This window comes from Argiope bruennichi, chromosome 10 (genome assembly GCF_947563725.1).
Source record: "Argiope bruennichi chromosome 10, qqArgBrue1.1, whole genome shotgun sequence".
NCBI classification, from domain to species: Eukaryota; Metazoa; Arthropoda; class Arachnida; order Araneae; family Araneidae; genus Argiope; species Argiope bruennichi.
The window spans coordinates 93,395,345-93,463,399 of NC_079160.1; the positions used below are offsets into that span (position 1 = coordinate 93,395,345).

At 29.2% G+C, this 68,055-nt stretch overlaps 1 protein-coding gene across 2 annotated transcripts; it reads left to right on the plus strand.

The window, feature by feature from the left end:
• Window positions 1-25,186: 25,186 nt before the first annotated feature.
• On the plus strand, window positions 25,187-53,863 carry LOC129987976 (acetylcholinesterase-1-like). 2 transcript variants are annotated; one of them, XM_056096029.1, is made up of 5 exons: window positions 25,187-25,309; window positions 35,505-36,113; window positions 39,178-39,489; window positions 42,601-43,249; window positions 52,132-53,863. In XM_056096029.1, exons 2-5 carry the CDS (start codon window positions 35,525-35,527, stop codon window positions 52,274-52,276), a joined length of 1,695 nt encoding a protein of 564 aa, XP_055952004.1. In that variant the 5' UTR covers window positions 25,187-25,309; window positions 35,505-35,524; the 3' UTR covers window positions 52,277-53,863. The 2 variants fall into 2 exon arrangements, with proteins under 2 accessions (XP_055952004.1, XP_055952005.1); XM_056096030.1 differs by lacking the exon at window positions 25,187-25,309 and adding an exon at window positions 31,995-32,104.
• Window positions 53,864-68,055: the final 14,192 nt, after the last annotated feature.

Below are 68,055 nucleotides of genomic sequence, written 5' to 3' on the forward strand. Positions count from 1 at the left end.
TATTTTGGAATGGACATGGGTCATCGTAATTCAAATTATGATTGGTTATGACAAGGATGACAGGCGAAGATATTTTCCCTCCAAATCAGTAAAAAGACAATTGACAGCGACGGCAGATGACTTAACATTTACCAGATGCTTGTACGTTGTGGGTCATTTTCCCAGAGTGGTGTTTGAATTTACCACTGGATCATTGCGTCTAGCACCAGTTTTGAAATAAAATTTTAAACTTGATCTAAATAATGAAAATCTATAGAACCAAAAAATAAAATCCAGGATAAATAAGACTTTTATTGAAATTAAGAGGGAAATAATCAGATGGAAACTTAATTCTCATTACTGGAATTCCATAGAAAAGAAAATAGTATTTGGGCATGTAATGAGCTCATAAGTAAATCGAGACATAAATCGGCAACAATTATTCATATCTGGAATTAGAATGACTTGCGTGAAATTTCTTTTAACTAGCAAGTTTGAATTCTTTTGGGAAAACCTGAGGAAATTATTTATGAATATTAAGGAAATGTGGAATGTAGTTCCGGTTGCAGTTGAATAGATTGCAATTCCAGTTATTTTTGTTTTTGTCAGATGTTGGTCACTCTTCAATATTGAATGCCGACATAGTAATCCATTTTAGATGTTTCGAACTTTTGAATTTTCTTGAAATACATTCAGATCGTATTCTTCTTTACTCGTACAAAATACTTCAGAATATTTATCTTCAAATATCTATGGAGTTTGAATTCTGGCAATTGTGGGCTCCAGAATTATACGATCTTGATTATCGTAGTCAAAATATTGCCATGAAGAAACTATGCAGAATGTATTCTGCGATTTCCGATTGAAGCAAGAGGTGCAACTGCAAAGTTTCAATTGAATTTTTATGCTTATCTCAAATACAATTTATGGATGAGAAATTTATAGAACTGCCTTCATGCCAATTTAGCATTCTGCTTTCATCCTTTAAAAATGATACAATTTCAATGAAAAAAATAAATTTGTAATTGCCAGAAACGAATGAACTGAAATAAACTCAACTGGCTTGCAGCTTTGTACCAGCTTTATAAATCCTATTACTCAATTTCTAGTTTTAAACCAAAATAACAGATGAAAACATTTTTGGAAAATTTTGTGAATGCTAAATTCGTTTGTAAAAATCCAGATTTGTTAATGACATTATCCAAAGATGTGAAAATTTGGTACTCTTCCTTTAACTGTGGCATATCTCTTCATTATGTGCCTTATGAAGTTTAATTCAAATTTTCCTTGGATCTAAACCTTTGAACTATTTGCAACGCACTTAATGTTCATATATCATTTTTGATGCAAGCAATTACAGTAGAAATAATTTTGAATGAACAAGAACCTAAAATCCTTGCTAGATTCCCGAGACAGTGTTTGTGCTTCAATTGGGAGAATTTAGCGCTGCAGTTGTTACTACAGGGGGATTCTGTCCATATAATCTGGTTGAAGACATTGGTTTCCTAATTTTGCCGACAAGAAATCATGAAGGATGCCAGTTGATCCATTTACTTGGTCTTTTATCTCCAATTTATGTATGCCTTTATGGAAGTGGACGCTGTACCAGTTTTCTTGAACATCTGCCCACCTTAGCCGTTTATGCTGCTCCTGGTTGGTTCCTGATGATATCGAAGTCAGATACCAGTAAGTTTGCCAATTTTGAATTCATAACTAAGATTCTTTTTTTTTTAATGATAAGGTGTTCTAATTTAACTATTTAAGAACCAAATCTTATTTTGTCGTTCTTTCCGTCGATTCCACCATATCTTTCTTTGATACCCTGAAAACCAGAAATCTTTTTCAAAGTTGCGCAAGCTTGCACGCTTTTAGCAGTATCGGATTAAATAAAAGCAGAATAAAATTTACTCACAAATAAAAGCAGAATAAAATTCCCACCAAATTTATCAATCTTTGTATGAAATTCAGTTCTGACAAATTTTTTTAGAAAGACAAACTTAGATGATTCAGCTCTTTATCTTGCACAAAATGTGTCTTGATTTGTTATTTAATTAAAAAAATAATTAAATTAAATTTATCTAATAAGCTAAATGAATCCCCTTTCTTATTCTAATTTCAAGCCTAAAAATATTTTTACATGACTAGAAAAAAATGGCCCTTTAAAGGGTTAACGCAGATTAAACAATGAGTAGAAAATTATTCTTGGTCGCTGACTAGATACCATATGAGAGCATATTGTAAATCACCAGTGGCTGACATATGCAACTTAATGCAATAATTTCTTTAATATGTTAAGTTTCATGTTACATTCAAACAGAATCTAGAAAATTTAAAGAAATTTTAAATATTGTTCTTGCGTTTCTGATATTTTTTCATCAGTATAAAATCGAATATTTGCAATATTTTGCATGTGTACAATAAATATGTATGAATTCTAAGAATTCAAATCTAGCTCTTTCAGATCCAATTAGATGTTGATCTTTTCTACATAAACCATGAACACTTGGAGTTTTTGGCCAATACAAGAACTTTACAAGAACTCTCTGGAATCGGAAAGTTTGCACAATTTCTAGTATTCTGCTAAACTGAATATGTTCTACAGCTTATATCACAATCCATGGACAGAATGAAGTTGACTGTAATTTCCTGTATGATCTACAAGCATTTTATGGAAACTGGTTTAAAAAGAAATTCTTCTTTGATAATTTGTTTAAGATAATCTTCAAGAATAGTGACCTATAGGCTAGAAATGTTTCCAAATTTTTTTTTTATAAATTCACTTTTATTATTTTGCATACTTTAGGAATATAATCGATTGTTATATTTCATAAATGATCACAATTGCATGGCTTTACAGGGCAGTGTGCAATTTTTCTTGAATAAGATTGCAATTAATATAATTTTAAAATGCATACAATTTTAAAATTTTTACAAATTTGGGTAGATGACTCATTAAATATTATGGAATATTAAATGTTCTTACTCGAATTCGTTACCAAGTGACGTGACTGTATGGAATCAAATTAAGTTCTGAAAATATCTAAACATTGTACTGTCATAAACTCGCAACTATTTAAGTCAGCTTTCATCAGAAAGCTATTCAAAAATTGATAACTCATTTTCTAATTTTAACTGTCATTTGACTTGACTCTACTTGTTTGTAAAGTTATTTGTTATTAAAAATGTTGTGAATTAAACTGTATTTCATTTAAAATATTCTTTAATTGTCACTGTTAAAAATTTAATATTATAATTTTAAAAATTTATTAATTCTTTTGTATTTTCGTTTTCCTGTGTACGTATGCCTCAAAGTGTACTAGAATGTCGAATATGTGGATTTTTTTCAGATATTATAGTTCATCTGGTTTCTCCTGTTGCAGCATGCTTTTTGTACAATCAAAAATATATTTATCCTACACTGCAAGAATTTGTGAAAATAGTATTAAGGAATACAAAATTTGCAGAAAAAATTTAAATGAATAATTAATCTTTCGATGGATTTCAATATATGCTTTTTCAATTTAGTAAATAATTCTATTTATTAAAAAGTAAATATGTAGTAAATCTTATTTATATTATATTTAAATGTAAAATTTTTTATTTAAATATAAAAATGTAGAAAATTTTATTAATTATTAAATTCTAATGAAATTATTTGAACAAAGAGCATTTTAAATATAAAACATTGCAGTATTAGATTAAAGAGCAGCGTTGTATTAAAATCACATTTTTTAACTTCAAGCATAGTATATATTTTTCAATTACCTACGTAAATAAGTTAATAGTTAAAATGTAATGTAAATAGTTAACCCGTTATCGCATCCATCCAAGTTTTCGAAATTTGGCTTTTATTGACAAATTAAATTTTAAAACTGCATTTCGATATTTAACTGAATTCGAAATACTTTAAAAATGCTAATATTTAGGAAATTAGAGAGATTAATTGAATTTCAAATGAAAGATTAAGCTCTTTTATAATTTTGGATCACAGGATGACTGATGGCTCGGCCGGCCAGTCAATCAGGAATCCTCTGAAATTTCGGAAGCACAATTTGATCATCATGCCTGATCAGCATGATGATCAATGTGCTTCAGTTGGAAACAAGATGCATTCCCGTAATAAAAAAAAATGTAAAATAATATCTAGGAATAAATTATTTTTATGAATGTTGAATGGATGCGATAAATGCAAGTTATTTTCAGTTAATATGAGAATAAAAATATTAAGATACTAAATTGCTTTTTCTAAATTTATATAATTTCCCCTTAAAAAAGCTGCAAAATTTGTATTAAAATACGAAAATAGTATTTTTTATGACAGTTATTGGAATATTATATAATGTGTTAAAAATCATTCATAATCAAACTTTTTTTTTTTTTTAAAAAAATTCCGTCCTTGATGTGATTATTTTGTATGTTATCTTAACTTTTTTAGTAAGTTATCTTTTGTAATTTTAATGTTAATTCTTTTATGTTGAATGAATTATTTAAACCTTTGTTATTAAGAAAAAGAATACTTGCTTATGTTACTGTCTTTCTCTTTCTATTGTATGCTCTCTTTCTATTGTTTGTATTGTATGTAAGCTCTTTACTTTTGTAAAGATATCGTAAAGTATTTGTATGGAAATATTCAAATAAAATTCTTTTTATTTACGTTTTTGCTATGTTGTATTTATCTACAAACTTTCCAGGAAATTTTTCTACTGAAATTTTAAGTTGATCTAAATGTGTATAAAAATGGAATGTATTTTAAACAGTTTCAATGTACTAAATCCATTTTTAACGAATTCGAAACACTTCGAGACGGGTCAAAGGAGCACATGTTTCCGTAAATGTTGCAAGTAGTATCATTTTTATAGGTTGATATTGGTGTATCCTCCACGACTTCTAAGGGCCTAGTTTGAAAAAGCACATTGAATTCTGTTTGTTAAAGGTTCTTGAATACAGTGCTTTGCGAAAAATCTTTTGAATCTTAGTTTCGTGTATTTTTGCCTGAATTTTGGTTAGTAAATTAAAATGTATGTAAAATTGTTGCACTTTTGATCAATGCAGACTTATTCTAGTGTGGTAAGTTGTCAAACATTCGCAAAATCGGTTGTGAAATAGTACTGGGAAAAAGAACGAATTTCGTTTTTTTCTTCTGGAAATTTTTAAAGAACTATAAAATTTAAATATTTTTGAATAGTTTTACTATAATAGACAAAATTGTTCATGCCCCACCCCTTCCCAAAGAAAATGTCAGTTTGTTTTTGCTATTTCACTCCTAATTTCAAAATACAAGATATGAAAGAAATGTAAAAATCTTGAATTATTTTTTGAATAATGCATTTAAAATTTCCGCTCTTTAAATCGGTGTACAAAAATAATCAGTTGCACCCACTTAATTATACTTGATACAACGATTATTTCAATTCAAATAGTTCAATCGGATGGTACATTCGATACAAATATGGGTATTCCGTTATAAGTTTTCAAAATAAAATGCAAAATGTTTTCACCGATTTTTATTTGGCTTTAAGTAGTTGTAGATATTTTTGAGGAAACTGTTTCAGGTCAACCATTTTGTAAGTCCGCATGCATTGTCGATCGATTCTCATGGAATTCAATCTTCTAATGATTAAATTTATAGTATAGCAACCTTATTTAAATTGCACAACTAATTGCGCAAGAAAGGATGCATCTTTCCTTCTGTTTCAACAAATTTAAATTTTTACACATTTCAAAGATTAGCTATACTAATTCTAAAAGAATAGAGCTGGTAGAGAATAACTGTTTTTAAATTTGAAATTAGTATAATAAGTAATGTCTGTCCACCTAATGTCTATTATTCGATTATATTGTATATCGATAAATTTTAGCTAATTGACCCTTATGTTCATTTTGTATAGTATACAATACATACAACTTTATAAAAAATATACTACCACTATAAAATAATTTTTAAGTTTTATTAAACGATTTTTATTACGATTTTTTATTTATTTTTTTTGATTTTTATAGTGTAAAGAAGCTACCTATATACATTTTTTTTTGCTTTTCTTCAAAAAAAGCAATCTTGCCACGATAAGGGTTAAATAAATTTTTTTATTTTGATAGCTTTACCGAATTAAAATAGTTTTTGTTATAACTAGTTCTTAACGTTTCTGTCCTACCTAGAATGAATAATAAAAAATTTAATTGTTAGTATTTTTGTGGACTTTTTTAGTAACTTGTAGCCAAAATAAGTTTAAAGTAATACAAGTTATCGCATAAATTAACATAATCAATATATAAAAGTTTTCTAAGAAGCCAAATTCAAAACTAATTTCGTAGCAAACGTTTGTGGAAAATGAATTTTAAATGTGGAATAAATTTCCGCCCCCCGTCATCTTAAATTCTGACAATGATAATTCCATGATTTAATGCCAAATTGGTCACTGATGAAGCACAAAAATATTTTTGAAAATGAATTTTAAAACTTTAAAAATTTATTAGTCATTTACTTATTGCTCCAAGGTTTTGCATATCAGAGCATCAGAACGATCATTGACCAATCCCTACTAAATAATTAAGGGAACAGGAATTAAGGAACTATTAATAATGACAACTACTTCTGGTCAGGCACAATATTATGCTGCATTATTTTTCATTCTTCTAGTTACCCGAGCTTATTTCGAATTCATCTGATGCGGAAGAAAAACCCGAAAAAAGTGAAAATCCAAAATCTTCTGATAGTGATTGGAAAGAAGGAAATGTTATAACAGCTGTAAATCACAAAAGATGCAGCTACGATAAGGAAAATGGAATGTTCTCACGATATAAATATCACTCCAGCGTAGCGTTCTTTCACTTCAGGTAATATGCAGCTGAGTAAGTTCTTGCCTTTTTCTAGGATTTCTCATAAATACAGCCTCATTACTGAGTAATGAGGATATATTTTTACAATGCAATGAGTAATATAATCTCCGGATTCCTGAATATGTATGATCATTATTAAAAATATATTCGCAAGTATTTTTTCAAGAATCTTTTCTTACATTTAGATTTCTGTTGCTATTAAGATAAACGCTGTAACTAACTGGGGAAGGTGTTCTTCCTGTAATTTTCTCATATTTTTGCGTATTATATATCTTCTACATTACTTTATACTGCGCTAGAACAATGTAATTAATTGACAGGAGAGGTTCCCCCTCTTGCATATTTATATATTATGGTGCTATTTGTGCTAAATTTCATATTACATTAAAACGTTATTACTATCAGGCAGGAGATTTTCTCCGGCACTTTCTAATATATTTGCAGGTTTATGGTGTAATTTGTGCTAAGCTTTTTATTATATTTAAATGTTGTCACTAATTTGTTTTTCCGTTTTATATTGCATTAAATTGTAACTAACCAGTAGGAGTATTTTCTTCAAAATTCTCTTGTATATTTATAAGTTATATGGGTCTTGTAATATTTTTTATATTGCATTAATTTGTAACTAATCAGAGGGAGTGTTTTTTCTACAACTCTCCCTATATTTGCGTATTATAGTGCGTTTTGTACAATGTTTTATGTTGCATTAATTTATAACTAATCGGTAGGAGTGTTTTCCCCTCAACTTTTCCTATATTTACACATTATGATGTTTTTTGTGTTATGCTTTAAATTAGTTTTGAACATTGTAATTAATCGGCAGGGGTGTTTTCCGCACAACTCTCACAACGTATATTTGCATATTTTGATGTGTTTTGTACAAAGGCTTATGCTACATTAGAAGGTTGTAATTAACAAACAAGAGTGTTTCAAACTCTCTTGTATATTTGTATGTTATGGTGAGGTTTGTGCTAATTTTATTTTGCGTTAAATTGTAACTAACTGGCAAGAGTACTTTTCCCGAAATTCTCTTGCATGTATTTGTATTACAGTGGGTTTTGTGCTAAGTTTTTATGTTATAGTAGAACTTTGTTACTAACCGGTTGGAAACTTTTTTTATATTTAAATTCCATTATATTTAAGTTTTTTCAACAATTTGTAGGAGTGTTTCGCCCAACTTCTCTTGTATATTTACATATTATAACGTACTTTATACTATGCTTTATATTGCATTAATTTGACTAGGTAGGAGGGTTTTCTCTACAATTCTCTCTATATTTATGATTCTTTTTGTGCTAACCTTTAAGTTAGTTTAAAGCTTTTGTAACTAAGCAATAGGAAATTTTTTTCTTCAACTCTTGTATATTTATATATTAAGGTAGGTTTTGTATTACTTTAAAACTTTGTAGCTAATCGGCCGGAGAGTTTTCTCCTACAACTGTCTTGTATATTTGCATCTTCTGGTGAGTTTTTGTGCTATGTTTTATATTGCATTAAATTGTAACTAACTGATATGAATTCCTTTGCCCAAATTCTAATGTATATTTGCATATTATAGTGCTTTTTGTACTATGTTTTATACTGCATTAGTTTGTAACTAATAGGTAGGAGTGTTTTCCCCACAACTTCCTATATATTTACATTATGGTGCACTTTAAATTAGTTTTGAATGTTGTAATTAATCGGCAGGAGTATTTTATCCACAAGTAACGTATATTTACATATTATGGTGCGTTTTGTACTAAAATTAATTATACAATAAAAAGTTATAACTACCAGGTAGGAGTGTTTTTACCACAAATTTCTTGTATATTTGCAGTTATGGTATGTTGTGTAACTTTTATATTACATTAACTTGCAATTAGCCGATAAAAGTTCTCTCCCTAAAATTCTCTTGTATATTTATATACTTTGGTGCATTTTGTACTATATTTTATATTGCATTAATTTGTAACTAATCAGTAAAAGTGTTTTCCCCACAACTCAATCCATACTTATATATCATGATGATTTTTGTGTTAAGCTTTAAATTAGTTTAGAACATTGTAACTAATCGGTAAGAGTATTCTCCCTTCAACTCTCATATATTTACGCGTTATGGTTTTAAGTACTATGGTGGGTTGTGTACTATGTTTTGTATTATATTAGAACGTTGTTACTAACAGGAAAGAGTGTTTTCTTACTACTTTCTTTTGTATTTACATAATATGGTGAATTTTGTGGTAAGCTTTATATTGAATTAAATGTTAATACTAATCATCGGGGATATTCTTCCCACTGACTTCTCTTATATTTATGCATTATGACAAGTTCTGAACTAAGCTTTATAGCTCAGCGAATTGTCAGGAGTGCAGAATTTTGGCATTTCACCCTTTAGTGGATCTGAAATTTGATGTACATTATAATTTTGATATCAAAGTCTCGTCTAAGTTTGTCACATTTAGCTTTTTATATTTTTAAACTATCCTCTTTACAAAAAATACAGATGAGATTTTTTTTCGGAATCAAGGTCTAAAAGTTGGAGATTCCCAAAATCTCAAGTTCAAATTGGTAATTTGCAGCGCATTTCTCTGTCTACACTTCATATAAAAATATTTTAAAGTATACAATATTTTACATGGACGTGAATAAGACTTTTAAATAGATAAAATAACCACAGATACACATATTTCCCATTATGAATGAAGTAGTAGGCAAAATACCTGATGCGTGAGACGTAGTAGGAAAGGATTAAAAGTATATTTTCTTAGTAAATGTATGACAACACGTAAGACCATTTATGTCAAAATGGCGATTTTTTATGTATTCAAAATTACATTCTGGTATAGCTTTATAATAGTGAATAAGTGAAATCATATTTATGTGGTGATAAAAAAAAACTGAAGGAAATTGAAAAACCATGTGGAGTATATTTTTCTTAGTAAATGTATATATGAATATATTTTCTTAGTAAAAGTATATTTTCTTAGTAAATGTATGACAACACGTAAGACCATTTATGTCAAAATGGCGATCTTTTATGCATTAAAATTATATTTTGGTATAGCTTTATAATAGAGAATAAGTGAAATCATATTTATGTAGTGATGAAAGAAAAAACTGGAAATTGAAAAACAATGTGTTACAGAAAAAAATTATATATATATATATATATATATATATATATATATATATATATATATATATATATATATATATATATATATATATATATATATATATATATATATATATATATATATATATATATATATATATATAAGTAACCAATCTAAAGGGTGACCCTTGAAAAAGTCTTCAGGCCGGATTCTTTTTTAATATTTTTTTAATAATTTTTTTGGTTTAATTTTTATTTGATTTTTGTTTTTCCTATTAACTTGATTCTAATACTTTTGTATATATATATATATATAATTTCAAATTAGTGGATGCATTCTCGCTTTATTTATGGTTATTGCCTCTTAGAGGCCTATACACCGTATTTCATGTATCTAGTTTATCCTCTTATATCAGGTACAGTGTTCTTTTATAAAATACAGATGGATGCATAGAAAAATTCCAAAATGTAATGCATCTAAAGCGAAAATTGTTTAAAATCCTGGAATCAAAAAATTTGACCAAGATTTTGAGTATTTCTTAATTTACACAAATTTCCCTTCTTTCTCGGGACTCATTCATTTACGAGAAAGTATTCTTTCTTAGAACTTTCCAGCATAATTTCGTAATTTGGAGAATATCGTGTTGGGCTTCATTGCATTGAGGAAATAAATGATTATGCAATTTGGAATAGCAGATTCTTGATCGGCGGGTTTATTTTGAATTTCAACGCTAATTTGGTGTCAAGACTGCGTATTAAAATTTGTTTACCTAATTTTTTGTCTTTTGAATTATGGTGACGAATTTCGTAATGTAAATAAAGTATCAAACCATTCGATAAATTGGGCTAAAAAATGAACCACGAATTGTAAAGATTCTCACTTTTAAGAATATCTCATTATAAGGATTTATTCATTTACTAGAAAGAAAATCTTTCTTTTCTCAACTTTCTCTTATACTTTTATGTATATTAAAAATGATTATATATTTGAAATAGCACCTTTTCAAGCAAATCGTTTTTCTCCGAAATTTGACTCAATGTTTATTTAGAACTTTGGCTTAAGAATTATATATCAAAATCCATTTATTTTTGGAATTATACTTACAATATTAACTAGTTATAGAATTGACATATTTAAAAAGATATTCCGATAGACAAACAACGTTGGTGGATTTGGATGAAGCGCTTCGACAGTTTTGGTGGCAAAACCAAATAATTCCTTTCAACCTTCTAACCAGTTGGTCTTTGAAACTATTGATTTCTCATGTACATGGATGTACGAACAAATAGAATAGATAGAAAATAATTTCACATAAAATTTTCTGGGGATTTACAATTTTGGTATCAGCGTGACATATTTCCTTCTTCTACTTTTATGTAACTTTGAGTTATCATGGTCACAGAGAGACATTATAAACTTGATTTTCTTAAGAAGTTTCCCATAGAAATACAAAAGGTTACATACAAATGCTATTAAAATAACACGTCTATATTACTTTTGATGATTAAAAATGATCAAATGAGAGACCCATAAATTTGAATTATGTATAAAAGATTCAATTATAATCAAACACAAGCATGATTTCAGCTAATTAGCAAGACTCTAAAGATACCTAATATGCAGTATAAGCGATGTGTTTTATTAGTAACTAATAAATCTTTGCCTAAAAGCTTGCTAGCTTATATAAAATTGTTATTGTATCTTGCACTATTCTTGATCGTGATTGCCGAAGTTGTAACAGAATTCGGGAGACGCTCTACTTTCAGGCGAATGATGTCAAACTCTATCTGCCATTTCAAGTGTATTTTCGAGAGACAAAGTGTATGGATGTCTCAAAGCCTTAGATCTGTAACAATACATCCAAAGGAAAATTTTAGCCATTAACCTACGAATGAGTGTAATCTGTAATATATTCTCAGAAAACTTCCCCAAACAACTGCTTATTCTGGCTGATACAAGATTCTCTACGAACATTGGATTTATTTCTATTTTACATGATCTTTGTATGACAGTTGGAATCAACTAATTTTGAATTCTTTCAAGGACTAGGGTTTTTCAAAGACCATCACTGATTTTATAGATGCATGACTTCAGTTCCCAAGAAGGAAAATAATAATAAACCAAATGAAATTATCTCTAAACAGTTACCAGAAAATTCTACTACTTATCAGTCCATTCACATAATGATGGAAGAAGTATAAACTGTTTACTAACTTACAAAATTTTTGAATTATTTAAATTCTTTTAGCCTTTCACTACATACAGGGAATCTAAAATTTGTTTCACACATCATACCAAAATTATGCAATGATGCAAGATTTAACTGTAACTTGGCAATATAATTCATGCAACTATTTGTACAGGTGCAGGGAATTACAGGAGTAACTATTAATACAGATAATTGCTCCATTCTTTCTTTTATTCTATATATATATATGATTTCAAACATCAACAATATCCATTTTAGCTTGCATTTATTGTAATGATTAATAAAGCTGCAGAGAAATGTCTTAAAGATGTTGGTATCCAGCTTGAAAATCTTTGTTTCTCCAACGGTCAATTATATCTTTTATTAAAAATAATTGGGAATTGAATGACGTAAATTTATATAAGCCTTTTTAATTTCTCGTATACTTAGAAAGAAAGTACAGTATTCGTCAAAAAAATTCGAACTCGAGATTTTGACGAATCTCCATGTCTTAGACCTCCCTTAGTTCGAAAAACATATTTTTGGAAAATCTCCGTGACAAAGATGCTTTGAGTTTGACGGTTGAAATTTGATATAAAGTCTTCAAACCATCTGTATTCAGAGAAAATGGGTCTGTCCGGCTGTTCGAATGTAAGTTAACACGTAAACAGGATAATTAAAAAAAGGCAATGACTTAAATGTATCAAATTTGGTATGGGGTTATATGACTCCAAATGTAGTTTTGTATCGAATTTTTTGTTTTAATCGGTTGAGAAAAACGTGTCTAAAACACAAATTCGTTTTTTGAATAGTATTAACGCATGCCAGGGATTAATCGCTAAATGAAAAATTCAGTAAGGATGCTAAAGATAGATGCAGTAAAAGTGCGTCATGAAAAAGTTAATATTTCGTAATTATTGTATGCCAGTGTCATTTAAGGCATTCTTTGGCATGGAAAGTTTATTAGATATCCTACGAAAAAGCTTTTTGGAGACCACTCTCGCTAGTGTTTGTCATGCCCCCCCCCAATGCGACAAATGGCAGCATAATGGTTATAAAATATATTACTCCTCTTTTACTTAAAAAATTCAATAAATTACATATTTTACTAAAATTATTTTTAAAATTGTATCTATCTTTTGTATTTTTAAATCTAACCTTTCATCCTCACAAGTTTTCAAGGGTTTTCAGAAAGTCTGTCTTCTTTAGCCCATTAAAATTATTTTAAAAAGTGTCTAAAGAAATTTGCTACGTTATCAACTAGCTTTTATATTATTATTTCAGATTCTTTCCTTAGCTAATATATATATTCAAACCTTTCCGATGTAGGATTTACAGTTTTGGCATTAATTGCACATTTAAGTTGCCAAGGAATTTATTATACTTATTCCTTGAAATATTCCACGGATATTTCAAGAAAGGATGACTTATATTAAAATAGGGCAACTTATCAGAAAAAAAAAAAACGAAACTGTAAGGAAATTTAGCTACTTCTATCACCATGTAACAGGAAGTTTCATTTCCTCCCCAATATCGTCAAATGGTTTAAAGACGTCATACGACCTGGCAATACGCCAAATGGAGAACTCGAAACTTGATGGGAAATCTTTCAAATCGGGTTATATAGATTTTAATACATCTATTATCAATACAAATCTTTTCTGATCCAGTATCCTGTTTTACCCTTGGAGTTATAGTATCAATTCAACAAACTGAACTCATTATATAAAATAAAAACAATCTGTAATAATATTTATATTTCGTTAATCTGAATTTCAATTAAACGTTAACATTTTTCAATAGTATCATGATTCTTTCAGAGAAGAATTTAATTTAAAGAACTTCTCTAATTGAATAGCTTATTCGCGTTTCGTGTGCCATGTGAATTTAATCTGAATAATCTGTTTGGGTAGCAATGTAGTGCATATATGCAATTTTTAATCGCATGACGAATAAATAAGGAGGCACTCACTGCTTGCTAGCATAATAGCCCTAGGCCAGGATTAGGGATTGCAATACCGAACCAAAATTACAATACCGGTATTCGGTATTTTTTAAATCTTGATACCGGTTTTAATACCGGTATTAGAAATTTTATAAAAAGAAAGAAAACACAGGTGTTTCTTTGTTTTATTTGCTGGTTTTGTTAAAGAGTGTAAATATCACAAAAATAGTTTATAACTTATGAATTATAACAGTATATAATCACAAAAAAAGTAAAGGAACATCTTATTTATTTAAATCACAAAAAAAAGTTTAAATATCACTATTTAGTCTGGGGTACTATTACAAATTTTTGAAATGTGATCTTAAAAACATAATGCATCCATTGTACTGTCATTAGGCCTGAAAAGTAATTCTGTGTAAAAATGACCAGCTGTCGAAAATGCTCTTTCGGCATCTACGCTAACTGGTGCTACTGTTAGAAATGCGCGATATATTTTTTCAAGTATTTACCTCTAAATCCCTCATATTCAAATAAATCGATTTCTCGTCGGATGGTTTTGGATATAGCTGATTTCTGTATTGTATTTTGGTTCGTTGAATTTTTTTTTTTTTTTATTTATCGCTAATTCTAATTTTTGTTCAAAAGACAATTCCTTTTCACTATCGCCAGTAGTGCCATCCTAATCTTCGATAATAGAACCGAATTCTGAATGTGGATAGGTTTGTGGGTAAAAGCTTTTAAGAAAATTTACTCTAAACTTAATCAGATTTTAATTGGTTATTTTCTTTTCTCCTTTTTCATTTTCATTTTTAAAATCATTATAATTATTTAAGTACCATAAGACATTTTCTATTTCGGTATGCCTTTCTTCTGTGCGATTTTTCAATGTAATTCTTTAGATAGTGATGTGTGCTGTTCTTTCAGTGACAGCAACATGAAATTTATTGTTGCATTAGCTGTTAATAAATTAGAATCTCTCCGACATAATGCCTCAATAGTCAGTTTTATTGCAAGTAGAGCTGATATAGTTCTGGATATTAAGTCGAATTCACTACCTGAAAAATTAATTTATGGGTTTAAATCGATCATTGCTTTTTGGATTGGATTTCTCAGTTTCAAAAATCGTTCCATCATTAGGAGTAAACTGTTCCAACGTGTTTTAGAATCTAATATTAACATATACTCTATTTTATTTTCAGTTAGTATATATTTTAGTAATGTATCCTTTTTTTATGGAGGAACGTTTAAATATCTTAACAATTCTTCGAACTTTATAAATTATAGGAAGCAATTCTTGATAGGTTAATATTTCATCTTCATTAGCAATATCTTCTTCAACAATTACATTGTCATTATCTTCATTGTCAATATCACTCTCTCTTTTACTCTCTTCAAAGTTGGAATCCGAAGTTTCTATATCCACAGTATTTGGATTCTTCTGTTCTTTATTTTTTTTTTTTTTGGTATAATACATCTATTACTCCTAATTGAATTCCATGTGCATAGCACAACTGCTGATTTGCGCCAATCAACTTTCTAACTTTTTTCATAATTGTTGTTCCATCAGTCGTTATGGATACAATATTTTCTTTCAGGGATAATCCATGTTTCGCTAATTTAGATTTAAGCAATTAGTTAAGCCATTAATTAGCTAATTAATTTCTCCCGTCAGGGAGATATAAAAACAAAAACGTATACTATTTTGTCATGTTGGCGATCCCTGAACATACAGTGGAGACAATTTTAAAAATTTCTAGTAAATACCGAAAAACCGGTATTTAAACTTGTGAATACCGGTATTACAAAATTGTAAAAATAGCTCAAAATACCGGTATTCGGTATACCGGTATTGCAATCCCTAGCCAGGATGCCTCCTTTTATATTCTCGTATTTACTTTTTATGATTTTTTATATTCACGTAAATATTACTTTTATATTCTCGTAAACGAAATCTAGAGAAAATATTAAAATTGTTATAAAATTCAAATTACAGATTTTGATGATTTCCACCATTTTAGACATCTGCGAATTCAAAAAACACATTTGAAAAAATATGTCTGTCTGTGAGAAAACCCAAAATAGCTTTCAGCTAAATGGATGAAATTTGGTACATGGTATATACACCAAATTTGCAGATTTCTATCAAAGTTTGAGCAAAATCCGTCCAAAGGAAGTCTGTCCGTCTTTCTATTCGAATATAACCCTATAACTACAAAACGAAAGGAAAGGAAAAAGGAAAACTACTGGACCAAATATTATTAAACTTGGTAATAGTTAAAAGGAGGTCATGGGAATTTTTTTTCCGCCAAAAAAAGTTGAAAAACTCACTGCCAGGGAGAAAATGGCGCTATATGCAATATTTTTAAGCAAAATAGGACATGAAGACATCAGTTTAAAAGCGTGTTTAATCATTTCTTAAACGTGTTATAAAATATGTTCAATGTGCGCTATCACAAAAGCATTGTTTATGGTGATAACCTAAACAATTTGGCGGAACTGAAAGATGCGATACACCGACATGTGCGTAACATTTCTCTTGATAGGCTAAGAGCTGCTATTGAGAATGCAGTAATGCGATTTAACTTGCTTTCAGAAAATGGTGGAAGTCACATTGAATATGCTTTGTAACACGTTTCAGAAACGATTAAATACATTTTAATGGAACTTTAATTATAACCACCCTGTAAATCCGATAGTTCAAAAACGTAATGATTTAAATTTATCAAATTTGCTATGCGATTGTGACTGCATTTCTAGTTCTGTGTCGTTTGGTTTAAAATGCTTGGAAATGAATACCACTAAAACATAAGCTCATCATTACTAGAGAATAGGCGAGGTTTAGGGAAACTACTCCAGCTGATTTTTGTAACAACACAATCTGGTTTCTCTTAAAATTTCTCAGGTACATTTCCAGCCGTTATTTTCTTACGAAATTTTCCTCAATTTTTGTAACGAATGAAATATTTTCATTTTCAGAACCAGTGCGATCACATATCAAAATAATTCAATTATTTATTGTTTTTTTATACTATTTATTACGTTTTTGAGTTATTCCATTTTCATGCATGTGAAGAAAAAATTTAGCAGAAGGTGAATTATTTGAAAGAATTAAACAAAATGTAATATGCATCAGCATTCCCCGCATTTTATCTATACAAGTCGTTGCAATTTAAAATTTTTGAATTTACATTCATTCGAAAGTAGACAGACAATCAACCACTTGAAAGATTTGGTTCCAAATTTCATATAGATCTACACCTTAGAGGCTAAATCTGCATACTTGATTTAATACATTTACTTTTAAAATTTTGTAATTATCTTGTTAACTTATAGTCTAGTAGCTAGAAAAATAAACTTTCAGTAAATGAATATATTCCAAAATTTGACTGATTTACAAATTTCATTCATTTAGCTTAAAATATTTTTGAATTTTTGTGTTTTCAGACAGACAGAGCGACGGGAAAGCAAAATACGGTAAAATGTGTTTTCTGGATTCTTGAGATGGTTTGATGTAGATTCGTTAAAATGTCAAGTTCAAAATATTTGACGGTCACAACAATTTTTTTTTTAAATAAAAAGTATATCCTTTCTCCTTTTTAATGGCAAAAGAGACGATATAGACCAATTTAGAATTGTTATAAAAACTAAATAAAGAATGTTATAAAAACTAAATAAAGAATGTTATAAAAACTAAATAAAGAAACTTTTTATATGGTTAAGATGTAACACAGAAATAAATTTTGTGAAGTTTCATCTTATCAACAATATTTAAAGCAATTTTAACGCAGCTGCAATAACAGCATTATATTGCACTCTTGGCAATTCGACGAAATGCAATCGAATTTGCAATTCAAATTAAGCATTCACATTTGTCGATTTTAAAATTCAGAGCTTATCTTTTTCTTTTTCTTACATACGAAGTCTACAAAAAAGTGTTATTCGAAAAAACTCGAAAATTCATCAAAAAATCCGAACTGAAGGTTTTGATAAATCTTCATGTTTCAAGCCTTTTAAGATCAGAAGACATATTTTTAGAATTGTTTGTGTCTGACTCTGTTGTTGTGAAAACGATAACTCAAAATTGTTTTGAGTAAATATGTAAAATTTGATACTGTATACACTGTACACTGTATAAATATTTATTAAATATTGAAAGAAATATATTCATAAGATTTGGATTTGGATTTGGATTTGTAGGATTTTATTGGCAGAAGAGCCATGGTGTTGACTATACTGCGACAAACTGTATTTTTTTAGAATTAAAATATAAAATTTCAGCTATAAAAAGCAATGTAAAAACCTTTGAAAAGAGTGACAAATAAATATAGGGATAAAAAAACCTACTGATTTCAAAAAAGAAAAAAGATGAGAATGTGGTATTTTATAAAGCAAAAGAGATAATGGGAAGTTTATAAAATAATGTAAACATTGAATACTAAAATTTGGATATTCATTGAGAATATGGTAAACAGACATGATGCAATTGCATTGAGAGCACATTGGTGCCTCTTTTCCAAAAAATAAATGGCGATGGGTGAATATGTGTTACCTATGCGCAAAGGAAAACGATTGTTGAAAACTACATAAAAATATTTTTAAATTTTCAAAAGATGGGGGAAAAATTGAACGGAAATTAAGCAGGTTAACGTTAAAAGAATAATGTAAAGGAAATTAGAATGGTATAAAAATTCAGTTTAGTGCAATTATATTTTAGGAATTTATCATAGAGAAACAATTGAATATTGCTTTATTTTCAGTGAATTAAAGTTTCTGGGAAATCACTCCGATATACACAATTCCACTTCTACCGTGTATCTGTACTTCATTTCGTGATTTGGACAAATTAATCTATTCTAAAGGGCAAACATGTGCACGCACACACACACACACACACACACACACACACACACACACACACACACATATATATATATATATATATTTATAGCGAGCATGTTTATAATAGCATCCCTCTTATATCAAAACAAAGGAAAATAATATTATAAATATTTAATATTAGTCTTCTTTGGCGACCAGCAGGTTCTCCTCGAACTTTGGTTAGAATTGACTCTAGATATAGTCTTTAATTCTGTCAGGCTCTAAAGTCATGTTACTTTGAGTTTTTTTTACATACGTTTTCTTCATTGGGTGCATGGACCATTCTAATGAAAACCAGTCCTATGACATTATAGTGCAAATAAAAACATAAATGTGAGATTTTTTTCTATCTTTTAAATTTCGCTGTATTGTAATTTTGTATTTTATTCGTCTTTCAAACTGAATAAATATTAAGCTTAATTAATCTTCATTCAAAATAGAAGAAACTCCTTGAATATTTGACGAAACAATGAAAATAGTTAAAATTTGAAGTCAAAAATGTAACCTATTGTTAGAAATTAGGCAAAAAATATTTTTAAAAATTTGCCAAATATTTGATTGATTATTAAATTGATATCATTAAAAAGATAATTTTTTTGAATTTTGAATAAATTTTTGGGTTATAATATTTTCGGAAACTATCACATAAGAGCTTCAAAATTCAGCTCAACTTTAAATCAATTAAAATTCTGATTAAAATCTTTAAAAAAAATTCTCTCTTATTTGAATGATTCTATACTCTAATGCGCCAAATTTGGTAGCTGCAAATAAATCGGTACGATCTGTAAAGCGCCAATACATGTACAGAAGTATAGACATGCATTCACATACCTTCATCTTAATAATTAGTAGAGAAAAAATGAGAGACTAGTGATTGGGACTTATCTTTATGACCAGCTTTGCGAGCGAAAGATAATTACGCTACTGGCTTTGAATTTGAATTTTATAATTTGGATTTGAATTTGAACTTTAGAAAAATAACAAGGAATGAAACTAGCTATAATTTCATGTTTACTTAATATTTGTTCTCAATATATGCATAAGATGAAAAAGACGTTGCTTTAGGTACATATTAATGAAAAAGTGTTAAATGTCTTACTATTTTAACATTAATTTAAATAACTTATTATTTAAATATGAACTCAGGGCACACTTTTTTCACACCCGGCATAAAACTCAATAATATTGCGTCATTTAAAATTTGAGGGTAAACTTAAATCAGCTCAAAGCTCAAATAGTTGTCGCTGTTTTTTTTTTTTTTTTTTTTTTTTTTGTGACTGATGTTTTTTTTAAAGGATATCAACATAAAATAATTTTAAAAATAAGTACTTCAAATTCAAATTAAAAGCTCGGGCCTCTGTGGTAGGGTGGTAAGGAACCACGAGGAAATAGATAAATTTCAATTCTGCAACCCATTTCTTCTCAAGAAACACTATGTAAGCAAGACTGATGCAATCTAATTCCATAGGGAAGAAGTGTCCTAAAAATTGGAAAATTCGATGGCATGGAAATTTCGATAGCAGGAACCGGTTCATTATCCGCTCTCGATATCTAATCAAGGTTCAAAATTACAGTCTCCTTTAAGAAATCCTCACTGGTGCTTGATAATTAAATTGAATTGTGCTAATAAAATAAAAACAGTCATACAAATTGTTCTGAATATTTTTTTTTTGTATTTTTTGTGCAATCGAATAAACTTGAGGTGATTATTTTCTAATCATCTTTACCTTCTCTTATAAACCCCCGGGAAGGGCACATTGAAATGAGGATGAGATACTTCCGATATGGTGGTTGGATCTCGCCATTTCGGAGGGTACACAAACAAGTGGGGGATCTGGTTCCACCCATCTATGACGAGACGTACTTCCTCAGAAAAGGGTTGTACCGTGGCCGGTGATAGCCCTTCGGACTCAACTACAGTTCCCGCCGGTGTTGCTGTTGCGGCGGTCCGGTCATTCAATATTATTTATCCGTGTGTCTTCGGGCGGGTCGGAGAGTCGGTGATATGACTTACCTTTTCGTATACGAAGCAAACAAAGAGAAAGTATTGTAATGGCAAAAAAATATGTGAAATCGAGGTTTTGACGTATTTCCACGTTTCAAACTTTCCTACATTTTGGAATTATGTTTGTGTTATATTTTTGTTGCCCTGACTATTGGTCTGTAAAAACGCTAATTCAAACTTGTTTAAAACTAGATGAATAAATTTCATATGTAATTTCGACCCAAATTTGTAGATTTTTATCAAATCTTGAATGATATTCATTCAGAAGAAATGTATTTTTCTGTCTGTCCGAATCAAGTGAACACAGTAACTACAAAAAGCAGAGCAAGATAGTTAAAAATCAGGACACAATTTTATAATAAGAGGTAGATACGTATATATCCAAGTATTGATCGTCTGTCCGTCTGCATATTTGCATGAATGTAAACTCTATAAATGAAAGCACGAAACAATTTAGGTAAATAAAAATTGATATCGGATATTTACATTAAAACTGTAGTCTTGTATCAAATTATGCCTTCAATCAGGCGGGAAAAAAACGTCCAAATGGCGAACTCTGTTTTCTTCCCAGTATTTCGAAGCACAAAATACTCATGCGTGGGATTCTAAAAATCCAAGTATGAATATTCGCGGAGGTACTATGTATTGACAATAATTTTTAATAATCCTTTTATTTTGCACACCGATGAATTCAATTTTAAGGACTTAGAAGCTTAAACAATGAAGCAATAGATATGGCAATATATGCATTAAGAAAATAGATATAAAAGTACCTAAATTCCTCATACATGGGACGAAAGCAATGCCGTAACTTAAGAAGTGTATTATAATATGCAATTTAATGATCTAATTGTTTAAGCATTTGCATGGAAATTCTGTTATTAAATACATTGCTATAAAAATAGAATAAGTGAGAATCAGTTTTAAAGAATCTGTTTATAAAAAATGCATACTTTCTTCTTCTGCCTAGAATAAAGCCCCCTAAAAAAAGTGCGCTTTTGATTCATTTTTATTAGGAACTTGCATGGGTATATTATGACCATTGCGTTGAAAAAGTACGAAGTAGACGTAAATATACATACAAATTATGTTTATTCAACGTATTCTTTAGTAAAATACGGAGTTCAAGATCTTTTACAATGCTATTTGCATTCTCTTTTATTTTAAGAATAGCCTTTTTTGAGAGAACGAATATTACGCTTAGAGGTGAATTCCCTTAATTAAGTTTTATGTGATATATTTCAGTTGTATGCAGTTTTCAGAAAAAATGACTTTTTTTTTTTTTTTTTTTTTTTTTTTTTACGATGAAAATTGAGATAAAGGACACCACTTTTCGTCTGATAGGAGAATATAATGAACCACTTTAGTACTTCGTTCAAAGGGCAGAAAGACTGATTATCGAGTTTTGGTTCAGAATGAACTGTTTATTTTTGCCAATGTAAGGGTGCAGGCCTGTTATCTAATAACATTTCATAACAATTTTAGCAGTCTTAAGACAAGAATATTAGACATTATTGATACAATTTTGAATTTTTAACTTTAAATTTGTATCAATATCACATATTAATTACTGCTCAATAAACATTATACCAATTATATTATTTTCATAGTAAAACTTTTCTTGCGTAACATTACGTGTGCATGCATATATATTGCAATTTTTTGTGATAGAATAAAAAAATAACAAAATATCAATTATTCTTATACAATATATTTTCATACTTTAAATGAAATTATTTTTAAAAAAAATAAAAATTGAACTGATTGTCTTCATTTTAATAGGATTTTTTTTCCTTTCAGCGATATGCATTGTCCGTGTATTCGGTTATTCAGTGTTTTTCTATCAGTGACATTTTAACATCTCTGCTGTGTGATAGACTTTGTTGTGGATTTAATATCGATCGGTTCTATAAAAGCTATAAAAATCTTCATTCATTCTGCGTACATATTTATCTACTTAAAAGAGTGCCTCGTATTGGTGGTTCTTGAATCAATCCGTATTTTTCATTATATAAAAAAATATTCATTATATATGGTTTGTAGGAATTTTTATCCCACAAACCATTTTTCAATCTGATCATTTATAATTTTCTTTAAATATTTACAAATTTTTCTATCTTGAGTTATGAGATCATCACCCATTCTTCTATGAAATCCTCTAAGACCTTGGGATTCATAGCATAAGACATAGCATATTATTCTATGCATGCTAAAAAATTTCACTTTTAAATAGATATTTTTTTCCGTTATAGAGGAAAATACTAATTGCAACCAATACTTATCGCGCAAACCACTATTCGATATGATGATTCGTTAAATTTTTATGATTTTTTTAAAAAAACTTTCTAAGGAATTTTTAACTTAGAATGGCAGGGTCTTCAATCATTCTTTAATAGACTCAAGTAAAACTCAAAGATTCAAGCACACACACAAAAATATATGATATGTCATTCTATGCCGTGTTAGGAAATTTTTCAACCATTAAGATGAAAAAAATATATATATATTTACTCCAAATTCAGCTTTAAAATGATATTATGCGCACTTTCATTTAACATCGAATTCCTGTATGGAAGATTTGAAGTTTTTCTTTAATTAAAAAAAAATCATAACAAAAATACTAATCATAGCCAATTTTATTTTTCGAACTCAATACTTTCTATTTTCTCATATACGAGGTACATTAAAAGAAAAAATTCTAATTATCGAAAAATTCGACCTTCAGATTTTTTTGAATTACCACGCTTCAGATCTCTCTGATTAAAAAAAAATATTGTTGAAATTATGTCTGTTTATCTATTTATGTGCGCACAAGGTAACTCAAAAAGGCTTGATCCAGACACATGAAATTTGTTGTGTGGTTTTGATTTATAGATTTTTATCAAATTTTTGCCTACAAAACTACAAAATATATTTTTGCAAAAAAAAAAAAAAAAAAAAAAAAAAAGAGCTTTGTAGATAACATTTATTACATAGTTAAAACATCTAAAATGTAGATTCAAATTAGATGAAGCGTCAAAATACATCGAAATGTAACGTCAAATTTAAATCAAATCCGTCAAAGCCTTGATCATCAGTCGGTCTGTATATTTGAATATATATAAACGAGAAAATTCAAAAACTGTGTGCCTTAAATAAAGAAAATTTGATATGGGATATTAAAATTTTATTTCTGCGTCAAATTTTGATTTCAGTTGGTATAAAAAAAGTGCAAAATTTATGCTTAGTTTTCTCCATTATATTACGAAGCACAAATAACTGTAAAACTAAAATTGTATAATAAGCAATTTGTTCATCTAAAACGCTTATAGATGTATTACTTTTTTATAATATGAAAAAATGCAAATATCATGTTATTTATCAGCCGATCTCCAGTATCTAAAGACTGATAGAAAATATATCTTTATTTTTAGTTCAGAAATTAGATGACATATTTCTTATCTGTAAACATTTCAAGAAATAATTTGATGAAAAGATAAAAATGATGATAAAAATGAAATATAATGATGAAAAGTAATTTGTTAATTTTGTTGATTTTCCTCAAACAACATACTTTTTCCAATTTTTAAAATACCTTGACACTGATCTGATCTATTTTTTATAAGTGTTTTTTTTGTCAATCTGTTTTAGGCAAAATTAAAAATAAAAAAAAATATAAGTATTTTATAACATTTAAAAAAAATCATCCCAAATTTAGTTATGTGTCTTAAACACCAAAAGAAAATTGAGAAATGAAGTTCTCTTTAATTTTCCCACAAAAATACTATTAGCAGACGATACTGGTGTATTCTATGTTTTAAGTAGATAATTTTATTTTTGTAATAGTAATAAATGAAACTTCGAAATACACTTTGACTACTATCGGTTGGATCAAATACAAATATTAACATTTTTGTATCAAATGGTTGTTTAAATACTACTAATTACTTCCATTTTATGATTGGAATATCTTATTAGAACTCGCATGTCATTATATATATTCGTAAATTATAGCACATCGGTAAATCGTTAGTGCAAATATAAGCAAGTATTCATTCTTACGCCAAAAGCGTATTTAATGAATGAGTGCTTATTTCTCACGTGTTTCTTGACAGCTTAGAGCAACCGTTGAATTTTAATGTGTTTAGTGCTGTAGGTTCGAAGGTGGGAAGAGGAACGCTTCACGCTCGGCTGGGCACGCTTCTTCACGCACGTCACCTGTAATTACATTATATCTATTCAAATTACTCCCATTCACAATCGTCGCCTTTGAATTTGGCGCACAAATGATTATTAAAAAGACGCCAAGCAAGGTGTTATATTGTGCGATTGTCGCAAAAATGTCAACAGAGCTATCCAAGCTCTGACCAAAGACACGCTGGACATCTAAATTACAGGTTGGTACTGTGTTGTTAAACTTTTATTTTTGGGTAACGATTTGTGTGTAATATGTTTTTCATTGATGTCTTATACTAATGCAGTATTTTATTTTATTTTTTAATATTTTGAAATCCAGCTTTTTACTTTCTCGTATGCGTAATATGTAGAAAGTATAGTAATCGTCAAAAAATTCGAAGTCAAGATTTTGAGGAATCACCATGTTTTAGACTTATTTTTGGAAAATATCCGTCTGTCTGTCTGTAACAAAGATAACTCAAAAATGCTTTGAGCAAGACGGCCGAAATTTGGAATAAGGTCTTTCACAAAATTTGAACATTTCTGTCAAATTTTAAGTAAAATTTTGTTCAAAGGAAGTTCGTCTGCCCTCTTGTCCTAATATAAGTTAACACAAAAACTATTAAACAAAGAGAGCTAGATAGATAAGATTCGGTATACAGATTTATCATCTATAGTGTAGATAATTGTCAAATTTTGAGCCAAATCCAAGAATGGGTCGATGGTCTGTCGATCTATTATTTTCACAAATATGTAAAAGCGATAATTCAAAAGCGCAATGCTTAAATATATCAAATTTGGTATAGGATTTTATGAATACTAGTGCATTTTTGTGTCAAATCTTTGCTTCAATCGAATTGAGAAAAATGTGTCTAAAGCACAATTTCGATTTTTGGATACTATAAATCACATGCTGGGGATTTATCGCCGAAAAAATCGCTAAAGTTTACACGATAAATTCAGTAAAAATGCTAAATTCGCACCAAAAGTTAATATTTCGTAACTATTATATTTTTTATGCGTTATCTGGCAAGACAAATTTCTTAGAAAGTATGCGAGAAAGTTTTTGGGAGACCACTTCCGATGGGTTTCCTTTAGTTTCAATCAACCTGCTATGGCAACTAGCTGGTTCGCCAGAAACAATGATTATGTTTAATTTCAGTTAAATCCCTTTTGTACAACTTAATACTTACGATCCCTTCAATTATGCATTTTGGCGCACAAAAGATGATTAAAAAGACGCCAAGCAAGGTGTTATATTTTGAGATTGTCTCAAAAGTAATAAGCATTTTTAAGTAACAAATTGTGGCAGACATCAAAGTTGAGTTATTTTAATGGTTTTACATCTATTCTGTTTATTACACGCACACGAGTGTTTCTTAATGGAGTTAATACCTATGGCCTCATAAGGCCTTTTAAAATTTTTCACTTAATGTCAAACACTTAAATGTGTTTGAAAATCTGCTTCAAACTGCGCGATACCATTTGCGATTTTGTAATATCACTTTCTAATTCTTCATGTAGATTAGAAAATATTTAGCTGCAACTTTCTCTCTTAATTTTGACCAATGTAAGAAAGTCAACCGTAAAATATTTTATGGAACAACGAAAAGCGATTTGAATTTCGCTTGTTAAAAATATGTAAAACAAAAATTTTGGGGAAAAATGGCGATAAATCGATTGGAATATTTAAAATATAATTTTTTAAACTATAAAGTTTTGTAAAAAATCAATTTTGTGCAATAATATTTTATTACTCGGAAATTATTACGAGAAAACATTAAAAAACTTGCGTAATTTTCTATAAATGCAAATTCTAATTAAAATTTCAAAAAAAAAATCGTTTGCATATTTACATTTCTAATTTGAACCTAATTTGGTGGTTTTAGATCAATCGGTAACAAACTAAGAGTAGTAGTTGTAGTGTTAATTAGTTTTTCTGAATTGTATTATTTATCCACAAATTCTATCTCTTTTGGCGTAGTCATTCAAGCATCTCCAGCTTATTGAGCTAGACAGTGACAAATCTACCCTTGATTGTAATTTTCAAAAAATTGGTTTCTTGCTCAATGTTCACATTTTTGCTCTCTTAATTAGTACCGAATTTGGTAGCTTTAGGTCAATCGGTAACAAATTAAGACAAAATTTTGTAAAGTACTAACACATAGAGCGAGACTCTTACATTCTCTTTTATCTTTAGAAGCATTAATTAGTTTTTCCAAATTTTGTCACTTTTTTTTTTTCACAAATTATATCCCTTATAGATTTTGTCGTCACTCAAGCATCTCAAACGCACTAAAATAACTAATGTCAAATTTCCGCTTGGTTGGAATTCTTAAAAAATAGATGCTTTTATACTCCTAATTAGTACCAAATTTGACAGCTTTAGGTTAATCGATAAAAAATTGAAACTAAAACTTTTTAGAGCGCAATATATATTGAGCGCACTTAACTAGGCAATGAATGACCTCCGTTTGAATGGAGTTTTGATTTACTTTCTAAAAGTGCAATAGTATCTCAAAAATGATACGTTAGTCTAATAAACCAATCAAAAAACCGATTCTACAATATTGTTGAATGATGTATATTTAATTTTTTAGGAGTTACATTTTTTAAATAGGTATGACGTGGTAATTTCATTTGACATTTTTATCCCTAATTTTATCATGATTCAAAATCAAGATGGTTTTTTTTCCATGGGGGAACTGAGACATTTTGCGACATAAGCAGCACCTATCATGATGCCTCTATTTTCATAATTAATCAATTTAATTTCATATCTCGAAGTATGACTTACTTAACAATTTAGACCCCCGGGGGAGACCTCGAAATGAGGATGAGATGCTTCCGGTATAGTGGTTGGATCTCGCCACGCTGGAGGGTACACAAATGGGTGGGGGATCTGGCTCCTCCCATCGATGGTGGGATGTACTTCCTTCGGGAAGGGTTGTACCGTGGCTGGTGATGGCCCTTAGGACTCAACCGCAGTTCCCGCTAGTGTTGCTGTTGCGGCTGTCCGGTCATTCAGTATTATTTATCCGTGTGCCTTCGGGCGGGTCGGAGAGTCAGGGATATGACTTAACATTTTGGTAATCTTGATATATATATATATATATATATATATATATATATATATATATATATATAGTTTATGTAATGAAATTCATGATATTTTAACCAATTTTGAATTAAGATTTTTTTACTTACAAATAAAAACATTTAATTATTGTGCTAAATTATAAAAGCAAAGAAATCATATACTTCAACATCAAATATTAATATAACATTAAATATTATTATATAAGAATATTGGAGTGGAATAAAATATAATCGGTGAAATGAAAAATTGACATTTCAATATAAATAATTAATTGTACTTTAGCATATTTATCATTGGGATTTCCCAGAAAGTTTCAAAATGTTTTATACAGTTCCGAAAGGGACGTTATACCAAGCGACTCATTAACTCAAAAATTAATTTAAAATTTGTTTCATTAATTTAGTTTTGTAACCTTTACCTTTACTTTATTTGAAAGTTTTTTTAACTAAATAATTCCGATGTGGATAATAAATATGAAATTTCGAGAAATATATTTTAAATTGGAGGCGTAAAAAAAGATAATATTTTGAAATTATTGCTTTGATTTTTAATACCTTATATGTAAAAAAATATCGAAAATAAAATTCACTTTTAATAACTTCTAAAATTATTTTAAAATACTTTTAAAATAGCTGTGAGTAATCAGACAATAAATAAACTATCTCGAATGCTAATATAATAATGTTCATAGACTGAACTATTATATACAATTTGCATAATGCAAAACTTCAGCTCAAAAAGTTCTACAAAGCAGGCCAATTAACTAAATTCAACAGTTATTTTTCTTCTTGAACAATATATTCTTACTAAGAAAAGTTTTTCAAAGTATTAAATAAATTTTTAATTTAAAATTAATTAAAATTTTAACTTGTTTTTTTAATTACTTTGAAGCAATAATCTCATATAAATTATTTTTATAAAGTGGTAAACAAGCATAAAATTTGGAATAAAATCCATCCAGGAATTGACCATCTGTTGATTTATACTTTCATAAGCATGTAAATGTGCTAATTTATAGGAAAAATGAATTAAAAATACGAAATTTGGCAAATGATTTTATGATTATAAATGTAATTATGTGCCAAATTTTGGCTTCAATCGGTTGGAAAAAGGCGTCCAAAATAACATTGGATTCCCTGGTGTTTGTATATCAACCGTATCCCAGCGATTAAGCGACAAAAAATTGCACTATAATAAGTTATTTTGTTACTATTTATCGAATATAATTTTGTAATTATTGATTGAACAAATGATACACAATACATTTTACTATGTATTGAGAGTATACAAGAAATTTTCAGGGAAACTACACCCACTTGTTTCGTACACATGTTATTGTAGCTAGAATTATGAATTAATTGGTTAAAATAACACGAAAATAGATGATACGAGCTTACTACTTTATCATGGTATGATATTTTGGACTAGACATTTCCTTTTAGATCATTTTTAATCTGAATTTACTTTTTTACGCCAACATAATTTATTATTATATATATAATGTTTTAAAGACATTTGAAAATCATGGTCAACGTCAATTCTTATATGGATAATTAAGTGTATGTCGTAGTTGAATAAATTTGATAATATTTGTGCCAGCATTTCTTTTGTCGCAACAAATAGAATGCTTTGCTAACACATAGACGATTAAACTAGCAAAACTCTTTTGTTTATGAGCGAAGGTATTTCATCTATTCAATTCAATAATTCAATTATTTTATTTTACACACTTTTATTTAACTTAACCAGTTTCTTGCTTTTAACGATCAAATTTATAGACCTTTTTCTTTCACTTTTTCATGCTCTAGCGTTTTGTAATTTTATTGCGTGTTTAATGACAATAAAATTTAATGATATGTTAATCTATTAATTTAATTATGATTTCACTAAAGTTTCCAGTCCAACAACAAATTAAATAAAAAATGATTTCAAGGTTACTTATTATATATATATATATATTAATAAATAATAAATAAAAGCTTTTAAAATAGAGATAAATTAAATAAAAAATTATACTTTTTAGTATTCTAAATGAAAGTGTGTTTTAAAAATTGCTTTTTAGCTTTATCTTTCAGATGAGCAATGAAAAATTGGGAAATCTACTTAGATATATAAATTTTTAAAAATATATAAAAAAATCCTTTTTAAATGAGTTTGGTCAAATATAGGTTAGAAATTTGAATAGGTTTATGTTTTGGTAAAGAGAACAACACATGAATAAATCGAAAACGCCTGTACATAGCTTATAGTGTCGCAACCACGAAAACTCAAAAACAAGTCATCGCAAAACTGCGAGTCTCGGTGACTTCCCAAGATAACAAGCGACTTTCATTAAGGCTAAAAACTGTCATTACATGGCTTTCTGACAACAACTGTGTCATCGTGATGACCTATGCATCATCGGTCAACCATCATCTAATGGCATGTTGAGAAAACCCGGAGAACTCATGTCACAGTCCACGTCCAATGACTTTGAGTTGTTCTTGGCATCATAAAAATAGTCTGTACGAATTATTTCTTCTGTAATACGAAATGTAATATATATTTCTAAGCATTCTTTTAGGCAGAATCCGTCCTTCAGGTTATATCTCAGTATTTTGTCTTGTTTAGTTTAAAATTGAGAGATTAATTTCAATTATTTTTATTTAATTAATTTAATATTTAAATTTATAAATTGTGGAACTCAGTATTAACAGTTTTTCAATGAATGTGAAAAAAATGAAGAGAATGATTTAAAATGTATAATTAGAATTTTTACTTTTGTATAATTTCTTAACTAATAAGAAAAGGATAACTGCATCTCTTCTTTACATCGTTGCTTTTTATTTTTGCATGCATGTATTTATGAAGTAGTTCATAGCTTTTACCTCACGTAATAAATTTTGAACTTTTTTTTTATGAAATGCATTTTCCAAGCTAAGACTACCTGTTATTTATATTATTATATGAGAGGTAACAAAAGGAAAATGATGAAACGTTATATTTGGATTCATACATAGTGTACTGATTTAAATTCTGGAATAAATAACAATTCATTTTCCTTAATTAAGTTTAAAGAATTTGGTGATGAAATTTGGAAAATCTGTGGTCCTATATTCAGTTTAATTAGACGCATAATATAATTTTTGAGACTATTTTAAAATTTTAATTTAATTTAAAAATTGTGTTTCTTTAAAGTATAATTGTATTATCTTGAATATAAATAAATTCCAAAATATTGCTTTTTTTTAAATCAAAATTAAATTTTCATCATTGCACTTTAGAAATGTTTAGGTGGTGCAGATTTAGCAAAATCCCTTATGAAATATGACAATACACCAGTTAAAACTATGTGTAAAATCTTGAATGTAATCTCTTTACTAAGTCCACTTCTATCAACAAAATTAGATTTCAAGTTTTCACTTTTTCACTTATTTCGATCTAACTTTTTTATAGAACCTTGAACTTTTTATTATCTTGAACTTTAATAAAAAAAAATCCCATTCTGAGATTTGGCTATTTTATGGCCACCGAAATTCTCTCTATAAAATTTAGAACACGAAAAGTTTAATTCTATTCATTTTGCTGATTCAGCTTTTTGTTTAAGTCATTTTTTTATGACAGAATAACTTTTTGTGTCAAGATCTACAGGCGGAATATCGGTCTTTCACATAGCTCAATTTTAGCTCAAAAATCTAAATATAACTGGGTCAGCCATGAAATGTTTGTTAACGCTACTGAGCTTCGCGTTGAAAAGCAAAATGCAGATTCTCCTGATAATGTATGATTCTTCCTTCAGTAAAGTTTTCCTTGCCTTGAATTCATAGACAGAGAAATATAATTGCACAAACATATTGACCAGTCTTTGTTTAATTTATCTTATCAAAAGAGGTAAAAAGTATAAAATTGATTTTTATGTAAAGAAATATTGTAAAAGGTAAGTAATATAATTGTTTAATTTGAGTAACATTAATTACAATTTAAGTAATATTATTGTTTACAAAATATCATTCAAGCTTTTGTGAAGGAAAATCCGTTAAAATTCATAAATGAATAATCATAATGGAAAATACAATTTTATTATCCATTAGAATTCATACTTGTGTGATTAAATTGTATTTATTGTCTGAGTTTCTTTGATATTCAATTGTTTTTAAAATTCATATGGATAACTTTATTGTTATAAAACTATATACATATGAATATAGTTTCTAATGCTCTTCCACAAATCGTTAACAAACATGTAAACATGTAATAATAATAATTATAAAAACATACTTGTATTTATTATTAAATATTCGTTTGTTTATTTTTTGTCAAAAGTCTGAAAATAAAAGCAAAAATATATAAACCTGAAATATGAAGCATTGACACTATACTTTCCTAAAATTAAAATTTTAATCATATTTGTTTTATATAAGCATTTATGAACTCATCATATAAATAATAAAGAAATAAACAAAAATGCACAATTTTGTCAATGCATTAACACTTAGAATTTTTTTAAGAATCTGAAAGTGAAAATAGAAATATAAAAGCGTAAAACATCATCGTTAATGAGCTTTTTGATATTAATATTTCGTATTATTATTAAATGATTTTACTTATACATATACATTTTATTCTATTATTTCGCAGTAATTAAACCATATTTATTTTATATTTTTTAGTTCATGCTAGGAAACTTTCTTTTTTTTGTGATATACATTGTAATATAATTTCTTTATTGATTCTTTTCAGCAATTTAATCTGTAAAGTTTTGCTTTGGTCTCCGATTCATAACACAAAAAATTATTATTATTATTATTATTTGCTTTTTAGTATAATTATAAAAAAAATTTAGTCCTTTTAAAAAGGTTCATTATTAAAAGTTTATTTATTTAAAAAGGTTATTTTCTAACTTTTCAGTTTATAATTTATATTCAATTATTATAAATAATGCGGAATGTTGTAATTAGTTTTTCCCGAATTTTCTACCTAGTGATACCTTTTATATGGAATAAAAATCTAATGAATGTACTCATAGTTAAATTCTTATTATGTAAATTATTTTCATTAAAAAATATACAAATAAACAAAATTTCTGAAATTATGCACATCGAAAATTGGACAAAGTACCTCAAATGGAAAATTCTTTATTTATAAAACGAATATTTCAATTAAGAAGGAATGGAAGTGATGTTTCAATTTAGCAACTAACTTCATGATATATTCTATTTCGAAACGACTACTTTATAAAATATTATTATACGTACTTTTTACGTATTTTCTTTTAAATTATAATTTTTGAAAAACCAATGTTCTTTCAAAATTACTGGTAAAGGTCTTTGATTATTTATATTTTTAATTTTTGGTACAAAATACTTTTGAATGTATCAACAAAGAGTTTCAAAATAATTTATAAATTAATTTTTGTTGGCAATTAACTCTGCAATTAATTTTCTTACAAATTTAGCACGAATGCAGATTTTGCATGACCATCAGATTAAATCAATCTCCCTGCTATTATTGATTGGTATTACAATCAATAGTAGTAGCAATGAATAAATGAATTAACATACAATAAGCTAATTTATGACATTAAGACAAGCATTTTTCTTGGAATATATGAACCAACAAAAAAGTTTTCAGTCAAGAATTTTCATAAGAGTCATCATTATCATCATCTATACTTATAAAGCTCAATGTGTGTGTGTGTGTGTGTGTGTGTGTGTGTGTGTGTGTGTGTGTGTGTGTGTGTGTGTGTGTGTGTGTGTGTTCGCGCTCTACAGGCCAGACCGTTCGACCTACAGCTACCAAATTTGGCACATGCATACCTTGGAGGTCGGGAATGTGCACCTGGCGTCCCTTTTTTGAATTTTTAATTAGAATTTTAATTATTAATTAAAAACTAACTTTCCCGCCAAAAAATCTTTTTATTTCTCCACCGCCAAATGAGTAAGGCTTCAGTTTTTTTTTCCCACGCTAAGGAGGATGGCTTAAGAAATTTTCGGCAGATTATTCAAAGGATTCTGTTTATTTTCTTAAGGTTTGATGCATTTAAATTTAAACATTGTTAATTAATCGTTCAGGTTCATTCTGAAGTACTTTTGAATTAAAATAAAACAGAACAAAGGAAATTAAAAATTTCTAATCTGCATAGCTTTAGCCCAACTGGCCTAAAAAATTCACACATTTACGTTACCATAATTAGCGTTGAAAATTCACTCATGCGCATTGTGTTCTGATTGTTGACAACGGATGCGGACTTGGTTTTGAAGGCTTAATAGGTTTTCAACAGATTATTTGAAACGATTCTGTTTATTTTTTTTAGTGTTTGATGTATTTAAAACTAAACATTGTTAATTAATCAATCTGTTCATGATGAATCTGAGAAAATTTGTGAAAATCTTCTTGAGATATAATATAAATTAAGAAAAATATTCTTTAATGTCGCTGAGTATTTAGATTTAAATACTCAGCGACAATGTTTTCAGTACTCATACTTTTAAAAAAATGCTTCGTTTCAGTAAAAAAAAAAATATTATTATATTTATTTCAGTTTTAATAATTTCCATTTTAATTTAAAGTATAAATTCTACGGGAGCTAATAGAAAATTAGAGATATACATATTACGTTATGGCTGAAGGCCTTTATAATATTATGAATGAATTATATGACTATTAAAATTTGAAGTTTTAAAATATTTTAATGAAGAAGCAATTAAAATGGGAGTTCTATAAAATATTTAATTGTTAAAATTTTAAAGTGCATTAAGATTGGTGAACCTGCTGGTCGCCAAAGGCGGCTTGTTATAAATAAAATGAATAATGAAATTTTTAATTTTAATTGAAAAATTAAAATGATCTACTTTTAGTTTAATTCAACCCACTACCAGTTGTGAAACCACACGAGGATTATTTTGGGATATATCCTACAATTATAATCATGTTTCGATGAAAAGTGTGATATCTCACTCGAGAATTTCTTTAGTAAGCCCTCTGACACTTCAATGGACGATATTTGGCAGACGAATTTAATCTGCATGAAGCATGCATACATGTCGATTCTTTTGATATAATCGTATCTCCCCCCCCGCTCACATTTGGTTCCAATATCGAGGAAAAGGTTCGTAACACTGCTGTCTTGATATTTCTTTAGATTTAAAGCATGCGATATTATACATCGCTGTAGAGTGCAGATCATTGTGTGCTCTCACCGCTTTTTAATTGGTTGATCTCATTTTCTATTTTCTTTTGTTTAAATATTACTCTTTTCCAGACAGATTCAGAAAAAGAAAAACATGTATTAATTTCTTCATAGTTGCCACATACATAATTCAACTTTTCTATTGCAGGTATTGTTTCCTAAATCAAAATGGGTGTATTAGTTGCTCTCGTGTTTGCTCTGTCCATTCTCGCATGCGTCAAATGTCAAAGCAGCGGCGATTCTTACGACGACCCTGATGCTTTCGGTCCTGATGACCTGGATGATGGAGTCCAGACCAAGTCTGGAAAGATAATTGGGAAAGTAACCCAATTTTATGGCGAGTTAACAAGAGCTTTCCTTGGAATACCTTACGCCAAACCACCTGTGGGAGATCTCCGCTTCAAGAGACCAGAGCCAATCGAACCTATGTCAGATGATCTGGTTGCTGATACAATGCCACCAGCCTGCGTCCAGCACTCAAGAACTGATGTGCCATGGTATGATTCAGATCCATTTCAGAGTGAGGATTGCTTGTATTTGAATATTTGGATGCCAAGAGGCAAATTCTTGAACAAGAAGTATACAGTTATGCTGTGGATCTATGGTGGAGGTTTTACAGTTGGATCGAACAGACTTCCTGCAACTGAAGGGCAAGGATTGTCGAAACTTGGATCAACTATTGTTGTTGCGCCCAACTACAGAGTAGGAGCGATGGGATTTCTCAGTTCTGGAACAGAAGATGCGCCTGGAAATATGGGTAAGTTAGAAAGTGAACGTACATAAACAACATGTGTTTGAGTAAATCCTTGTTTTTAAGATGTACATGAAGTGGATTTTACAAAGCTGATCAGGGCTGATAAAAGTGAGTCAAGGCTTTTAAAAAGATAGCACATAAGAATTTCTTTGCCAGAAAATTATTCACAATATATTCATTTCTCATTAACTTCAATATTAGCAAGGAAATATAATTTAATATATAATTTGAATTTGAAATATTTTATCAAGAATTTTAACATATTTAGGTGGATCTTTTGGATTTAAAATTTATTCTGGATTCTTTAGTTGCACTATATCTGTCATTACTATTATTAGCAGTAAATAAAATAATTCAGGAAATAATTAGGATTTGAAGTATTTTGCTGAAATTATAAAATAAGTGTTTTTAAGTAATTTTTTTAATTTAATTAAATTAACATTGTAAGTGAAAAAAATCAGTTTTGTTCATAGACAGGGTCACAAATTTTTTCCATCCAAACAAATGCAAAGAATTGACTAAATTTAAGAATTTCTGCTATTTTAAAGCACAAAACATCTTATTGTAAGCCGAAAATTCTATTTTTTTTATTTTTCAGTCCTTTCAGTTAACAAATTTTTTTAAAATAACTCATTATTTACAAATAAGCCACTTTTACATAGGAGGAAATAATCTCAAATGCAATGCACAACTGATACATGAATTACTTTGACATTGAAAGAGCGTGATTAACAAAACATACTCTGTTGAATACAGTAGATACTAAAATGTTATTTTCTGATAAGTTTAATTCGTTATTGCCGGATAAGTGTAATTATTTATTTTCGGATAAGTTTTAGTCCTTCCAAAAATTACGATAAATTATCCCATCAAGTTGTGATAGCAGTGATATGAGTTGAGCAAATAATCTCCCACAACATCAGATCAAATGTTAACGCTAAAATATTGTTGTACACCTTCCTGAAAAATTTCCATATAACTGCAGATGACCGTTAGGCACATTGTCGATGATTTTTTATAAAGTTGTATTTCTGTCTATGATAAAAAAATAAATAAATTTAGTAATCAACTTGCTCTGCGGCTTCTTGCTGCACCATCTTTGACAACAAACGGTCTCTAAATCCATCTTCTGTCGTGTTTACGTCTTCATGCGCTACATTATTGTTGCTCGATTTTGTATTTCTGACCTTGTTGAAATTTATTGAACTGCCTTGTATCACCACATACTTATTCAATTGTAGTAAATACTTCATGCGGGCCTTACAGACGATTGATCTTGACAATTACAGGGTTTGAACCCAAATATCGTCTGACAGAACTGTTTTTCTGTTTGAAGTATCTTGACTTAAAAAATTTATGACTATCTGATTTTAAATAAAATTTTTAATATTTCTCATTTTTTAGATTACAAAGCATAGACCTAATTTTTTAGCATCTATGGTGAAAATTAGAATATTCTTTATTTTCAAAAGCTATTTAGAAAACAGTCTCTTAACAGTTTCACATGCTATTTCGAATCAGAAAATATATTAGCATCTCTTGATGTGCATTTACATAAGAAAATAAATAAATAAGAATAGGTTTTTAAAGTATAAAAACAAGTTTTAAATTAGAGTTTTCTCCATCAGTTTTGTATGATTTTGCATGCCAAGAAAGGAACATGTTTAGTATATGAACACATGTTTTGTTTGAACATGAGTTTACATGGATACATATTTTGTTTGAAATGAGTTTACATGAATACATGTTTTTTTAAACATAAGTTTACATGAATACTAAGTTCTTGCATTCGACGCCATTTCGAGTGCCATATAAAAATTGACAATAATCTGAAATTTTATAAATTATAAATTGGAATTATAAGAAAATAGCTTGAAATTATATATATAACCAAATTAGTAAAAATGCCAAGTTAATATTAGCAAAAAGAATAAATATAGAATCAAAAAGGAAGAAATTAATAATATGGCCTGAAGACTTTCTCAAGGGTCACCCTCAGACAGGGATTCAAACAAGGGATTTGTTTCTGTGAGGGGTCTGACTTTGTCCAACAATATTGATCCCTCGTAACCCGAAAATCCCCCGATATTGAGGTCTTTCCTTTTTGTTTCTGTCACTATTTGTGAATGTTCTTTTATAGCTTATTATAATTTTCTCTTAAATTGGAGGTTGTAATTTATTTTTTATTTCTGTAAAAAATTGGTTTATATCTAAGGCCTCAATTTCAGATGATTTTCGGGTCACGAGGGGGCAGTATTGTTGGACAAAGTCAGATCCCTCACAGAAAAAAATCTCTTGTTTGAATCTCTGTCTGAGGGTGACCCTTGAGAAAGTCTTCAGGCCGGATTCTTAATTTCTTCCTTTTTGATTCTATATATATATATATATATATATATATATATATATATATATATATATATATATATATATATATATATATATATATATATTGCTAATATTAACTTGGTATTTTTACTAATTTGGTTAATTTCATCTGTGTTTTAGTAGTAGCGACATTAGCGCTCTCTAAATACAATTGTATCTTTTTTAGTTTTATTCAGAAATATTCTTTAATTTTTTTAATTTATTTTCAGAAATAGATTTTAATTTGAATTTAAATTTCATAATGCATACGTTTTTCATTTTCTTATATGTATATATATATATATATATATATATATATATATATATATATATATATATATATATATATATATAGAGAGAGAGAGAGAGAGAGAATATTAGTATGTTATATTATAAAGAGTAACATAAAAACATACACGCAGTACCCTTCAATCTCGATGGCATAGCCTAGAAGAAATCGAAAGAGCATGGAATAATACATGCAGTATCCTGAATTCATATAAACATAAGTCTGTCACAGATAAAATAAGGACGCATTTATTAGTATCTATGCAATACGTTGTCAATAGCTTGGCATGACATAGAAATAGTCTGGAAACATATAAATGAAATATATACATAACTATATATTTGGGCCTGTTCTTGAATGATGTTATATTATCATGTTTCCATTGTGAATCATCGATTTCTTTTCTAATTTCAGGCATTTATGACATTTTAATGGCTGTCAAATGGATCAGAGAAAACATAGAAGCTTTTAATGGTGACCCGGACAACATAGCTATCTTTGGTCAGGGATCCGGTGCCATTACCGTCAGTATGCTCCTAATGTCTCCTCTGTCACAAGGTCTTTTCACCCGTGCCATAATCCAGAGTGGATCCTTCCTCTCAATCTTCCAGAATCCGAACGAATACAATTTGAACCTGGGCCAAAGACTCGCTGAGGCTGTGGGTTGTGCATCTGCAAATCTATCCCTCCGGAATAATCCGAAAGAGGTTGTCGGATGTTTGAGAGGTAAGATGTTTGAGATAAATTAATTGCTCTTTTAAATTTAGGTATCCAATATTATAGTTTCAAAATTTAGCACTTTAGATATATTTTTCTACTAGCGTAAAATATTTTACAGTAAATCCGCAATGCTTTTCGATATTTTAAATATCGGATAATATTATAATGAATATTATTTGGAATTTTTTACTAATAGTACAACTTGGACCTGGGTCAAAGACTCCCCAATCTGTACCGATCCGACTATGTCTTAGTAATTTGCGAATTTTCTGTTGAAAATTATATTTCTGCAAATAAAACGAGCAAACTGTTTCTTTTTCTTCTTAAAAATAAAATTAAAAACTGTTTAATTGTCTTGAAAGAAAAATAGCCTTTTAACGTTTAATTTGTTAAAATTATTACTTACTAGACTTCTCAAACTGTTTCAAAGAGGGATTGAATTAAAAAAAAAAGATTCTGTAATAGACTTAATTTGAGTTTTTATTTTACTTTATCAAAACAAACAAATTTTCTTACCATTTAAACAGTTTTGTGTTTTTTTAACCCTGTCATCTAAAGAGATCTCGAAGTTTTGAAATTGAAATGTTTTACTGATTCATCTGAGAATGTATAGAATATTTGAAGTTTTCGATGTTATATGAAATTTTGAGATGAAATTATAGCATCTCTTAAGGATTTAAATTTACATCATAAGTTTGAAAAGTTATAATTCTATGCATGCATGATACAAGGACACAGCAATTAAGGAGTAAAAAGAGAATTTTTTTTTCTTTCAATACTTTGAATTATATGATTTTTTTTACAAAATTTGGAATAGAGTATGAATAAAATAGATTATAAATATTGCAAAACGTTTCGAGTATTTATGTTCTTATTTATCAGAGGGCAAGAAAGTAAAATATTGTTTTAAAACCACAATAAACATTCTTCTTTAAAGGAATAGAGTTAAATATAATTTTCATTTAATATATCTATATTAAGCTGAAGAAAAGTATCAGTTCACAAATATAAGAGTTAAATAATTTTTCTAATATCAATGCTCCTATTAGTCAAATGAAATTTAGGAAAAAAATTCAAAAATAATAACAAAAAAATAAATGAGTCATAATTAGGAAAACTACGATTCTGAATGCAAAAGTAAAAAAGAATGGAAAAATATCAATAATTAAATCAGATTAAAATTTATAAATTTTTTTCTCAAAGTAGATGCATTGAAAAGGATGGGCTTATTCCCTTAAAATTTTTCTTACCAATTTTTTTCGTTACACCAAAAATTGTTTTCGCAATTAAATTTCATTTGATATATTATAGAGACATAATGGCTGTTTCTCTATAAATTCGAAACAAATATTAACTTACTCCTTACCAAAAAAATTTTAATAAATGCTTGAAATATTAAAGAGAAATCCTTTTAGTAAAATATTAAAATTTATAATATTTTGACAAGCTGAATAGAGTTCATGATACAATTAAACATCTAGACTCTCTACATTTGATAGAAAACGTAAACATTTCAGAAGCATATCCTAATATAGGGCAAAATTGCGTCTATTATTTTTTAAAGCAAATCGAGAAAAGGGTTTTATAAAATATTTAGGTTTTCGAAATGCAACTTTAAAAATTCAAATATATTCATAGTTATCAATAACGGTTTTATCTATTTCCTGTTGTTTTTTACATGATTTTGATTAATTTCTAATATGTCTGTAAATTTACTATTCGAAAAAATTGCATTTTGTAAAAAAACTTTTTCATTCAATTCTTACGACAGAACTAAAAAAATGTTATATATTCGTGCTTTCCGAATGACAACATGGATTTTTAATATTTTTGAAATTTAATTATAAATTTATAAAATAATTTTTGATTTGATCCGAAGGGCAGCGTAAATTAAAATTACTTTCGCATTCCAAAATTGTAAAACGGAATTACAGAAAATTTTAACAATAATTGTGCGAGATAATTATTTAAAAAAATGTTTAAAAAAATGCTTTTTTGAAGTACTAAAATATTTAAAGCAATTTTTTTTCAATCAAAAAGCTTGAAATCAACACTAAAATCATAAAAGTGCACGAGTCTGAACTGAATACCATTAATAAATAAATATCATAGGAATGAAAATCACTCAACATTTATTAAAATTTTGAGACGTATTATGAATGCAATTAAATTCTACTTTACTTAAAATGTTTCAAATACATCTTGTCATTTTATTGATATTCTTTTCACCATAAAGTCACAATGGATATCATAAGAATAAAAATTCCTAAACATTTGTTACGATATAAAAATGCATCATTAATTTAATTCAATTTCCCTTTACTTAGAGCTAGTAGCCGATTTGTTATTTTTTGGCTTTGGGTAGTGGAATTATGATGTTCATCATTTACTAAACTGGCCAATTTAGTTTAATACTTCAATGCGTTTTAACATCGAAATGATTTACTTTTAATTAATAATTTTATTTCATAATTTTTTTGAAAACGTATTTATTTTTATTTATTTTTCTAATTCCAGATTGCCTGAAATCCAAGATTTGTAACAATGTTATTGTTACAGACATTTAGTGTATATTAAAATTCTAATAACTAAAATAATATAAGGAAACATATACAAACCTAATTCTCTTGAAATTGCAACTTTTTCAAGGTTATTTATTTTAAATGAAAGTTAATATTTTCGAAATATTTTATAATTGGTTGAAATTGCAACTTTTACGAATTTATTTATTAAAAAAAAAGTACAATAAACCATGACATTTCCCATTTACTCTCATTCTAACGGTCTTTGACATCTACATATCTGCCTCTGCTTAGAATATTTCTAATTCTGTCGACTAATTCTGTTTTACGATATATCTTTTCACAATACAGCCACCATAAATATGTAAAGTATAATTAAATTATAATTTAAATATTTAGTACAAAATATTTAAGTTTAAAAATGTGATTAAACTTCACTTAGAATACTTCCATTCCCAACTTGGAAATAAAGAACATTTCAAAACTTTTACTATGTTAATAAAAGCTTAGTTTTTCAAAAATGTCATTTTTTAACAATTACTGCTTTATTTTTATAACAGAGAGGTATTTTAACATTCTGTTCTCTTTTAAATAGATGTAGATGCAAAAACACTAGCTGAGACTCTCAGCAGTTTCCAACCTGGTCATCCTACTTCCTTTTTCCCTCAATACGGAGGCGACTTAATGCCGAAGAATCCTAAAGAATACTTGATGTCTGGTAAATTCAAGAAAATCCCTATCCTAATCGGTACCAACAAGAACGAAGGATCCTATCTTCTGACCACTCAGTATCCAGAGCTCTTTGGTCCCACTGGTGACAGTGGTGTGCAGATAACTAAATCTTTTGGTGCCACTATTCTCCGCAGATGGTTCAGTCAGTTTATGAATCCTGAGGACATCGTTGAACAGTATCTGGGAGACCTGGAGGAAATGGATACTTACAAAGTCAGGAAACAGGTGTTCACTGCAATGGGTGATTTCAGCGTCACATGCCCTACTGTGTACTTTGCAGAGACTTATAGCAATTTTAACAGTACTGTCAAGTTTTACGTATACGAACACCGACCTTACCAGAGCCCATGGGCTAAATGGATGGGAACCACTCATTATGATGAAGTACCCATAATATTCGCTAGACCTTTGGACGGATATACCTTCGAAACCTACCTAAATGCACCCAGAGATGACGAGCTGGATGCTGGATACGCAATGTCCAAACTGTGGGGTGATTTTGCCAGAGAAGGGTATGTATTTGTATTTTTCAATTTTGACGGAATTCTTTCGTAATAGGAATCGAATTCAATAGAACAATAAACGTTTATGCTTCAAATTAATAACCTATTTTAGTAATCATTGGATTAGCAAAGATACTTAATGAATTCATTTTGTAGAAAAAAATAAATTTGGAATTTGGAATAAATTTTAATTTATATATATCAATAAAATATCAATTTAGGGATATATATGTAATGCTTTTCAAATCCTGCCGACTAAATAATATGTAACATTATTTTGGTTGAAGCAGCATGCAGGTTTGAGAGGCAGTGAAGAGACTTTGTAGTTTTAATTTCGTTTTATTCTCTCTACCACCATCCAGGAAAGAATATCTGGGGGCACGGCAGTGCCCCCGCCAAGTCGAGCAAAAACAAGCGGCACGGCCGTACTATCCTTTTCTCGAAGCAGTTCAGGCCATTTTCAACCCCCTATAACTTCGTTGTGGATAAAACTAGAAGCCTGAATTTTCAGTAACCAGGAAGGCATTATATAAACACGGTATATTTCAAATTTCATTAAATTTGAACCAGTAGTTTAAGAATTATAACTAGTCAAAGTTTGTGAATTTTGTCACTGACTGACTGACTGACAGATCATCAAAACTCTAAGGCACTTCTAGCAGACATGGAAGTTTCAAATTTAGAATACAATTAGTGTTTAGTGTATAAATCAAGGAAAAACTAAAAATATCCATGTAATAATGGACAGATCGATACATTTTTCGAAGTTTCGAGCATTATCCATTTTGTCGGCAAATTCTTCGCCAAGTCGCCAAATGGTCGCCAAGTTTGTCACCAAGCTCTCGTATCACTGGCTCGGCATCCGGCAGTATCCAATACAGATTACTGTAAAACTGTCTTTCATATGATGACACTATTCTCGCTGGGAAAAATTAATTAAATCTCAAAATTTCAGGTTTCTAACAATATCTAATTTGAAATAATTCAATTTGAAGCTGTGGAAGCTGCAAACGCAATGGGTGACTTTCAGAAAATCAATCTGGTAGAAGAAAGCAAACTGATCTTCAAAGTATGATCGCAAAACTTAATGTCGATCAAAAAAGAGTCTTCGATATGATAACAAATAAAATGGACACAACCGATAATAACGCTGACGTTTTACGCTGTTTTGTGAGTGGAACTGGTGGCACTGGAAAGAGCTTTTTAATAAAAACTCTGAAAATTTGGGTTAAGACGTATTTAAACAAAAAAAGTGGCAGTTAGTACTCCAACAGGAATAGCTGACTATACATAGAATAGATTGACTATACATAGACTATTGCAACTGCCTGTAGAACACAAGCAAATACCGAAGTACAAACAACTTTCTGATGAAGTGCTCCTTCTGAGATCAGATTTGAAAGAAATAGTGTTGTTTATAATAGACGAAGTGTCGATGATATCCAATGTTTAACATATATTTACTTACACTTATCTGAAATATTCGACACAAGAGACGATCAGAATGGGTAGTTTGGAAAAAAACATCTTGTAGTTTTCGGAGATCTCTTACAGCGTCCGCCGGTAAGAGAAAAGTCACCTTTTGAAAAACTATCAACTGCTGAAACTAACAAGTTATTAGGTTCCCTCAGTGTACCGAATCTGTGGACCGAACTGTTCATATACGATGAACTTACAATTAACATGCGACAGCTCAATGATTTTGACTCTGTTGAAATGCTAAATAGAATAAGATTAGGTGTGACTACACAAAAAGACCGCTACTTACTCTCGACTAGATTAATAACTCTCAAATCAAATTCAAATGAAAACAGATTAATTGAAATAATTGAACACCTCTAGAAACTTCCTGATGATATCGTTTGCTTATTATCTATAAAAAACATGTGTCAACAATTAAATACTGCAATGCTTAAATCTCTTCTACATCCCAAAATAAAACTTACAGCTGTAGATAGCATAAATTTCCCCAGATACCTAACAAAAAGAGCTCGTGAATGCATAAAAAAATATGAAGACGATGCTTCTATGACTGCAGGCCTGGAAGAGAACATAATTATAAAAATAGGAGCAAAAGTCATAAGGCGAAATATTGACGTGAGTCTTGGTTTAGTTAATGATTCTATCGGTATTGTGCAAAGAGTAAAGGTTGATCAGGAAAATACAAAAAATAATTAAGAAAATATACATTGCATTTAATAAAGAACATGTTTACGAGCTTAGTCCGGTCAAAACTAAATTTGAAATTATTAATAGAGCTTATGCTCATCGCGAACCGTTTCCCATATGTATAGCCTATGCTATAACTATACACAAAAGTCACGGTCTAAGTCTAAATAATGCACTGATGGATATTGGTTCTGCAGCGTTCACATCCGTTCAAGCTTTTGTGGCAATTCCGAGAGTTACAAGTCTGGACGGCTTACATCTAATAAATGTCGACTTTGCAAGTATTAAAGCGCAGGAATCCTTAATTTGTGAATACAACAGACTAAGAAGCATTTACCGTCCAGACTTGTCAAAAATTGTCACATCAAAGCTTACGAGAAAAACCCATAGAGACAGAGACTGGGCTTTGAGAAAAACTGTGGCTGAATCTCAAGAAGTAGTACCGGAAAAGAAAAAGGGGAAGACTACATACAAAAATAAGAAAAGGACTATCTACAAAAAGAAATGAGATGCCATCAAAAACATAACTTGTAAAAAAAACCAAGTCTCGCAACTCAATTCTTCTATCGTAAAAAGTTGTGAGATCCATGTAATACCAAGTTGGTCCATTTATTCAGTCCCTACTTAAGGGTCCTTCTGTCTTAAGTTATTACGTAATTAGCTAACCTAACAACATCTTATGGTGACCATATCAATATTAAAAATCTTTTATGGTTTAAATAAATAGATTGACTTGGCAATCGCACTAAACAATCTAATTTAATATAATATGTTAATGTAATCTAATTTAATGTAGATACATTGTGTTTTTATGCGATTGCCAAGTCAATCTATTTATTTAAACCATAAAAGATTTTTAATATTGATATGGTCACCATAAGATGTTGTTAGGTTAGCTAATTACGTAATAACTTAAGACAGAAGGACCCTTAAGTAGGGACTGAATAAATGGACCAACTTGGTATTACATGGATCTCACAACTTTTTACGATAGAAGAATTGAGTTGCGAGACTTGGTTTTTTTTACAAGTTATGTTTTTGATGGCATAATCATTTACACGGAGACGCAGTGCGGCACAAAAGCAGAAGTAAGAAAGAAGAGCGAAAAGGGCGAAACAAATGATTACTAGTCTTATATAACATAGGATTTCCGGCCACGTGCCGATGGAATGACCTTTGACAAGGGCAAAAGTATCACTTTCATTTGATACGTAGTACTGATGGTGCATTGTTTTTACAAAGGGATTAATTAAATCGAAAGTGGAATTAGATCACGAAATGAGAGAATATTTTAGAATGAAGTTACTATGGGCTAAATTAAGATAAAATTTTGGAAATTAATTAAATTGAAATTAGAATTAAAATATCACACACACGCATGCACGCACACACACACACACGCACAGACACACACATGCATATATATATATATATATATATATATATATATGTGTGTGTGTGTGTGTGTGTGTGTGTGTGTGTGTGTGTGTGTGTGTGTGTGTGTACGTGCGTGCGTGCATGCGTGCGTGCGTGTGCATATGAAAAAGTAACTGCTGAAACATTTCAAGAAGGAAACAAATTCATAATATATTTTACAGAAATAATATAAGAAAAATATTTATATCTTTCTTGTTTATTTCTCTTTTAACATTTAGATGAAATTTCCGACATCATTTATTAACTTAAGATTTTCTTTCATTTTTTCATAGCTAATAATGAACGTCTATGTGATAATTAATTGTGAGTGTTTACAGAAAAATGTCATCACTGATTGGCCTTCTTCAAATTGTTGATTCTTATGCATATAATAGAATTGAAAAATTGGGCTTTTTCATAATATTAATTTTTTAATGCCATTGTGTTGGCTTTGATAAATATAATTTTATTCAAAAATATTTCCTTCAATCAACGGAGTCAGGTTTTAAAGAGGTAATATGAAATAAAACAAAAGCAAATTTATCGATAAACTGTTTATTAAACTCAAAATTGGATAAAAACATGCAGTTAAAATGAAACTTAAATAATCATCCTTAAAATATTTAGTTTCTCCTGAATTTTTATTTGAATTCAATATTTGAAAGCTTTCAATAATGTGAATTATATTACTGTTTTTCAATAAAGTAACATTTATAAATAATATTTGCAAAGTATTCGGGTATATTTGAAATCTATATCGTGTTTTCATGTGATAGATTTAAATATAACTGGTTTCTTAATTTGGTAATTTACTAAACTAAATGATTTGTATTATTTCGATAAGCATAGAATGTGATTTAAGTTTATGATGCATATGCACTGAAAGAGAAAGCAAATTCTGACTTTTTATTCTACAATTATACGGGTGCATTAAAGAAAAAGGAAGGGAAACACCATTTATTTCCTCGTCTTTCATCTAGTAATGATTGTATTCCAGAACCTTTTTGCTTATACTTTAATCAGTCGTCTCTAAGCTTTTGAATGATTAGCGCTTACTACACAACATTCGGCTCGATTCAAAAGTAGATTAATAATTAAAATTTTTGGAAGTGAGAAAATTATGCTTTTAATTCCGTCAGGTTGCAGAAAACTCCTATAAAACCCTGAAATTTTCTAAATATTGGAACGGATTTGCTTAGAAATAAATATTTTACAGGGGCCAATAAGCTCGATGAAATATGCCAATGACCTATTTACCTATTACGAAGGTAACATTTTGATAATGAATATTGTAGTTTAAACATCTAGGCTGAATTTAATCTGAGTAATCTGAAGGTAAAGCTGATATGCCCATTTTTTCCAATATTGCAATAATATAGGTGCACTAGCTTTTGTCTCATATACTAACATAGAAAAGACACGTATTAAGAAATATCGAGAGGAAAACTTGCCCTATTGACCTTTGAAAACCTACTTAACTATTCCTGATATGATTATCGTGATCTTTCATCCTCACGACAACACTCGCTTGTAGCCATTTGACAAGGATATATTTGGCCCTTATTATAATTAAAACTTATTGCTTGGTAGTAACCAGGAATGTTACTATTGGCTCACTAAATAATATCATTAATGGGGTTTTGTTATAGTATTTTCTCTCTTCAATACAAATATATTTACTGATGATAGTTTCTGTTTTCATCTGTAACTAACAGGTAATGATTTTACTAGATTTCATGTAGGTTTCATCTATTGCAGGTTCATTAACACTGACTTTCAGTCTAAATAATCGCTGACTTTCCACCTAAGTTTTAGTCTTAGTCCCTAAAAATGTAGGTCTTTTCTCAAAGGTTTAGTGAAGAATAGGAACAAATAAAGAAAAATCACAAGTTAAATCAAAGATATCTGATAATACTGAAAAACTATCTGTGCAGACACTGAAATTAAAAGATGTTTCCAGAAAAAGACATTAGGAAAACATCCTAAAGATATAGACCATGACTGTCAGTCTAAATATATCACTTCCTTCCTTCCTATCACATAAAAATGTAGGTGCTTTTCCAAAGATTTAGTGAAGAGTAGGAACTAAAAAATAAAGATCAAAAGTTAAATCAAATATCACTGATAGTCCTGAAAATTTTGCCTTGCAGGCACTGAAATCGAAAGATGCCTAAAAATTTTTAAAAAAATTAGGAAAAGACCCAAAAGAAACTTTTAATTATAGAATTCAATAAAGAATTTCCTAATTCATTAAGTATTAGTTTGATTAATAAATTTTAAAAGGAAAGAACCTTTTAAAAATTATATCCAGATATCGCCATGCCATGGAAATACAGAAATAAATTACAGGCTGTAATGTCTTGATCTAGACTGATCAAATAACGAAGCAGAATTTCCAGACAATTCTTTATTTTACAGCCCTATATATACAAAAGAACAACTTGTTCTAATCTTGGTTAAATAAATAGTTATTTACACCTGTAGTAGGAGACACAACAGTTGCAGTCGAAGGTTTATCTTGAAACTCAGTTGGTTCTCGGACTCCGAACTCGTGGGCGTAGTCCAACAGTCTGCCTGCAATTCGTTTCTTCTCCTCTCGCTAAAAAAAAATCTCCGCGCTTTATTTCGGCGACAATTTCTGCTTCTTAATTTACATTGGTCATTTGATCTCTCTTTCGGCCAATCGGGGTTCAGCAAAATGCTCCCTCAGCGGCGCTAGTAGGTCGTGGGAAGGTTCTTTTAGTGATGCGCCTTTCATAACTGACTATTCTGGAACACGGAATTATCATAGTCCTTTCACAATGAGAAACATTTCGCATCCAGATGTTTGGACACCCCTTTCTCTTTGAAGGCACTATCAATATCTCTTGGACGAGGAATTCCCACATGTGGTCTTTCACTGTAGTCACTAATTAACAGATGCGAGACCAGGTGAGAAGGTGAGACTCAGGTGAAAAGATCCACCATCTGGTTATCTCGAGGTGTTTAGTAAGAAACAGCGACGACACAGCTGGCTGTAAATGTCTTATCAGTGCTGGGAAACGGAGAATGTTACAAGGCTAAATACTCCAAATGATTTCAAAGAAACGCAATTTCTATTTCAAAATAATATTTGGCTATAAATTGTGTAGAAGATTTTTACAACTGAAATGCAATTTTTCTTTTGTAATCTTTTAAAGATGAGCTCGTATTTCGAGTAGAAATAAACTCTAAATGAATTCGAATATTATATTTTATATTACTTAATAAATAAATGTACTGCTGAAAGAAATTAAGAAGTTTAAATTTTTATACAGTCCGAAGTACTATTATTTATATGGAGGAAATATTTTTAATCTACTAATATCGTTTTTCAGAAAATTTCCAGAATTTTGTGGCACAATTTGACTGAGTTATAAAGTAAAGAATTTCACTGTTTTTGATTAATCAATTACAACTTTGTGAAAACATTTTGATTGGCAGAATTTCTTTCAAGAAACCATTGCAATGATATAACATCATCTAAAATAGTAATATTCAAAACTTGAAAACGTTGTTAATTTTAATTGAAATAAAGATGAACTTTATTGAAAATGTTAATGTGTCAAGAATATTTTACTAAATAGAACTGATTAGACCCTAGCACTATGTAAAAAAATTTAGATTTTGTAATTTTTTTCCTACAGCAAATTTTTGACTCAAATAACTCGAAAAAAGATTCTTCATTTCATCAAAAATTGTTTTCAAACTAGAAGTATATCTTAATGTCTAACGATTTAGAAATCAGTTTTTCGGAAACAATTAAAATTGGCATTTTTTCACGAAGTCGAAAATAAATTTTTGATTCAAATAACATAAAAAAATAATTGTTCACTTCATTAAGAATTGTGGAAATATATACCAATGCCAAACGATTTAGAAATTATCTAATGGGAAACAATTAAAATTGGCACCTTTTCATGAAATCGGATATAAATTTTTGACTCAAGTAACGTAAAAAAAATAATTCTTTTCATCATTTAGAATTAATTGTGTTCCAACTGGAAGTATATGCCACTGCCAAACGATTTAGAAATTAGCTCATGGGAAACAAAATTGACAACTTTTCTTTTGTCGATTATAAATTTTTAACTTAAATAATGTAAAATATAATTATTCACATAGTTTAGAATTTTTTTCCCATTGGAAGTGCATGCCAATATTTAACGATTTAGAAATTAGATACTGGGAAGTGATTTGAGCGGATACCTTATTCATAAAGTCGAATATGATTATTTTTCACAAAAAAAAAAAAAAAAAAAAAAAAAAAGTTGGAACCCCCCCCCAAAAAAAAGAAGGAAAAATGAATTATTATCAGCTTAAATTTCAAACTGCAGTATGCATTATATGTAATTCAGCTGTTTTCATTAACACGTGACCAGAATGGTCACGGATACGGGGGTATGAGACGGCGTTCTGTTCTATCTCTCTTGCATATAAATATTTTTTCTTGCCATTAAGAAAAAAATTTCAAATGTCATTACTGCGATTCCTAGAATGCACAAACTCATTTTATGCGTAATTTGCTATGTATTATTCTTATTTATTTATTAAAATTGTTATTTATCAACTTCTTTGTTTAACCCTTTCACTACCAACCCCGCTGAACTGGTCGTGCGAATTTTATCCTGGATAGCCGGTTTCTGTAACAAACGAAGAGTGCAGGATTTAAAGCAAAAACATCCTTGATAATAACTCAATTTACAAAAAGCGCCCCTGGTTTGAAACAGAATTCGGTCCTTCAGGATAAAATTTGCATGGCCGGTTGGGCCAGAATGGTGGTCAAAGAGTTAAAAATTGTCTTTACTTAAAATATTCATTTTAAAACCCAGTTATTGTTAATTTCAATTTTTCGATTAATCTTTTCTTTATTTTGTTCTATCAGCTTCGAATATGCCAATTTGCGCAGTATTTCTTTGTTAAATGATTTTACTATTCATTTGAAAGAAAAAAATGGTGGTCAAAGAGTTAAAAATTGTCTTTACTTAAAATATTCATTTTAAAACCCAGTTATTGTTAATTTCAATTTTTGGATTAATCTTTTCTTTATTTTGTTCTATCAGCTTCGAATATGCCAATTTGCGCAGTATTTCTTTGTTAAATGATTTTACGATTCATTTGAAAGAAAAAAATTTAGGGTACAGCATTTTATAGAAAGAGTAACTTTATTACCAGATCAAATTTGAATGATAATTTGTTGAATATTGAGAATTAATTGCCTAATAGTATTACATTTTTATGTTCCTAGCTTATCATGATTTACAATAATATGTTGTTTTATTTTTTAGAAAAATTCTGAAAACGTGGACCAACTATTCGAAATACCATCACCAATACGTGCACTTGAAGCCCCGAGTACTTTTAGATGTTATGCATGGACCTGGGCCCCATTTGGATAACTGCAATTTCCTTAGAAAATACTTCGACATGTAGTTTCCATATAGTTACTATTTAGAAAAGTGTAGCTAGAATGAAATTTAGCAGTAGATTTTTTGTAGACTGCTCTTGGAAAAGTTGTTACGTTATGTTAGATATTGTCTCATGATTTGTACAAATTTTGTGCAATAAAGATTTTGGAAACTATTTCTTTTTCAAACAGAAATACCGCGAATCAAAGCATCAATTTGATTTATTTAATACATATTTATATATCAACAATATATAAAAATGAAAAATTATTAAGATTAGGTAAGAAATTCTGTTGATTAATTTAGCAAATAAGAATATATAAAATATTGAGCGAATTTTTTAATATTATGCATGGACAATATAATTTAAATAGTAATGAGACGTTTTTATCTTGTAAAGAAATAATCGTTCTGATTATAAGTTTTAATTTGTAAACAAGTGTTATCAATTTTAGTGAGTATAAATTAACAAATCTATTTGGGAAAGTTGAGAGATCAATTTTAATAAATTTTACATTTTCTTAAGACGAGTGAGACGAATGTGTCTTAAACAAAACATCTACTGCATTGTATCTATTTTAGTCCATATTTTTAATTAAAAAAAATGAATATTTTATTTTGAAAGTAGTAAAATCGATAGTTAAAAAAAATCTGGGCTTTCTTTAAATAAGCAATTAAACAATTAGTCTTTTGAGTTTTGAAGCTTTACTAAATAAATTTTTCTGAAATAAAAAATGATTAAACGCATAAAAAAATTGAAATTTAGGAAATTCTGCCAGAAAAATGATCGATGATATATTCTGAAGGATCAAAAATCAATCTTTTTGTTACTTTATGATGTAAGAATGTATTGGGAAAAAATTAGTATAATTACGATGTAAGCATACATTATTAAAAAATTAGTCTACAATCAATAAAAGGAAAAAATGAGACAATTAGTTCTTAAATTTTCGAATCTGATAAAGACAAATTTTTAAATATCAATTTAATGATGATTAAAGAATATTTGCCCAAGAATTTTTAAAAGTAAACATAAATTTATAAACATAAAAGATCATTACTTTAATAAAAAGAATAAGCTAACTAACAGCGATTACTTCGGAAGCGTGATGAAATTAAATATTTTCAAGATATTGGAAAATTCAATTCCTTCTGTAAAAAGTAAAGCTCGATGGAACTTTGTAATCTAAAAAAATTTTAATAAAATCATTTTCATCAAAAAAATTTTGAATCACACTAATATATACAAGAACAAAGAATGCATAAGCTACACGATTTTAATCCTTTTTTTTTCTAAGAACATTATTCCTTTCAAAAGTATCAAAATACGTTCATCAAATTTTAGAACCAATAGCCATAAATATTAAATGCAAATCTGATCAATAGTTAAATCAAGAAATCTAACTCAGAGAAATATCTAATTTAATTAATATTCTGTGAGTATGATCTTTATAGAGAAGTAGTTCTTAGATTTGTTGAGTAGATATAGCTTATTTAGTGCAATTTTTCTGATGAATTCAAATTATGTTTCTGTAGAATGATATTTTTGAACATTTAGTATGTTGTAAACATGTAACCAAGAGAAACTGTAGATTAAAGCCTAAAAATAAAATTTCTTCATGATATTGAAAGAAATTTAATCTTTTTTTTTTATCAATTTAGTATTTGAGAAAATTCTACATTTTGTCACATCTTTTGTTGAAATTCTATATCTACAATTTTCAAATATTAAAAGTTGTGATGATAAATAAAAATAATAATGCCAAGAAAATTCTATATCCACATTTTGCAAATATTCGAACAATTTAATTTATATTGCATCTGATTGAGAAGAACATTATTGTCAAGAAAACTAACGGAGGAACAGCCGACGTCCTAGCATAAGGGTAGTGTGTCGTCCCCGTGATCTGGGCGTCCTGGGTTCGAGTCTCAGTTTGGGCATAGTTGCTTTTCTTATGTTCTATGTGTGAATGTGCCATCCTGTAAAAAGGGGTTGTGAAAGCGAATGAGTGATGCGTGAGTAGCAAAATCGCACTCTTGGCCCTAATTGGCGCTACTATAAAAACAAGAGGCGCTCCCCCACCGGCTTAAAATCGTTGTCTTCGTAACAGCGGGCGTGTCCATGGCAAGTGCCATACGAAACATCAACAGAGAAACAAATAAAACATGGGTAATGAAAAAAAAAGGTATCAATATTTCTTTAAAATTTTTCCATATCTATAATTAAAATTCTGTAAGTGATTTTTTCAAGCATTCGAACTGGACAGAATAACTAAGAATATTGAAGTTAAGAAAATTTTATCTCTACATTTTTCAAATATTCAGAGTAGACAATCTATAAAAACAATAATGTCAAGAAAAAGCAATGGGTAATGAAAGAAAAAGAATACTAGTATTTAGAAAAATTGTAAATATTTCTATATACACATTGAAATTTTCTACTTATATTTTGCAAATATTTAAATTGAAAACTATCAAAAAGAATATTAATGTTAAGGGGAAAAAGTCTAATGTATAGTGAAAGAAAAAATATCAAAATGCTATAGGGGAAAGTAATCTGAAGTAGGCTAAATTAATCAATGAAAATTTCAATAGTTCCCATTGGTCTAAAATAGGTCGATTTGACTTATTTTGTTATGTAAACCTTATAACAGAAAAAGACATGAACCAGAGAAATGAAGTTTATTTATGAGATCTCAACAACCAAAATTTTTGGCGTGTATCAAATTTTAAATTCATCCAGTTAACACAAGAAGGTCAAAGTGTAATAAGTGAAATCTTCGAAGTGAACCCGACAAAGCTAAACATAGAACACAAACATTGCCAGATTATGGAATTTAACTGAAAGTCGAGGAGATGGCATGACCTCTGTTTTTTAATAAAATAAATTTCATTTTTCTATTAAACAATAAAATCTATTTTCTTGATAGAATTCTTAGTTACATTTTTAAACCACGCGCGCATGTGCGTGTCTATTTGTCCATTGTTGTTCTGTTGACCAGAATTTTCTCCTGCATCTACCAAACGTAAAACAAATAAAGATTGCAGAGTGGAAATATGTGTCTCAGTGCAATTTTTCTGAAATCTTAAATAATTAATAATTAGGCAAACTTTTATGGTGAGCGTTATTACTGGGCTATTTCAGTTATTTAAGGAAGATATGTTGTTAGCTTCATTGTAACCATTAAAATTTTTATTTATGGTGTTCTTTGAACAAACCTTTCCTAAATGTCATTAATCATTATCTGCTGTTGTGACTTATGGCACTTAACAAGCCCGCTGATTTAAGCCGAATGAGTGTCTCTTGTTTTTTCAGTAGCGCCAATCAGGGCCAAGAGTACGACTTAGCTACTTACACGTCACAACCCTTTTTACGAGGCGGACTTCATTCATGCATTTCATTCACTCATCCACATATCGTAATTTAGACCTGAATCAGAGAACTATCACCTCTGAATCAGTGCCCCCAGTGGTGTTACTCTCGACATGGAGGCCTTTGTGACAAAGATAGATTTATATGTGCGACATTCACCACACACACGGAGAGTCTTCGGCCGGCGGGAATCGAACTCGCAACCAAAGTGGTACGAATCCAACGCCCTACCAACCATGCTATCTCATTATCTGGTTCCCGGTATTAGATTCACTGTACATAAGACGATTTACAGAATATTGTATCGATCAACTAATCAACAACTGCACTTTGGAAAATCATACTATATTAATTGCCTTATTCACTATTTATTTCATTTTTTTTATTTTGTGGTATATGAAGTATACAGAGAAAGAACAAAGTATACAAAAACTGAAATTTGCCACTGAAATTCGAAAATTTCTTTGGTCAGGTTTCAAATGGTCATAATTCAAAAACAAAATTGTTAGAATTGCATTTGCCAGTTTGTTTATGAAATGGTGTTAAAAAATAAAATAAGTTTAACAAAAAAATAGGCCGAAATTGCGGACATTTGCGGTTTAGGTATAAATTACAAGTTTGTGTAATTTAGGTATAATTTACAATGTGGCAAACTTTATTCAGACTTCTTGAATACATATCTGTGCAAATGAAAACAGCGCAAACGCACAGCAAGCCAGATGAATAAAATTTGGCAATTAGATCTTTTACCTTAATAGTTGAATAAGATTTCATAAGTAATAAGATTGAATAAGATTTCAGACTGAATACATCAATATTAAAACTACTTATGAAAGTAATGGCTCATAAGCTAAAAAAATAATAATTGCTAAATATGCGAGACAAGCTAAATAAATAATAATTTATACACGGTTTTCATCCTAAACTGTTCCATATGTAATAAGTATTCAATTTAATTAATGAAGATATCCAAAATGTATTCCTCATTCTTTTCATTTTATCTCAAAGTAAAATATAAAACTTGTCATAAACACATCAGAAATTATAGGAGAAAATGCTTCCCACAGGTTGGTTTTCAGAATAAAGCTATTGCAAGGCTTATTTTGTAATTCCCAAAAATCAGAAAAACTAAATGAAAAAACGAGAGATTTAAAGTGTTTTATAATGTAGTATTTTTATAAAATGTGTTTTTAAAAATGAAATTTCTCTAATTCGCATAAAAGGGATAGAATCTAATGACGTGATAAAAACACTCAAATCCATAAATGTATCTACATTTTTTAATTTTGTGATTCTGTACCATGAATCTTATGAAATCTTGAGATCAATTTTTAATCAAATCCACTAACAGATGGCGCCACGATTAGGAGATTAAACTGCAGTAAAATGAATCAATTAATTAACAATTAAGGTTAAATAATATTAAGACAGTATTTGTAACACACAGACGTCTATAAAATTTCAGAGCTCTAGCACATGAGATGGCGAATGAAAAACGGATTGTCATAAATAAAGAAAAAATTCAAAATAAAAAAAGAGGTTTTTTCCCCATCAATCTAGGTGGTTTTTTGTAGTTTTCGTTCTTAATAACAAATTAGAAATGCATTCATTTGAGATTATCTGCAAGTTCAATTATCCCAAATTAGGACACTCAGAAAAATCAATTTTGAATGCATCATCCTAAAATTAATATAGGGTGTGATTAAAGATTCAATAATTACAACGAATTTATTTTCATTTTACAATATTTAAATAAAAAAGTAAAAGAAACTAATTTGGAGATATAAACTCAGGAATTGCCTTTTAAAGAAAAATATATCTTGACCTCCTCATTTATCTGCCTTTGAACGAAGCAAATAATCCTTCATTTCCTTTTGTACATATATAAATAGTGTTTTTTTGCCGTATTATTTAGATTTTATATCTTTTTGTTTGAATACTTATATCTGTATATACACTTTTATGCTTTTTGTATTTGTATTTTGAATATTTTATCATGCTTCTCAAATTGTATTATATCATTTACTGTATGTTACCGTTAGTGTGTGAGTAATTTTGTTCTATTTTTTGATTGATTTTGTATATTATTTTGTTTCCCCCCTTTTTTTTCTTTGCATTTGTGCATGCGTCCTTCATTTTTGAAATTTCATCCACTATCAGTTGTGCATTGACTTACACTTGTAAGCTTTGTGGCAAGACCTGGTGGCACACAAGGAGTTTATACATCGAAAATAATAATAATAAGGTGGCCGTTGATCTTAATTTTGCTGATTACATAGTTTTTCCTTCATTTATTTGTTGCTGTCCGATCATTAGCAATCTCTTCCAGCCTAATAATGCTAATATTATTATCTTACAGTTACATCAATTGCATTTATCTATTTTATTGTCTTTTTTATTTACAACTTGAGACGCGGACATCATATTGTCCTCCAGACATTCGAATCAATTTAATATTCTCGCTTTTGATAATTCTTCAGTACATTTCATTACGCATTTTTTCACGGAAGAAAATATTATTCATTTCTGTCATTAAAGTACATTCTTTTTTTTAATATGAGTAGATCAGAACCTCAGGTATCATACCATGATTTAATAAAGTACTGCTGTCATTTGTATAATGGTAGACCCTGGGTTTTCTAGAACGTTCAACTGCACGAACTCAAAGTGAAGCATGTGTATTTTTTTAAATATTGTCTATTCTTATACATTTCAAACGAAGATTTTAGAATTAAGTAGCAACCAGAAACCGTAGCTTGTTTTTCAAATTTTAAATTCAAAGGGATCAATTTTTCAAGTTTTAAGTTCTCTAGCCGAATTGAAATTCAATTTTTTTTTCAATTTTTTTCCCATTGATTAACGTGCAAATACTAATTTTTATTTACATTAGTGCCCATTTAGAGATTTTCGAAAAAACAATTTTTGTTTTAGCTTCACTATTTAGGGAATTCCAAGATGCAAAATTATTAAAAAGTTGTGGCAAAGACGGGGTGAAACTACGTATTTTTAAATTAAGAAAGACACATTATTCGCAAGAAAATTAAGGCAGGAATTGATAATTAAGGACAAAAGCAAAAAACGCAGCATTTAACGTTGAAACAATTCATTTATATACCACGTTTATGTCGAAATCGGCTTAAAAAATATACGAGAAGAAGTGTCATTGAAAGGACTGTTAATAATCTTTACAAGAATTACTAAAATGTTGGAAATACCCAAACAAATAAGTGTATTTCATTTAAATATCTCCCTTTTATAAAATGTAATCTTATTTTAATATTTGTTTAATAGATTAATCAAAACTGTTATTAATAAGAGTTCCTTATGTGAAGGAAGTACCATACACAAATACTTGACTCTTACAATTTCGAGAAATTCCCTTGTTTTTATCTAACTAGTGTTATCCTGATTTATTTAGAAAATAATGTTATTTTAGTGATATAACGACAGATTTACTATATGTAACTAACTGTTACGGCATATAAATGTATTCATTTATCATAGAAAACATGTGATGTTTAAAATATATTGCACGATTCATGCCCACACAATATAATATATGAAAAGAAAGTCAATATAGAATTCACACCAGTGTTATTTACAGCTCAACCATCTTTCAACACGGGTTTCGAGAAGCCATTCTGAATTTCGAATATAATCTGCGTTATAAATATATTCTTTTATCAGCATAACATAATACAAAGATCCTATATCTGTGGATATTGTTGATAAAGTAGAAATAAGACGCACATAATGGTGTAGAAAGGTATTCTTGTTGAAAGCCAAAGGCATCATCCATTGTCAACAATTTCAGTTATGAACTTGATTTAGTAATGGTGAAAATGAAGAAGTAGACATTGTTTCAAACGTGCGCATCAGAAAATTCTTGTTATTTCTTAGTTGTCTTTCGAATGTCACAATTGTTTTATTCCTCATATACATACAATAATATTCACCAACTGCGAAAACGTTAAGATGACTTTCATTTCATTGTTTTTTTTATGTTTTTGTGTGAGTATGTATTATATTAAATTCCGAATTGAGAAATGGTAAAACAATTCTATGCATAAAGGTATTTATATAGAAGTAGAACAAAGGCGGGAAATCTTTCTATAGCATTCGAAGGTTGCGAATTAGTTCAATAATTCATCCCATGATAAAAAGAAATATTTGCTATGAAGTTTTTGAAATAAACATATGATTCATTATAGTGCCCAATACAGAAGTATATCTCAGCTTAAAGAGTCTGTAGTTAAGAAAAAATGTGAAAAATGAGAAAATGTTTAATATTTGTTATAAAATAATTCAAAAATTAATTTGAAGAACTCTTTAATGAGTTCCATTTTCAAATGATTCCTGTTGATAAGAGCTTTCACTTATCTTAAAAACGTAAATATGCATAGGATGTGGAAAATTTACCTCAGAATTAGAGACTACTGATGTCACTACACAGATTAATTTTGCGGCTTTTAGAAAAATCATTTTGTCAAGATGAATTTTTTTTGTAAATATGAGAGCTGTTTTTTGATCAACGTTTGATGGGCTAAAAAAAAAAGTAAATTTACATAAGGTAATATATTTGTTACTAAAAGTACAGCAGTATTACTTATTACTATTATTATTTTGCATAACCACCAAAACAATTGAGGCATTTGTCATATCGAGACATAAGCTTCTCGGGGCCTTCTTTAGATTAGTTAGCCAACAATGAAAAAAAAAAAAAAAGATACGGCTTGACGGTGTCCTAAAGTTTGTCGTTGGCAGCAAAGCGTTATACCCCCCACCCCCAACCATGTCTCGGAAGAGATAAAAATCACTCTGGAATAAGTCTAGGCTAAATGGTGGGTGATCGAAAACTCCCACTTTAATTGTTTGAGGAGGTTTTTTGTCACGTTGATACAGACTGATGAGGCATTATCACGGATCAAAACCACACCTTACGCGAGCATTCCTCTGAATTCTTTTTGGATGGCTCTGCGGAGATGATGGAAATTTCACAGCAAACTTTCTTGATTATTGTTGTCTTCTATTGCAGAAAGTGCTACCGACAACACTTTTTTAGTTTTGAAACACTTCAGCTATTGTTTCTTTCCTGCTCAGTGTCTGTTTAAACTTTTTCTGAATTCTTGGATAATCTGTGCTTAACCGCTGCTTAGACTGTTATTCTGATTGGGAATTTTCAGACAGGGTGCTACTAAGTCTCATCGCCATTAACGACGGATTTGAAAACTTTTCTACCTGTTAACGTGTGAGAAATGTTAAGACTGATATCCTGCGTTGCGTTCTGTGGTGATCATTTAGCATTTTTAGGATCCAAGAGAGAGAGAGAACTTCTGGTATCTTAAGACTTTCTTTATGATTCTGTACAAAGAGACCTTAAACTTTCTTTCTTCATTAAATTCATTTATTTACTTATAAACCATCATTTGCTTTTAAGAATCTAATCAGTATACTCGTCCATTTATCCACCTCCATCATGTACGTCGACTCGCCCATCTATAAATTTTCTTCATTATTTTCGTATAACAGCATCTTTCTTAGAATGCTCTCAGTACACTTAATTTACCCTGCTATGGATTTCAGTAGTCGTATGTCCATCGCTTGCAAAAAACAGATTGCAGTTCATAACTTATATTTGGTAAGAGTGTCGTTCGTAGCAGCCATGTTCAATTGCCCGTACTTCAAATATCGAGATTGCAAAACCTGGGAGAAAAAGCTGTGCAATTACACTACACGTAGATCTGGCTCTCATGTATTTGAAGCCTGCTCGGAGAGGGGAAAAGTGAAAATCTAGTTTATCTAACAAATAGTAAAGATCCTGGTTAGTATTCTAGTACACTGACATCTATATTACTGAGCAGATGTTCAAATACTTTCAATTTATTAGCACGTAAGCGTTACCGAAAGATTAAAGGTTACTTGACGAGAATTGGAAAGTTTTTATTCTTTATCAGAGATAACAAGGAAAGATCACGCATTGACAAAGAATAGTTACGAAATATAGATCCAGTCCAATCCAATATAGGCTTAAGTCCAATAATTTTTCAGAATCTTTTGAATGAATATATAATTCAGGCTTTTTTTAGGAGGGGAGACTGTAATCAAAATTTCAAATTCACACAATCACATGCTGAAATTCATTGATTTAAATCTTTGCGTTGCAAATTAGAGAGTCAGACTTAATTCCAAATATGCATTTTTCGAACTCAGGGAGCCTAAAAGTGGAGATATCTCCAGTTCGAGTATTTTGATGATCATAATAGTTTCTCTATTCTTTGCATGCGAGAAAGTGAAAAGGCGAACAAAACTATCCAAAATGGCATCGGTTTTCGAAATGTGGGAGAACCGATTGCGCTTTTTTTTTAGAACAATAAGATTGAAATGTGGACGCTTAACTTGTAAAATTAAAATAAAGAAATAAAAATAAGCACTTATCTCATATATATGCTTGTCAATAATTATTTTTAAACTTTTTAAATAAGTGAGCTTTATTTTGGATTGTTCGATTGATTTAAAAATTAGTTCCTGTCACAATGATTTTCTAAAATTCTTCTTTAGTATTCCAATTGTAAAGCTTTGGCACTTTGCTCAAATGCCACACATTTATTCTAGAAATTCTTGAATTTTTCCATATTAAAATGAGTAAAAATTCGGTACATTTGCAGCGTATTTCCATATTTATTCTTTAAGATAGGATTAATGTCATATATATGATTCTACACTGCTTGTGAAATGGAAAAAGAATTTCTTTCAAATCTGAAACTGGTCATTATCTGAAATTTCTTATGTTGGGTTTTGGATTTTTCGTAATAATGTAATAGCAATTTTAAAATATGGGTTGAATATCGATTCCGGTGATTCAGGCGGTGCATTCGTAACTGTACTGTAAAAAAAACAGTCTCAGTCGAAATGCCATTACATGTCATTTTTGTTTCTGTGATAACTATCTGCTGACATGTACAAGTCAATGGTTATTTTCTGACAAAGCATCTCAACATGAATGGCACATTCTTTCCAGTGAAAATGATTAACAAGTTAATTCACATCATTCATTGGTGATTGACCTGAAGTTTCGTTAGGATCGTATCAGTCATGGAGGACTAACATTAAACTTTTCATGCAGTCAGCGACAATCGTCGGTGACAGATAGTACAAAATACGATATAAGACTAAAAAGATTGCATTCTCTTAGTAAATTAATAAATGAGCCTTAATTCTTTTTGTCAAGATAGTTTAATGGTTTTCATTAAAACATGATAAATATCTTGTATGAAAGATGAATTCTAAACATCGATTGATACCACGGGCTAAAGGGAAAACGTGGCGTTTAACGTTCTAATAAATAATTGAAAAAGTGGAAGCAATTTTCAAATATGAAAATCAATATATGGCCCGATGATAGGTATTATGAAGTTTTGAATTACTGTATCTTAAATTTTTGATATTTCTGCTTAATTAAAAAAAATTTCACCAAAGTATTTATTGTGTAACCTTTCCCATTTTCCTTCACATGGCTGAAGGCATTCGGACCAGATGTAACGTCTCCCGTTTTCTCACACATAGTTAAGAGCATACGCACCTCCAGAGGTGGATTCTTTTCACTAGAAGAGTCATTCTGTCTGGTCATTTGTTACTATCAAAGTGAGGGAACACAAATGGCTATTCCGCCGTTTTAATCAGATCCGTCATGTCTTCAAGGGTAAAGAACATCAAGACATCCAGATGCTAAACTTTTTTTGCTTTCCTTCCCAAGCCATCAAGAAACGACCAATCACCAGTAACCGTTGTCATTAAGTGTCAGTGTCGGAGTTAGCTATGAATTGATTACAACTGAAATGTGCTCAGGAGGCGGTATGCCACGAAGATGGATCCTTAACAGACACTCCCTAGATCGAGTTGAGACCATTGATTAAGCGTTGCTGAGCAGCTATTGCGTGATAAGGAACTCAAGTTTACCAATGAGAAACCAGAGAAAGGTATCTGATGGAAGAAAAAAAAAAAATGCGGGCTTTTTTACAGAGAGGGGAGAAAGGCTTCAAATTGGAATTCGGAGAAACTGCGGTGCGGAAAAGTTGTTCCAGGTTCCATGGGATTCAGGCTTCCGTATTAGGGTCCACCCGATAAAGATCGGTGAATTTCTGATGCAGCCGTTTAGAACTAACAGCTTGTTAGCGGTTTTTTGAGTGACTTATTCTCCGATTTGATCGAGGGGCTATTTCGTGATTGAATTATTACTTGGTTTTTGTAAATAATATTAACCTAGATGAGAACAAGTTGTTTTTGTGTAAGTATGTATGGCTGTAAATAAAATAATTATTTTGTTACTCTTCTCTCTTATTTAGTAGGTCTTGACCAAGATATTACTATCGGTTTCTAAAAAAAAATTCTAAAGTTGATACAATTAGATTAAAAAATTAAGGTAGGTGAAATATCCTAGTGTTTTTATCCGTGTTTTCCGAAAAGTAACAAATTAATAATATTATATTTGAGATGAGTAAAGAATTTTTTTAGTTTTGCCTTAATAGTGCCTGAAAAAAAAATGTAACACTCCTCATTTTCTGACTCCCTGAGACCGAAAAACAAATATTTGAAATTTCGTCTCTTTGTTGAGCACAATAACTCAAAAATGCCATCAGCTAGATGGATGAAATTTAATACGTGGATTTTACACCAAATATGTAGCTTTATATATATCTTATAACTATTAAAAAAAAGGAATTCTTGCATATATATGAATTTACTTCTAGAATCTCGAAAACGGCTCTAAAGATTTGGATCGAATTTTATATTTAGACGAGGTTTTGCATTTTAAGTTTATCTATGTAGGCGTATTTCCTGAAAAAACACGATTTTACTCAGAGAAAACATTTTTTATAACTATTTCTGACTGGGCATGGAAACTTTAAAGCATATTTAAAACGATTCAATTTTTCGCCGACTGATAGGTGTTCGTGCTACAGTGGTGAGTCCAGGATGTTAAGCATTTGATATTTGAATGCACCAAGTTTATTTCGGAAAGACGTAAACTCAAGAACTGCCTTCGAAAGAACAATATAGCTTGGCCTCCTCATTTATCTGCCTTTGTACAGTGTAAATCATCTTTCATTTCCTTTTGTACATATATTAATAGTATTTTTCCCCGTATGATTTAAACTTTACTTCAGTGTATTTGCCTACATATATGTGCATATATACTCTTGTATTTGTATTTTGAATATTTTATTTGATCATGCTTCTTCAATTGTTTTACACCATTTACAATATGTTTATGTTACTATGTGAGCAATTTTGTTTCATTTTTGCTTTTGTTTGTGTATCTACTTGTTTTCCCTATTTTTCTTTCTTCTTTTTTTTTTGCATTTGTGCCTGCGACCTTATATTTGAAATTTATTTTACTGTCAATTGCGTACTGACTTACACCTGTAAGCCTTGTGGTATACTTGTTGGCACACAAGGAATTTATGCATAGAGAACAAATATATATATATATTAGAGTCTTTTTCTATCTGCTCTCATGCTGACAATGTCATGCAGCGCCATCTCTTAAATTTTTGTGGTACTAGCATTGTTGCCAAAACGCGATAATTCGAAAACTTGGTAACTAAAATATATTTCTCAGTTTTAGCCATTAAATTGTAATTATTTCTGAAATTTTAAACTATATCTGCTAAAAAGCGATGCATTATAAACGGGATAAATCTAAAACTCAATGATTAAAATAAATGAAATATGGCTATAACCTTGGGACAACAATTTATTTCTTTCTCAAATTTTGATTTCATTTGGTTGAAAATGAAGCATCCGATATACATATTTTATTTTCTTGTATATGTGTATTAACCGTATCCTAGCGATTAGTCGCCAAAGATCGCATGACAATAGGCTATTTCGTAATCATTGTTTCACAATCTTAAGTAGTTAGTAATAAACAAATACCGGTTTTCTTTATTACACTACGAAATATACAACTTTTATTTCAGTAACTCCAAAAATTAAAAATCTCAGCACTCATGGAGTTCACAGGTTTGTGAATGATCTACAGTTTTATATGGGGCAAGGAATGGAGTAACACATGTATTGGAGAGTATGTATGAAAGTTTTGCAAAGACCATTCCAACTTGTTTATTGTTTGCGAATGAGATTTCAAGGGAATATCTAATGTTAGAGCTAGTTAGTAAAATTTAAAAGAAAGCGTCACAGCTTGCATTTGGAACAATTATTGATTTGATTTATTTTCATCATTTCTGTTATTGAAATATTAACTATTTAATTAATTGTTTCAAGATATTTCTTAAAGTCTTTCTTATACACCAGCAATTTCGAACAAAAGTTGAAGCACTAACAGAAGAAATATTAATAATTTACTGGAAATAAAAATTGGCTTTTGAGATTTTTAAAATTCGTCTGGTGCAATTGATATTTAAATTTTAATTAAAAATATATCAAATAATAAAATGATATATTTTTATCTTACACAAAATTAGTTTTTATACTAAAGGCATTAAATCTGATAGAATTTTAATCTCGTGAAATGCCGGATATATCAGCTAGTGTATAAAACCAGACAGTTCCTCTTCCCGTTGAAAAGCGGCGACGATCCTACATTAAGCGGAATTTTGCAATAACATGTTTCCGGGTTATTGCAAGCCCAATTCCAGTAACTTTAATTCCCAGAATTAAAAATATCACTTCATGCCATCAAAAAAAGAAATGGATACTTACGTTTTGATCAAATACTTGTTCCAAAGGCTTGATTAAAAATAAATTAATATCCACTATCTTTAACAAATGGGAAAGTGAAGTTTGATAAAAGCTTTTATTATGTTGACAAATTTTATTGCATTGAACCTTTATATCTACGCTATCTATATATTCTTGTGCAAAATCGGAAATTAATTATTAGAAACTTTAAAAAAATAAACTTCAACAGAGAGACAAATGTCATAATGAAGAGTTCATTATTTAATCACCTAAAATAAAGTTTCTTTACTTTCAGGTCAAAACTGCAAGAAATACCGTTGATAGCGGTTTAAATTTCAGTGTATAATCTATTGTTGAAAATTACCCAAAAAATATTTTTTTTGTGTCAAATTTGTCACAATTCTTTATTGTCTTTATCGTCAAATTTGTCTTTATTGTCAAAATTCAGGAAAACTTTGCTCGTCAATTAAATTAGTATAATTAAAAAGAATACTTTAATTTTTTTAAACGGTGTAAAATTCGTTTTCGTGCAAAACTATTTTAGGAAAATATCGTGGGAAATCGCTTATTCCCTAAGATATATATGTGTGCAAAATTTGGTAGTTGTAAGGCAATGGTCCGACATATGCAAACACACACATCTTCATTATTAGTGTTTGTGTGTGTGTGTGTGTGTACATATATATATATATATATATATATATATATATATATATGTGTGTGTGTGTGTGTGTATACATATATATATATATATATATATATATATATATATATATATATATATATATATATATATATATATATATATATATATATATATATATATATATATATATATATATATATATATATATATATATATATATATATATATATATATATATATATATATGTGTGTGTGTGTGTGTGTGTGTGTGTGTGTGTGTGTGCCAAATGTGCAAAAATAAATGCACTAAAATGTGTCTAACGCGCACAGACAACATCTCTCGATAGAAAGATTGGCCGTATAGCATGTCATATATTTTTGGTTTGGTTGCCGGAGTCGCAATATATACCTTAATAAATGAATTAAATAATCTGATGTTAAAAATATTCTGTTTGGTTTAGCATATGAATTTATTTTAATATTCTGATTTTATTTATGTTAGTTTTTTTTTTCTTCTTTTTTTATCAATCAAAGTATATGAGATCCCAAATCATGTGAGCACAAATTTTTTTTTGTTATTGTCCTCACAAAAAATAGATTTCCAACTTAAATAATAAATTTACATATATAAAGATATATGCTTATTTGCAATTCTTTATGGAAATCTAAAAATCTAGTCAGATTTTGGTGAAATTTGGCATGCGTGTTTTTCAAAATAAGAGGGAGGTTGCTACTAGCTTTTCAAAATCTAAAAGTTATTTCGAACTTTTTATTTAAAGTTTAAACAATTTTTGTGCCTCTCTTTTCTGTATTTTCCTATTCTTTGAAGAAAAGGATATTTTACAAACTCAATGAGTTCAAGTAAAAAAATAATCAAAAATCACATTTTAAATAGTAATACATTCATTCTCTCATAACGTTTCTATCTAATTTTAATAACATTTTAAAATTTCATTTGATACACAATCTGTAACAACATCTTTGTTATTATGATGAAATTCAAACTAATTTCATTGCTCCGTCAAATAAATCAATTGATACTTCTAAAATTAAAAAATTGCTTTGTTTGGAAATAAGATCAGAG

What these genes read in the sequence shown, in the direction of transcription:
- LOC129987976 (XM_056096029.1), top strand. Translation starts at nt 35,525, where the DNA reads ATGGGTGTATTAGTTGCTCTCGTGTTTGCTCTGTCCATTCTCGCATGC. An exon ending in GGTTGTCGGATGTTTGAGAG is followed by an intron (nt 39,490 to 42,600) that starts GTAAGATGTTTG and finishes TCTTTTAAATAG; the next exon opens with ATGTAGATGCAAAAACACTA. An exon ending in GGTGATTTTGCCAGAGAAGG is followed by an intron (nt 43,250 to 52,131) that starts GTATGTATTTGT and finishes TTTATTTTTTAG; the next exon opens with AAAAATTCTGAAAACGTGGA.